The following is a 72089-nucleotide window of genomic DNA, read 5'->3' on the forward strand; positions in this document are numbered from 1 at the left end:
CTACTTCCTCAAAAAGATGTACATTCAATAATCAGGTGATTAATGTTCTATACAAAATTTAACTCTAGACATCTCGGCTAAAATGTTGGGAAAATTAAACCCCTATTTAATTGGGTTTATATTAGTTAAGGGATTTTCTAAAAAAGTAAGCTCCGGCTTCACTACCCCTGCCTCAAAACACCAGAGTCACTACAATTTACAACAGTCTCCCTATTTAACAAAAACCCATCACCTCCTCAGGCATTGGGCTCATCAGCCGGCTCCGGTGCTTCGACGTTGCAGTCAATACCGGTATTGGCTTTGGAGGGAAGACTCTCCTCCTTGGGCTCATCAGGGTTGCAGCGACAGACCCCATTATGAGATTCGCAGTTAATAGACTCATAAAAGGCGTCACCTTCCTTGCTCAACGATGGATCGGGCAAGGCAGCAGCTTCCCCGACAGTCCGAGCTCTGTCTTCATCTGAAGCAGCAGCTTCGCCTCCAGTGTCGTTGCACTGCTTCTCTTCAGCTGCAGTAGAGGCAGCTGTGGCTTCCCCGACAGCCCGAGCTTCATCTTCATCTGAAGCAGCAGTTTCGCCTCCAGTGTCCTTGCACTGCTCCTCTTCAGCTGCAGTGGAGGTGGTGGCTGTGGCTTCCCCGACAGTCCGAGCCTTATCTTCATCTGAAGCAGCAGCTTCGGCTCCAGTGGCGTTACAATGCTTCTCTTCAGCTGCAGTAGAGGTAGCTGTGGCTTCAGCATGAAATTATGCTAAAACATGAACCAGATTTGCACACACATGCACGCACATATATAAGCAGAAAAAAGGATCAATACCTGCTGACTCGTTTTCCGGTTTAACGGACTGTTGGCCAGATACAGGTTTCTGCAGCATGTCCACCCCTGGGAACACGATCATGCTCATATGCTGCATTTGTTGCCTCTCTGATTCTTCAAGGGGGACAAAGCCAAATACTTTCGTCCATGTCTCGTTCAGTTCAGATATGGCTGGTATTACCAGTTTCTCTACACCGAGAGTGGACAGAATCTGACGAGATTGTACACAATGATACCAAAAATCATAATCAGGAAAATAGATCATATCAGACCAACAAGAAAGGAAGATTCAAATTTGCGCAACGATGGTGGCAAATTGCCTTTATTTTTTGGGAACGCTGATGGATTTATTGATAGCAGTAGAATTCAAAAAGAAAGACCAAAAAATACATCAGATCCCAGAATTTGTGCAATAAACTAATGCTGTTGAAATTTATGGATATTTACCCACAAAAAGGAAATAATGGGGGAACTTTGGACATTTTTCACTACAGCATATAATGCATTACACGGAAAAAAAATACTGAGATCTTCTAAAGAAAGAAAGCATACCGTATCAACTGCAGTTAAAAGCCTGCTGCACATCCCTTGACGCCGGTAATTGAATCGAGTTCCAATAAAAGGCATCTCAGCTAACTGTTTGCCATGGATCCTGTTTTTTCAGAAATCACATAAAGACATTTTTCAGTAGATAGATACTAGTTAGGGATCTAAACAGGCACCAAAAGAAAAACTAAGTGGACTGTGTACATAACATCAGATTGACCGATTCCAGGAATCCATGACGAGTGATGACTGGCGAAAGACATTAAACAATACAAAAAATCTTTGCAAGAAACAACAGATGAATGAAATTGGATGGTCACTGAAAAATGCTACTTCTTCAAGTAAGATTCTAATGGGCTTTGCAGGATTAACATATATTTTCACAAGGCTAATTCCTTCATGAATTAGTCAGCCAATACTAGACTTACTAATTCACGAGGTACATCTAAAGCACTGTCTATCAGACAGATAAGGTAAATAAAACACGTACAGGTCCATACAGACCATAGTATAGAAAATCAAAATCACTGACCTTATCGACGCTGCCGCGATAATTTCATCACCCTTCTCCAGAACTATGGTACAAAATCCATCAAAATTCAACCGTCTAATATTGGACCTACAAAAAATAGAACATAGATTGAAGAATGAAATCTGCAGTTTATCTGAAATCAAACTAAAATAGAACAGTGCCTGCTTTCAATGTTAACCAGAACAAGTAAAAGACTGCATTTTAGCATATAATATACCAAAGAAAGTTAAACATATTAAAGTAGGAAAGAGGCAACAATTGTTCTCCAAAACTATGGGCTTCAATCTGTACTCTTGTAGGTAACACATTCGTGCATAACTTAGTTACACTCTAACTCTTCATTCAAACAATATATGACAAAGCACAGAAAATTTGATTAGCCCTCTCTTTGTATGCCCTTTTCCTTTTTCTTCTACTTATTCAATAGTAAGCTCTTAGTTTTAAACACTTTAAGGTAAAGATTATACTCCTTCCGCCCTTATAAGTGTGCTCATACTTTTTTCGACACGGGTTTAGTAAATGACAGGTAAGTGTATAGATGAGAGGAATGAGGACCGCACGATTGTTGTAGGGATATTGTATTTAATTGTAAATGTTAGGTAAATGTGTGGTCATGATTGGCCTTTGCGTAAAAAAGTTGATAGAGTGAGGGTAAAATACAAGGGGTTAATGGTACGGTAGTTTACAAAAATGGAAAGTGCCCGTTTTTACACATTATTAAGGACGGACTATAATGGCAAAATGAGCACACTTATAAGGAATAGAAAGAGAGTAATGTATATGTGAAACTAAAACAAGTTCATGAAGTGGACTACCATCAAAAGTATATCAAATTACCATATACCGAAACATATATTGACAAGTAAAGACCTAAGTGAGAAAAAGTGAGGTAGGAAAAGCTTACCCACAGTTGTAGACAACGTTATGAATCATATTGCTTCCACTTCGGTCATCAATGATGGGTTCAAAACATTCATCCATAACAGAGAAAGCAACAGCCAACTTGGAATTGCTTTCTATCTTCAAGGAATTACCAAAAAGTGATGCATCATCATTAATAACACGATGCTGAAGAATGGTATAGGAAAATTCTTCTCCCATTTCATGTCTAACACCAAGAAGATCCTGTAACCGGTCCAAGATCTGTAGATGAGAATGCGAGATATATCAGTGGCAAACTAATAAATGAGTCATAAATTAAAAATATTTCACTATTTCAGACTTTTAGAGGGCCAATTTTAATTGGAAAATTTGGAGCTGTAGCAATTCAAGCAGCAAAATGAATACCTGATGTGAGGTGTAAGTGTCATGAGTGACTTCTACATATGAAACCCACTTAAAGTTTATGCACTGTAAAGCACATAAATGCTTGATAGTGCATAAATGGTATCAACCTAGAGATAGGATCAATAAAAGGGCCGGCTAAGTCACGAGCGACAACTAGTTGAAAAGAAATCTTATTTTTCAAAAAGTCCAATATAAGTCACTAGGTGCACATGCCAGAAAGGAAAGCATAATGTTGTTACTAACACAGAAAGAACAATGTATGTTTAAACAATAAATGTTATCATGATAGAGATCATTCCCTGCAGATTTCTTTAGTAATCTTAGTTGTTAGTATTATTTAGATAGAACTACGTAAAAGGTATTTATTATGTGGGGGTTTCACATATGCGGTCTCTACAAAAATCTTGACATTTAAAGCATCTATTCTATGCTGTATAGTCACATTTGACGTACTTTTTCACTTTTTGGCTTATTTTTGAACAAAATGGCATGCACGTCTAGGCTATTTATCAAAGTCAGCCCTTTCAGTTAATTCAGAATACATCTCATGTGCAATATTTCTGGTTTGTGCATTTAGTAAACACTTTCCCTGTATCATTTGTCCTCCGCCTTTCACTCCATAATTAAATATCAGGTCCTGATTTATTCAAATCCTAAATTACTTTATTTATGTAAAAGAACGAAGGGATACCAAATGGCCAAGAATACTGCCATCAATTCCTAGAATTTCTTTGATAGAGGGCGATTACAATCGTGATTAGATGATTGATAAGCAATAATTTATTAAATTAGTTTATTTAATTAATAGTTTCATCCCTATATGTACATAAAAGGAAATATATAAATATATTTTAATAAGGGTAATTAGGCCATTTCATGTGTTATATAATACACAATCTTAGATATTATTTTCTTTACCGAACAACAACGAAAAAACCTTATGTGTGTATCTTGACACAAAGCCCAAGTTTCTTATCTTGCTTTACCTATCTTGACATATCTTCCAGAAACCAAATGGGCCCTAAATGGTTTGGCCAAGGAGTATTTCATCTCTCATTTGTCTATTTTTAGAGGTTTTGGCATCGATTCTCCATCCTAACATGAAATCTCATATTGTGCCTCATTTTATTCTAGCCACATCTTTCTGGTAATTTGTTATCATTTGTTTCTTAACCGAATGGATGGAAAACAAATGGTTGAGAATTCCTAATGCGTAGCATTATATTCCTCTCCTGAAGAATTCGAAAAGGCTAGCTATTCTAGGAAGAAAGGCACGAATGACAGCTACCAGGGACATTGCATATGTTGCAAGCATTAAATGATGAGTTAATAGTACATGTGGGCTTTGATAGTTTAAGCCAAAGATGTTGAAGTGTTATCATTTTGGCTGCACAACTGCTAAAAGCAACTTTAGAAGATAATTAGTAGATTAATGGAATGTTAGCAGCATGTTATAATGATAGAATAGTGCTGTCTTGGGAGAGATAATCACCGGACAATCTTGCATAGGACAGAACGCAATCAGGACATCACCAATGGAGAAACCTGTAGTGTATCTTTTCTTTGGAAAAAAAAAAAAATTTGAAAAGATGATTTAATACACTTCTCTAATTAGTTTGGGTTGCCATTTTGGTAGAACCGTATGCCAATTCCAAGAACATTCTAGCATAGCCCATCAAAAATTCGTACTGTTAATAGTCCTCAACCCCCACCCTCCATGGCTCAACAGCCTAGAGATGTTACCGGACAAATATTTATGCCTTAAAGCTAAAGGTTATTTAAATCAGTGGGTCTTGGTTTTGGTTTAGGGATGGTGGTTACTCTATCGTATCATGTCACTATTGGGACACAAAACAGAAAGTAAAAAAATAACTGAAAAACTTAGTATCTTTTGGCGTGTTACACATACTAATTAAGAAAATTATCACAGACACCTGGCATTACATATAGGTATGTCAGCAATAAGTAAAATAAATATTCTCCGAACCAATATCACAAGTAACGTAAATATTTTCTGAAAGCCAAAAGTAATTAAATTGTGAAAGCAAGCATTAAATACCATTAAGCATTGTTTCCCACAAAAGGAATTATTTTCATCATGCAAATCGTCAGCTATCGTCTCTTTGGTGCAATGCAAGTGAACTGCAAAAAGTTAGAAATCGTTAATAATCAGTTCAGAAGTAACTATTACATAAGCTTTTCTTTTAGGAAAACCATTACATAAGCTGTGAACAAGGATAGACAAGTTCAGAGACCATTAGGTAACATGGAGGCACATATTAAGCTTACATTTTTCCTCACACAAACAGCATGCCAACAATTCAGAAGATAAATTGTGCTCATCATCACTGGTTGAGGTACTTTCACATGCAGAGCCACAAAACTTGCATGAACAGTAGACACAGTACCAATCTCCGGAAGGAATCTGCATAAATTGAACTTATGAGTGCTAGACCACTTCAATTCAGGAAAAATCATAATATCCAACTCCTAGAATGGGTCAGATTAAAGAGTAAACTCATTTAATGTCAGAGTAAATAAAATTACAATAAATATCACAGCCAATTTCATCAGTTCAACACAGATGAACAATTCAATACCTACCTAGCATCATTAAAGGAACTTTACATTGCTTAAAATTTGTGGTGTTAATGATTATAAGGATAGTAACAAACTTTAGAATTTTGAGAACAGAAATTGTTAAAGCATGTACAAAATCAAATTTCGGCTGCCACTTGTCAATGTAGATATTGTGAATCGCATTTAATAGTTAAGGGCCAAGAAAAAAGACGGAAAGCTAAATGTGAGAAGAGGGTTCCATGCATTCTTACTTCAATACGCAAACAGCTATTATGGAAAGTCGATGGACAACCATCGCAACATATCAAGTCACCACCATCACCACACACAGCACATGTGTCATCATTTGGATCATCCCCTTCCACATCCACACAAACAAATTCAATCTTAACAGTTTCCACATGTTTTCCCCAGGAATCTAGTAAGCACTGAAGGAGAGAATTCCCTGAATCCAGATATATATTCCGAAATGGTTTTCCAGGTGTCTTTTCTGCATGAGACTCAAAGCCCCGTATTGTATGAGTTACATTACAGCAATTACAACAGATTCCCTCCTTCGTAATCTTTCCCTCAATTAGCATTCTTTTACTCCTTCCTCTCTTATACTCCACCTTCGCGCCAAGGGGTACGGTTCCCAAATCAATCATCCACGCAAGCAAAGTACGTTTTCCATCATATAACTCATAATCATCAGAATCAGACCCATTCCTAGGCTTACGGGCCAACAAAGTCCGTCTTGATTTAATCTTCCCACCTGCTGATTTACTTTTAGATGATGACTCCTTCTTAGTGGCTCTTCTGATAGTCCTTACTGTGGCATTCTTCTTATGTTTACCTTTCTTCTTGCCTGGCTGAGTCATTCTGAATAGCATCCTAAAGGTCTCCTCTGGGATAGGAGTAAATGCCAAAACATCAATATTATCGGCAGTTCCATTATCAATCTTCTCCTTAAGCTTTTTGTAAGCCAATGTCACCGACCAGTGACCTCTCCCATCCCGATCAACATAGACTGCATCCTGGTAGTCTTTGGAAAGTCTCTGCCTGTATTCAACAGACCATCCAGCCTTCTTAAGCATAGCAACTATTTCATCCCTAATTAATTGCTTCTGATACCTTAACCCCGTTTCCTTATCTTCAGCACCTTCTTTTATCTCTTTTTTCTTTTTCTGCTGCAAAACACCATTCCTCAAATCACTCTTACCAACCTTTAACCTCTTCGACAGAACCTTATCTCCTGATTCTTTACGGTCTATACCTCTCTTGACACCTTTTTTCTTGATTTTCAACCCTACATCCCCATTCTCTACATTTGGTAACATTTCCCCCTTTTCCTTAATACATGGCCTTCCTCGACCTCTACGACCCCCATTACCACTATCATCGACCTTGTTCCGAAGCAAATATTTCCTCTCCAATGGCGAAGCCTGACTTTCACTTTCTACTTTCCGTGGCCTTCTCCGACCTCTACCACCCCCATTACTCTCGCCATCAACCACCTTCGGCTGCAAATGTTTCTCATCCAATGACGAAGCAATACTTTCACTTTCTACTTTCCTCGGCCTTCCTCGACCTCTACCACCCCCATTACTTCCATTACCAACCTTCTTCGATTGGACTATTGTCATATCCAATGAGGAAGCTGCCACAGGTTCAGTTTCTGCTTTCCTCGGCCTTCCTCGACCTCTACCACCCCCATTACTTTTCCTGCCAACCTTCTCCGGTTGAGATGTTACCATTTCCAATGAGGGAGCTGCCACAGCTTCCGTTTCCACTTTCCGAGGCCTCCCACGCCGCCTAACACTCTCCTCAGGACTACCGGAAGGAAAAACAACTATTGCACCTTTCTCCTTCAGAGGCCTCCCCAGCCTCTCCTTCTGCTGACCCGGCGACGAAACCTCACCCTTACCTTCCGTTTTACGAGGTCTCCCCCTCCTACCCTTCTTCTTCCCATCAATCGCCTCACTCATGCCCAAAAACTCAACACCCTGGCCTTCCTCCTCGACCTTGTCATCCAGCTTCACTATTTCCATACCAATCACTTGTTTCTCACCATCACTCATGGCTACCGTTCGCGACCTCAAAACCCTACTACTTTTAGGTATACCGTCAGCCCCCCCATTCCCCTTATGATTCGAATTACTCTTTTCCCCCCTTTTCCTTTTCCTCTCCACCGGCGGCTCTTTGTTCAGATCAATCAACTCAACTTCAACTTCTTCGCTCCCTTCCCCCACCTCAATCGACATCCTTCCACTGTTTCCTGCATCAAAAAAATTAAAATTAAAAAAACACTCCAATCATCTCTCAATTGGAACAAAACGGTACGAGTAAAACACCGAAAATCACAAATCTCACCGGTAGAGCAGCGGAAGTGAACGCAGAGAAATGTAGCCGAGTCGATACGTACAGATTGATTGTATCTATATGCTGTGTAGCTTCTGCAAAGAGAGAAAAGAGAGAGAGGGTTCAGTATTCTTTTAAAAGAGTATTGGGGGATTTGTAAAGACAGCAAATTACATTTATTGCAGCTTTCCATTTAAATTTATAGGTTTGTGGGGGGTGCAATTGTAATTTCGCATCCTGCGACATCTGGGAATTTTTCCCTCCATTATTGTTTTTCCTCATTAAAAATATTTTTGAATTTCAGAAGCATCAGTTGACTTGCTGTGGAATCTTTGAATCAGAAAATTCATTTTAATTCCAAAAAAATCATTAGTACTTTGTTGGAGTATACTGTATATTATAGTAGTACATATTTATGCCAAGAGGAATAATATAATGAATAAAATCAAGGAAAATAGAACATGAATAAAAGCATTGGCATATGGTTGAATTTTTGTCCATCCCAATCTAATCTGAAGATTCAAAAATTAATGAAAATTTGCCCAAAATTCAAATCTGAAATCCAAACTATTGTGTCTAATCTGATCCGGATAATCCAAAATATAATATTATAAATTCATAAATCAGTACTAAAATCGAAAAATCTAATATATATCAAATAATCTGGAGGAGATCAGCAATAAAACATTCATCAAATGAGGAGTAGTGTCAATATTTGCTCATGGATTAATTAAATTTAAGGATAATAGATCAATAATTAATTCAATTATAGATTTACATGGTATAGTCGAAAAATGCAAATGACTAAATAGCCCAGGTATAGTAAACAATAGTAGTACTAGTTAATTAATGGCTAAAATTCAGTTTGCACGAGTAATTATTGTCAATAAACATCCAACAGAGATCAAATCTACCATAATTATAAGGCTAATTAATACAAAGCCCCATAAATTGTTGGGAAGCATGAACACTCAAATATTTTAATAGACGATGCTTGACCCAACAAATGTTGGGATTAATACAGATTTACAGATTATTGCCACACAATCAAAAAGAAATATGGAAACACTCAATTTCCACAATTTACAGATTTTTCACATTTAGTACAATCGATAGCAGACTTTGGATTTTAATACTGGGGTCCAAATTAATGATAACAATTGTTGTGTTTTAGCGTTAATGACACCAAAAACAATAACGACATAACATTGTGGAACTGAAAGATAAGTAATTTTAAAATTAGCAATAACAATAAAGTATATACGACATCACTGTCACCGTTGAAATAATTGCAGAATATAGATTTTTTAAATAAAAAGTACTGTAACTTTTAAATTAAATTTACTAATATTATATGATATATATACATGCATATTTATGGAATGAAAGAGTTATTTTTATTCTTATAATATAATGATCACTACTTTGTGATCTTACAATAACAATATTTACATAAATAAAAAAAAATATTATCTGCTAATGTGAAAAAAATATAAATTAATTAATATAGCTATGAGAAAAATAACCACAAATAAATTAATGGATGAATATATTTATTTAGGTGCCAAGTTATGAGAAAATCCAAACAACACAACAAAATCCACAAAAACACATACATGCTAGTGACAAATTTCGAACCTACAATATCAAAGGTTAATATTGCAACTAGTGAACCAATTGCGCTACAAAATAACTTGTTAAATGTTTTTTGAAAATAAGTACTCCTACTTATATAGTTATATAATTTAAAAATGGATGGGGGTTCCAAGGGACCCATGCCCCAACGTGCGTCCGCCTCTTAATGCAATGTAGAGCATGATAATTATCCATTTAATGAACTCTTAATTGAGATATGGATTACTGCCACACGACCAATAAAAAATATGAAGACACTCAATTTACGTATGTTTATAAATCACTGATGGAATTATTATCCACCCTCCAAATTAAACACATATAGTGCAATATAGTGCTAGACACTCAATTTCCAAGCTTACCTTGCTAGTGAAATCAAACACAAATGATGCAAGACAGTGTGAAGACAAAAGAGGGAGGCAACATCGGCTTGCAACCTGCAAGATTGGAGGCGACAAGTCAAATGAACAGAAGATAATTCTTATTCATGTTTTGGATAACCAATTGACACAATAACAAAATTAACTAATTGACGCAATAATTTGGTAAGATTTTTGACTTAAAAGTTTAATTGATATAATAATTATTATAATTTTTAAAATTATAATAAGATTTACTTAATAAGTTATCAAGAATATAATAATAATCATTATGTTTTTGTTTTTATTTTTATTTTTATTTTTGTGGTTTATAATTTTGATATTATATTACTGATTTTCTTAATACGTTACCATTAATTAATTGTTAGGGAGATTCAATATATAGAACAGAAAAACGGATATCTGAAAGTCGTGATAATCATTTTCAGATCAAATCAATTTCGGTGGTTCTACCAAATTTATTTGATCGGATAAAATTCAGAGAAATCAGAAAATTCATATGTGTATTCGAGATATTTGAACCAGAAGAATTGATCAGATTTTGAAGAAGACGAACCTGTGCAGCTGCTGACGAAACAGTGCATCCGTTGGGAATATTAACCGAAAATAACTGATTTTCAAAAGGTTTCCGACCCCAGAGTTCCAGAGTTCTACCAAATTTAGGTGTTAGGGAGTAAGGCTCTGCCCCTTGGACCCCGCCAGGGGCTGCCGCCCCTTGGACCCCGCTACCCGGGGGCGCTGCCCCCGGACCCCAGTTCATCTATTAAGGAGCTTCGCCCCTAACATCATAATGAATTTAAATAAGCGTGCACTCCGCACCTCCATACTTAAATGATGTATCATTATAACAATAACCAATCAATCAAGTTAATCCAATTACACTAAAATATCCAACAATCTTCCCCTATTTTAGTGCAATCCTTGATTAACTAAAACAAGTCATCTCAAACAATCAAACTTTTGCATAAAAGAAATATCGTAACGATTGAATTCCATATTAGTACATTACACATTCCAAATATTCGAATACCCCGGGTGTCTCTAAGGATTGAACCCTGAGAACTCACATTGAATACACGAAGATAATGTACACAAAAGTTTACATACGAATATGTTCTATCTTGACACTATATTTTACTAGCTTATGTCCTTATCCTTCATAAACATGTCGAAACCAAGTCCCAGCTTCTTGAAGCGGCTAAACTTCATGCTTATATAGGTAGTTCCTTTATTCTTGCACCTACATTTGCAATTTTTCAAAAGAACTATTAAGAATATATATATTCAACCTCCTTAACTTGTAGGTCCGAACACATACCTTGGGACGATTTTCAAATGTGTTCCAATCTCCAAAGATTAAGTTTTCCACATTGAATTCTGCATCTAGTGTCATACTAAATGGGAATTGGGTATCTTAATATCAGAGATTTGTAGTGGACTTTAATCCCATCCCTATAGCCGATTTGTGCACAAGACCTCTACTTAACCCTTTGGTTAAATGATCGGCTAAGTTATCATGAGTTCTTACAAACTCCACAGATATCACACCATCTATAATAAGTTCACGAATCATGCTATGTCTAACACCTAAGTGTCTTGACTTTCCATTATACACTTGACTATATGTCTTAGCCAAGGTAGCTGCACTATCATATCTGATAGATATAGGTGATATCGGTTTAGGCCACAATGGAATTTCATATATTAGATTTCTTAGCCATTCAACCTCTTTACCAGCTGCTGCTAATGCCACAAACTCCGATTCCATTGTTGAATTCGTGATACAAGTTTGTTTCTTTGATGCCCAACATATAGCACCACCTCCAAGACGGAATACTCAACCACTTGTGGAAGAATGGTCTTCCATATTGGTAATCCAACTTGCATCTGAATATCCTTCAAGAATAGAAGGAAATCCAGAATAAGTCAACCTATAATCCATGGTTCCTTTTAGGTATTTAAATACTCGATTCATTGCTTGCCAATGGATTAAACTTGAATTATGAGTATATCGACTCAATTTTCCAACTGCAAAGGCTATATCGGGTCTAGTACTAATCATAGCATACATTAGTGATCCAATAGCCTTTGAATATTCAAGCTGATTCACAACAACTCCTTTATTAGGCACGAGTTTTGCACTAGGATCAAAAGGAGTCTTAACTGAAGAACAATCTTTGAAGTTGAACTTTTCCAACACTTTCTCAATATAATGTGATTGAGAAATGGAAATTCCTTGTTCTCCATGTGTGATCTTAATTCCAAGAATCACATCAGCCTTCCCCATGTCTTTCATTTCAAACTTAGATGACAAAAATTCCTTTGTTTTATCAACTTGATCTTGGTTAGTACCAAAGATCAACATGTCATCCACGTATAGGCAAATGATAACCCCTTTACCAGTAGCATCAAATTTGCTATATACACACTTGTCTGCTTGGTTTAATACAAAACCATTCGACAACACCACGTCATCAAACTTTTGATGCCATTGCTTGGGGGCTTGCTTTAGTCCATAAAGAGATTTTACCAACTTACAAACCTTATGTTCATTACCAGGCATGACAAAGCCTTCTAGTTGTTTGATATAAATCTCTTCATTTAATTCACCATTCAAGAAGGCAGTCTTAACATCCATTTGGTGAATTACAAGATTATGTATAGCAGCAAGTGCTAACAATAATCTAATTGTGGAAATCCTAGCAACAGGAGCATAGGTATCAAAGTAGTCAATGCCTTCCTTTTGTCTAAAGCCTTGGATAACCAATCTGGCTTTATATTTGTCTATGCTTCCATCCACCTTCATCTTCGTTTTGAATATCCATTTGCTATTTAAAGCTTCACAACCAGGTGGTAAATCAGTCAGTGTCCAAGTACCATTTTGGATTATAGAATCCATCTCCTCTTGGATTGCCTCTTTCCAAAATGCAGAATCTCTTTAAGCCATAGCTTCTTTGTAGGTCCTTGGATCATTACCAATAGTAAAGCAATATTGATATTGAAAATTAATTTCATATCTTGATCCTTAAAGTAAGTACAATTGGAAATCATTTCCAAAAGACTTAGCTTTTCTTGCCCTACTACTTCTCCTAGCCTCAGGAGGTGTATCCATCACTTTTCCAGTTACATCATCAGAGTTACTAGACCTTGCAATCATGCCTCCAGGTTTAGGTATAGACGTGAATCTATCCTCATTGCCAAATTCAGCATCCCTTGACTCAATAATAGAGTGCACAGATACATAGTCATTGGGTTCTAAGACATAGAACCTATAACAAACAGAATTTTCTGAATACCCCAGAAACACACAATCTATACCTCTTTGACCTATGGTTTTCATTTTAGGGTCAGTTAGTCTTACCACTGCTCGACAACCCCAAACTCTGAGATAACTCAATTTTGGTGGTTTCTTATGCCAAAGTTCATAAGGGGTTATCTTGTTCCTTTTATTAGGAACTCTATTCAATAAATAACAGGCTGTTAACATAGCCTCACCCCAAAATCCTTCACTTAGGCCAGAATAACACAACATTGAATTAATCATTTCTTTCAACGTTCTATTCTTTCTTTCAGCTACACCATTTTGTTGTGGTGTATATGGAGCAGTCGTTTGATGTACTATACCAGTCGATTCAAAATACGTTGGATCATAATACTCACCTCCCCTATCAGTGCGAAGAGTTTTAATCTTCACACCATGATAAAGCTCTACACTTTCTTTAAAGATTTTAAATTTATCAAGAGCTTCATCTTTTGAATGACAAGATAGACATAACAAAATCTAGTAGCATCATCAATAAAAGTAACTACATAGTTTTTAGTACCAAGTGATGGAGTTGAATGAAAATCACACAAATCACTATGTATAAGTTCTAAAACCTTAGTAACTTTATTGACATTCTTATTGAAAGGTTGTCTAGTTATTTTAGTTAACATGCAAGTTTTACACTTTTCATTGTTCAACTCGAATGCTGGTATCAAACTCATTTTCGACATATCTTTCAATCTCTTATAATGTACATGTCCAAGTCTAGCATGCCACAATTCTGATTTACTAACATGATTACTAATACTTGTAGAGGTCATGCAAACAAAATTATTAACAAAAAAGACATCTAGATTCAACCTAAACATGCCACATAGATAACCAAATCCAATAAAATTACCATGCCTTGACAGAATGTATTTGTCACTTTCTAACACTTGTTTATATCCATAATTATTTAATACAATGCCAGAAACTAGATTCTTACGAATACCAGGTACATACACAACATTTTCTAATACTAAGGAATTTCCAGAAGTAAATACTAGGCTAACAGATCCTATTCCCTTAATTGGTTCAGTTGCAACGTTGCCCATCTTCAACGAAGATCCATCTTCAATTGGTTTAAAATCCTTGAACCATTGACGATCCTTGCACACATGACATGTTGCACCCGAATCAATCCACCATGACAGATCATCATCCTGCACATAAAATGCTTCAGAGATTATTGATGCATAATAATTCTCAACAGAATGATTATTAGGTACAGAAAACGAACCCGATTGCTTCTCGGGATCCTTGGATCCACTTGAACCAGCCTCGTTTTTCCCTTTTCCTCCACCCTTTCCAGACTTACAATCCTTCTTGAAGTGCCCAGATTTGCCACACTTCCAGCAAGTCAGTTTAGGCTTCTTATTTCCATCCTTACTGTTATACCCTTGAAACTTACGTTTCTCTTTACCAGCCTTTGAGGATTCACCCTCTTCCACCATGTTCACAGAAGAACCAACCATGTTTTTAGTATTACCAACAGAACTCTTTTCCATATCTCGTATGGACTGTTCAATCTGGAAATCACTTCCAAATTCGACCAAGTTCAATTCCTCCTTCTTGTGTTTCAGATTATTTTTAAAATCCTTCCAAGAAGGTGGCAGTTTATCAATAATACTAGAGACAGAAATGGATTCATCCATTTTCATATCATATTGGGAAAACTGTCCCAATATCCTCAACAATTCGTTGTATTGTTCCATGACAGGCCTCGAATCAACCATTTTATAGTTAATAAAGTTACCAACAAGAAATTTCTTGCTAGAGGCATCTTCTGCCATATATTTGGCTTCGAGGAAATCCCATAATTCCTTAGCAGACTCAACATTTTGATACACATCAAATAGAGAATCAGACATACCGTTTAAGATGTGACCACGACATATGTAGTCATCGTTCTCCCACTTCATCCGCCTCTTTGTCTGTTCCAGAGTTTCATTTTCAACAGCCTCGGGCATGGGAGTACTCAGAACGTACACCACCTTGAGATTTGTCAGCATGAAATGCATCTTCTTTTGCCAGCGTCTAAAGTCCTGGCCAGCAAACTTATCCAACTTCGCGAAACATTTCGCTCCTTCCTTCATCGTTTCTTTGTTCGACATTATTGATTTGATCTTTGTTAGGGAGATTCAATATATAGAACAGAAAAACGGATATCTGAATGTCGTGATAATTACTTTCAGATCAAACCAATTTTGGTGGTTCTACCAAATTTATTTGATCGGATAAAATTCATAGAAATCAGAAAATTCATATGTGTATTCGAGATATTTGAACCAGAAGAATTGATCAGATTTTGAAGAAGACGAACCGGTGCAGCTGCGGACGAAACAGTGCATCCGTTGGCAATATCAACCGAAAATAACTGATTTTCAAAAGGTTTCCGACCCCAGAGTTCCAGAGTTCTACCAAATTTAGGTGTTGGGGAGTAAGGCTCTGCCCCTTGGACCCCGCCAGGGGCTGCCGCCCCTTGGATCCCCTACCCGGGGGCGCTGCCCCCGGACCCCAGTTCATCTATTAAGGAGCTTCGCCCCTAACATCATAATGAATTCAAATAAGCGTGCACTCCGCACCTCCATACTTAAATGATGTATCATTATAACAATAACCGATCAATCAAGTTAATCTAATTACACTAAAATATCCAACATTAATAACATAATAATAATTATTATAAATTTTATTTAACACGTTATCATTCTAAAATAATAATAATACACTAAAAATAATATAATAATAATTCTTACTAAATATAATTCATAATTCTAAAATTATTTAAGATTTTTTAATTAGTTAGTAATTTATGATATTAATATTAAATTTAGTATTTGAATCATAAAACTGAAAAGAAAAGAATATATAAAAAAAAGTTTTAAATAATGGAAAATTGCACTATTTTCCTTGTTTTCTAGATTATAATTACTTGCACTACCGGATTATAATCAAACAAACATCATAACTTAAATTTCAAGTTGATTCAGATAGGATATTCAGATTTCAAATATTTTGTCCACCTATACGCGTGTGTTTAAATAATTAGTACATCGCTACATTCCCTTGTGGCCGTTTTACGTGCAACTCATTTTTATCTAGCTAGTGGGGCCGATACACTGACAATCAATTTTATTACTACATTCGTCTATTAAAAATAATATTATCTTTTAATCGGATCATCCACAAAAAGTAGTTTTTTATCTATCTATAGTAAATTTTTCTATTCAATGAGGTGAACTTTATTCTATCTAACAACCCTCTTTCTTAATTCTTTTTATCTTTATATTTCTTTACCTATTTTGTGTTCAAAATCCCCGTCTTTCATATTTAAAACTTTTTTTTTTTAACAGAGGTAGAAGGTAGTATTTTTTTTCAAAATGTATTTTAATTTTAAAAATAAATAATCTTACTTCTTTCGATCCATCTGGAGGATGTGTATTATTTTTATTTTTCTAATTATATAAATTTCTAATTTAAATTGTAATTTTTCTATATGTAGTTTTAGTTGTTCTAATGAATGCAATTAAAAAAATAAAATAACGAAATAATATATGACTATAGGGGTCATATTCTAATGCTTATAGCACCCTAATCCAAAATTAAGACCAAATCTCTATTCTTAGATTTTAAAATGAATGGATGAGATTAAATCTTACGAATCTCAATAAATAGTAGACAAAATATCAACAAAATGGTAATATCGTCATTATGTTATCATATGATAATTTTCGTGAATGTTTTTTTATATCAACATAGTGTATTACAAATATCAACAATATGACATAAGAATATCAACACTAGTACAAGAAAATATCAACATATATTTATTGAGATTTTTACATGGTTTTATTGAGATTTTTTGATGTATTTGTTGATAAAAATTTGGTTATCAACATTTATGAAAACTAAAATAAAAAATATCAAATTTCATCATCCGAACGTCGTTAGAACATATGCAATTGAAATCTCGTTGGAATCCTTATAAAATTATCTTTAATTTGATATATTTTTTGCGAAAAAATATTTTAAATCGAGAGAGTTACGTAAATTTAAAGTTTTAAAATGATTTTAATGAGACATAATTGACATTAATACCTTCTAATTTTATTCATTAATTTTCTTAATTAAAAATATAATTCATGTGGTATTATTTCAACCACTAGATCTTCTAATCTAATGGCTAAGATTTAGTTGATGGCTAATTTGTTAGCAATTATCACTCCACTTGACTATAGTGTAGATAATGCAAGAAAAAAACGTTAATGGTGTAAGTGCTAAACCCTAACACGCTTCGTGTAAATTAAGACACTTTTAACTTGTTTTAGTTGGAAATCGTCAAAATATATTCGTATAGTCAATGGGCCCAGCATATTCAGACATCTCGATTTCAGACAAAAATTTTATTTTGGACTCAATCCTAAATTTTCAATTTCAAGAGATAGTCAGGATTGACTGGTGTGTTTGTGTATCAATCCTAAATTTTCAAATTTCGAGTTAATCAGTAGCTAAGTTTCAATAATTATATTTCTAAGTCTTAATATTAAACTAAATCGATCATGAACTATTATAATTTCAGCAATACACAAACTCCAGTATTTTTGCCTTCAGAATGGTTTTTGTATACAATCTTTTGTCTATTTCATCCCATATTTAATTTAATCGACCGATTAAGCTCATCGGATAGGTCATGATCCGGACCCGTATCCGAACACCAGCAAATTACAAATATGTCAATGAAAAGGGACTCGAATTAGGATACTACATCACTCTGCTGTATATATCAATGATATAATTGCCTGATTTCTTGAAAAACTTGTTATGGGATTTGGTTTCTGTAAGAAGAAAAAACCTAGTGCTGTAAAGGGTCTAAATGAGCTTCTTCTTCCTGAAGTATCGCCTTAGATACAACACCTGGAGAATCGAAGCCACGATGCAGATGGAGAGGGCCATCAAACTATACCACGCAACTCTAGCATTAGTAATCTCGCTAACCCCCCTCATCTCTGACTCCCTGCATCCACCACAAATGCTATTTAGTTCGGAGATAGAACGATTCCATCACATAACGAATTCAGAATAGTGCAGTCATACATAGCTCAAGATAAAGTGTGATTCGACTGAGATACACATATTTTGCTTCCCAAGTAGACAACAAGTTTGTTTCACAAAGAAATGGATAAGAAATGGCAAATCAAGTAGATAAATCCCACAGCACCACGAGCAAAAAGTAGAAAACAAGTGATTTGGGTTACATCATAAAGCACCACAAAAACTTATCATGACCTCTCCATTTTCAATTATTTGAGAGGGTCGTAATCTCTGGTAATCGATACTAAGAATTGTATATATGTGGCTACGATGATCTTTCAATTGGAATGCATGGAAAAGACGGGAATAGATATAGCAAGTTGAGGCATTACAGGAGAAAAGTGCATATAGATGTAATCAGATTGGGATTTACCTGGTTACCAGACGAATCAAATTATCATGGATAGTTTCCACTGCTGCTTCTAATTTTTTCAACTCGAGTTCAAGCCCCTGTATTTTTTATAATTTGTAAACCACAATTAGAGTTTAAGATAAGGTAAGAACATATGCACTGAGAGAGAAGAGATGCATCAATGAGATCATCAGCATATAGAATGAAAAAAAAATGGTTGAATCACCACTTGTTACCTCAATCTTTTCCTTCCTCGCGACAGTGTCCCAATCTTTGGCAGCAATTCCAGTTTTCCAGTCGATACCAACAGTCACCTTTTTACCTCCTTGATCACCATCAAGTGAGAAGCATGCTATGTAGCTTCCAGCCTCAGTTGCCGTGAAGGCAAACTGACCGTGAGCGACTTTTTCTTTATGATGGATCTCATTCCCATACGGTGATGTAACCTACACAAAGCCGGGTTGAAAGATAATCACACATAAACAATCTTTTTCATTTTTTATCATCAAATTGTCTCTTCCACCCACATAAAAGCCAATGGAATGATAACATTCTCAAAACTGAGCTTCTTCTGCACAATAGTATTCAGTTCTAATATAAGCAACTTAAACATGAAACCTAGATGCCCCGCAAATTCAGTTAATCAGATAATAAGTCTCTTAAATTTCTTATTGCAGAAACAGTGTTCTCTTTAAGTGGTCAAAAATGCACTCCACAAATACAGGCATGGACGGAGTTTAGTGATTTCATCGAATTACAACGCCTGAGAGCCCCCTTTCCCTATGATTCATCACTAGCTAGACGTGACAATAGTACGAGGATTCAGCAGCTATTCCATGTACCGATCTAGGATACCCTCAAACATACGCGGCAGAAAATATCAGTGTGTGTTTGGATGGACGGATTGAAATGAGAAAAAAAATGAAATCAAATTTTTAGTCTCGATTCAAGGTAAAACAATTTTAAACAATTTCAAATCCACTATCCACATCCACACCAAATTCTTCAGACCAAAAAAAAATTTCATTCAATTGGTTATACTATAACACATTTCAATGTATAAGTCATTAATCACACTGGCAGCTAACTAGAAAGCAGCAACCTCAAGTAAAGAATAACCAAACCATATCTCTTTTTAAACCTGAATAAAAAGAGTAAAGGTGCAAAAGACACTATTTGCAAATCAAAGTGCTGATCTCAAACTTCAAAACAAACAAACAAACAATTGAATTCATCACTCACTGAAACAAACAATAAACGAATCCGATTGTAAAACCAAACTAAATTGAAACCTTCACAACATTTTCCTATCTCCTTCTGCTTCAATTTTTGTTCCTTTAACTTTTTTGATTCTAAACATCAGCAGATTACAACAAAAATCGAGTCCGATGATCGAAATCAATTATTTAAATTATAAATGCAAGCACAGTAAATTTACCTTAACGGTGATAGACGGAGCCACAGTAGTACCATTGACATCGTAGTCCTCTCCGATGAAGGCGTAGTAATCGGCCAAAACGACGGCGTTGTTGTGCAGCTCCTCGGAGATGCACTTCGATCCCGAGTTCGGCAAGTCCAACCACACACCACGCGCCACCGGAACAGCAGCCGCCGCCACCATGAGCAGCGTCCAAAACCAACGCGCTTCCCCTAACTTCATAATCGATCCTCAACTGCTGGGAAATGAAAGGACGAGTTCGGACGATTTCTGATAGAAGTGATTCGTTTCGTAGCAATGGTGATTGAATTTTTTCGGCTGGGAATTGGATATAAATAGGTGAGTGGATTCGACTCGCAGAGACAATGCGAGTGGGACTGTAAAATTCGGGTATTAGCTCCACGCCGTTTCAACTCTGTGTACCAATCATGTTATGCCACGTAGTATTAATAGGGCGGTAGATTTGGGTTGGGAGTACGGTACTGTTGTCTCAGGCGCGTACGTGGACTGTTCTAGACTTCTAGTCTTGTTCGTAGGATGCAATTGATTCGGTAAATATGAGTCCCCTTTTTTCATTATACTCCTCCGCAAATAAAAGTACTATCATTTTTTCATTTTACTCGGTCCGTGAATATAAATTCGGATTTACTTTTATTATAAATGGCAATAAGATATCACATTTAATTAGCTCATTTCATTCTCATTTCATTTAAAACTAATAGGAGTATAACTTTACAAATGAGACTCATATTCCACTAATTTTTTTCGATCCATTTTTTTAACATTTCTTAAAACACATGACGTCAAGAATGAGACTTTTAATACTCTCTCCGTCCTACAATAATAGTCATACTATTTGTTATTGATAAAAACAAAATGTGACTCTTTTTATAGAATGGACCAAAATGAAAAAATATGACTCTTATAGTGGGATAGAAGAAGTATTTTATTTTTTAGAAATAATCATATAAAAAAGGGCTTGAGGTTTAGGGTTTAGGGTTCATTTGTCCGTTTATATTTGAAATAATACTTTTCTTTTTTTCCCTATTTAATACAGTTGATTATTTTTTTTTTATAAATATCTTAATACATAAAACATTAGTACTATAACTTAAAATTTTGTGAGATTCATCTGTATGAGATTAATGTAAGTATTCATCTGTACAAGATGAATGTAAATACTATTTCTATTGGTATTTATTTGTGCTATTTAGTACTCCTCCATATAGGTGGAATCATTCTCATTATGTATTATAATTGATTATAATTGATAGCTAATGTCACATTTTTCCCTTTTTGTTTGTTGTCTCATAAAATATGTTAAAATGTTATTTTTGAAAAAAAGTAAATCATCATTAATACATTTAACCAAATCTTATCTCTATTAATAATACAATTAACCACAGTTTTTCTTTTTTGTTATCACATAAAATATGTCACAGTTTCATATAAAAAAAAGTAAATCGTTATTAATTACCTTTCCTTTTCAACTAAAAAACTTAACTAATATTTCCATTTGCTTAGTACACTAAAATGACTAAATAATACATGTATTATAATTGATTATAATTGATAGCTAATGTCACATTTTTCACTTTTTGTTGTCTCATAAAATATGTTAAAATGTTATTTTTGAAAAAAAGTAAATCATCATTAATACATTTAACCAAATCTTATCTCTATTAATAATACAATTAACCAAAGTTTTTCTTTTTTGTTATCACATAAAATATGTCACAGTTTCATATAAAAAAAAGTAAATCGTCATTAATTACCTTTCCTTTTCAACTAAAAAACTTAACTAATATTTCCATTTGCTTAGTACACTATATAATACAGTATCTCATAACAGTAGTAGTTTGTTTTTCTTTTGATATTGGGCTTGGTGAATGGAATAAAATAACAGGCTTATATTTTACTTTCTGATTCTCCAAATGGGCCGTTACTTAAGTGTTGCTTAGGCCTAGAAAACTACTGAACTTGAGATTGTTATTTATGTTGGGAATATTTCAAACCATATTCTTGCAATAAAATTATGCTCTCTTTTTTAAAAATCAGAAACCAATAATTTCTCATTCTCTCATCAGTCATAGTATTTCATACTACAAATTAGAAACACGATTTTTAAGATATAAGTATGAAACAATAGTAATATTATCTTCTTTTGATTAAATTATATTGAGTAAAACGCTTCATTAAATAAATCTATAAATTTATTAAATTTGCAGGAGATGAACTTTTTACTACATAATTAAAATAAGCGAAACACTGTGTATGCATCCTAAAAAAAGAGATCGACATCCTCTCATTCCTCTACAGCCCCTCCCTCGTCAACCTCCTCGGCTTCTCCACCAACTCCCACATCTGCTGCCTCTTCGTCGAATTCATGAGCAACGACACTATGTACAACGTCCTCCACCCGATCCCCACCCCCAACCTGGCCTCGCCGCCTCCGATTATCTCTCCAGACCGTCAGAGCCGGATATGGTGAATTCGTCGCCGTTGGTGGCGGATTGGGTAATTCCGCTGATAAGAAAGGGGAAACTCATGAACGTGTACGATCTAGGGTTCCGGTGCCTAGGGATGCGAGGATAAGGAAGATGGTGGCAGTGGCGGTGAAATGCGTGAGGTCGTGCAGCAGTGGCGGATCCAGGATTTGTCATCTGGGGGTACGAGTCGTATGATAAATAATTACATAATACTAAAAAAATAGAACATAGTGGTAAAATAATATTTGAAATATTATTCAATTTTGAACTCGTGTATTTTAATACAAAAATAAACCAATAACTATACATAACATCTAATTTATTTTTCTACGAGTCTTTCATTTCTTCAAAGCGATGGGCTATATCATCATCAGAGACTTGTAGAAACATTTATTTCTCAATGAATGTCACCAAACAATCATTCAAAGGTTGATCACCAATTCTATCTCGCAACTTATTCTTTATAAACGTCATTCTAGAAAATAATTTCTACTCTCTCTACACAATAGCAACCGAAAAATCAAAATCAACTTGATAAGCAAAAGGACAAAGAGGTAAGCCACATCCGTCTTTGTTTCAACAAGCTTTATTGAAAGAGAAGTAAGATCTTGCAAATTCTGAAAGTCATTATCTCTTTTTCATATCCTCCATGAATATATCAAGACATCAAGTTGACAATCAAGAGACCTCAAGGCTTATATACTGATTTATTTCCTTAGATGATTCGTCCTACAATATTCATAGCTATCTTTTGAAATTTTTTGTAAAATACATTACTAATAAAATTATAATAACAATAGTAGTAAAAAAAAAATTGGGGGTACCACCGTCCCCCCTTGTTTTTAATTCCCTCTGCCACTGTCGTGTAAAGAGATGAGGCTGTCGATGAAGGAGGTGACGAGGTGTTTGGGTGAGCTGATCGAGCTGAATTCGTGGAATGGATTATTAAATCCTTTCATCATGGGGGAGGATGTGGAAATCATTGAAATGCCATTGAAAAATCAAAAGCTAGAGTTGGGGGGTTCGAAGCAATTTGATGGAATTAAGGCTACAACTAGAAATCTCGGATTTTAGAATTGATGATTGATGAGGGAGAGTGATGAATTGAGTGTCAGTCACCGGCGAGAGAGAGGGGAGAGGAAGAGAGATATGAGAGAAATTTTATTTTAGATTTTTTTATAATTTTTTATTTTACCGTCAGAAAATTGACGGAATCGTAAAAAAAAAGGACCAAATCGACAACGTTTTCATATGTTTGGGACCAAACTGACAACGTTTTTGTATGTTTAGGAGTCGATTTTCCAAAAGTAAATATTTTGAATCAAAATCGTATTTCGACCATATGTTTAGGACCAAAATAGTACTTTATCCTTTTTTTAATATGCATGCTATTCTCATTATTCAAAAAATTGCGTAAATCATCTAATACTTCAAATATTAGCACCTAAGTATACTATTTTATATTTCATATTTGACTGTATGTACGACAGGTAGAATGCATTATTTTGTACGTATCTCATATCACACACTAACAATGTGAGTGTAAGATATGTAAAATTGATAAAGTAGAAGACAGTTCTAAATATATACTAAAATACGAATTTGATCTAAAATATTCATTTTTTTTTAAAAAAAAGTCCACAACAAATGAAAATGTCGCCAAAATAGTCCTTTTTTTTTACTTTTCCGTCAAAAAAACTAATGGTCAACGCCAAATGCACAGTGTCATGACCGTTAGTTTTTCGACGGATGGATGCGTAAAAAAAGGACCACTCGGACAATGATTTATTTGTTTTGGACCTGTTTTTCAAAAAGTGAATATTTTGGTCATATGTTTAGAATCAAAATTGACGTTAATCAAGTTATAATAAGAGAAAAAGTGTTATGAATATTGTTGGTAAATAATGGAACTCACTTTATTATATATAAAAAAATTATCAAAAATAGAAAAAATTATCAAAAATCGAAGGTGACTAATTTTTATAGACCGTAAATTTAAAAATCCAAACTTCCGTCGATGGTATAATACAATAAATATGATAAACAAATTAAAAATAATCTAGTAACTAGGATACTTCCTAGAGATTTCTAGGGAACATGGATGGATGGTACATTCTACCAAACCCAAGAATCAAACCATAAAATCAAGGAAAGGAAATGCAGAGATTCAATATTTATGGGGCAAATGCAGATTTTTGGTCCAACACAAATAGCTGGCGTTATAAAAAACAATGGCCTACATAAAAATGTGCAAGTTAAACTATCCTTTTCATTAATGAATGCTAGCTAAGGTACGTACGGAGCTGTCCTTTCCATACCCACGAGTTCATACTGCCGTCCCAACCATACGTACACTTCGTCCCGCTTTTGACGGTTGGCATAAGATGCCGATAATCTAACGGCTCTAGGAGAATGAGAATGAACAGACGTGGAGGCGCGCACGCTCATGTGCGCACAATGAGAATGAATAAGTTTGGAAGCGCGTGTCAAACTCGAACGACTATAAAATTTAAGCGAAAGAATATCACTTTTTTTTAAAAAAAAATTTAGGACAACCTTGCGTTTTGGCTTCTGTTCGTGATTTATTGCTGCATGTGTTTCTTAGGCTTTGTTGTTGGCTGGTGTTGACTCTTCTTTTATTTTTTGTTTGGTTGGGACTTGGGATGGTGTTAGATTGCTGCTTTTTCTGTTTTGGCTGTTAGTGGCATAGCTTTTGACTGCTTGTCTTGAACGTTTGCTCGCCTCTTACTGACCCGAGCATTTTTTATTAATCAAAAAAACACATTGTGACTTTAACTTATTCATATCACCAGTAACTTTGAACAGCGTAGTAATTTTAATCGTAAGAACAATATGGAGCTCATAGTAGTGGACAACTCACACAAGTTTTTGTCACAAATGTGCTTCAATAGGGCTTAACATCCTCGAGCATGCTCTTCGTGGATCTTCATCTGCTTTACATTAGACTTTATACGGAATACTTCGAGGTCTAGCACAAATGATACTAGGAGTACTATTTTAGTTCAATCAAAACTATTTTTTTTACATAATTTTAGTATATCAAATTTAGTATTGTGGTTGAGAGGGCAAGGACTGTGTGCACACACAGAAAACCGACTTAAATAAAAATGATGAAAGGTGTCAAAAATGTTTTCATAATTCCATTTCGCTCAAAATTGAAGTCAATTGAGCCATACAATAATTTGCATAAATTAAAATTAAACCGAAAATGTGAAACCTGAGCGACCCCACATTGAGAAAATATTCTCAACCCTAAATCTCTTCTCTCGTGTATCTCACTTAATTACTTATTCCAAAATGTTAATCACATAAAATAGTACTCCTACTCCATTAATTAATAGATAAAAGCATGTACATCTCATGTAAAGTATTTGAATGCTACAAGTCAATTCATGCAGCCGTAAGCTTGTTGCTCCCAAAAATAAATACTTATATTCTCTGCAAAATATTATATTTATAAAATAATTCAATCTTCATTTATAGAGATAGAACGCGTTTTTGAGTAGTTTCATGATGACAGAAAAGCACCAGCTGTTTTTTTATTCTTGCAAAGGGTTAAAAGAATAGTAGTACTAGTAATTAATAAATTAATGTTATTAAAAATTATTTATAGTTCTATTATTCTTATTTAATGTATATTTAGTGATGGATTATGTTCAGACAACTGATAAGCACACTCCTAATGAAACCAGGAAGCTGCTCATCAACAGAATCCAAAGTGTTTCTCTCTCTAGAATTGCATTATTCTATACTAGTAGAATATTCAGATTTATTGCTATGAATTATAGCCCATTATTATTAAGTACTTGGTCTAAGATATGTTACACTAAAACTCCATTAAAATATATCCTACCCCATGTGATCAAGTGACTCCATTGTCCACTTCTGGTATTTTTTTTTTCAAATTATTACCAAGTCTTGTTCTAGGTGAATTTTTCTAAGATTCTAGATTTCTATTTCCCTCTGGTTATTGCACATGCTTTGTATAAAATAATTATGTACCCATTACGTCCATAATTTTTTTTTCATTTTCATACTTCATAAAAAACATCATTATGTAACGATCATGTATCCATGTTAATATGTTATAATAATTAATGATGACCAACTTCTCATCTAATTACCTTCGTTCTCAATATTGTAAATCCTTAACATGTTAAACTTTTCTACTCCGATAATTAAACAAATCAATATATTAGTATTTCCCAAATTCTGATTTGCGTATGGTTTTCGGAAGTGACCCAAAAACAAATAATTTGGTCTTGAATAGCTATGCCCCGTCCCGGTTAATTATCTTATGTTCTCCATCTGCTTTTCATAGCCAATTCTTATCGCATTGCCTCAGGCTTCCGACATCCAACAAGTTTAGACTGTTTAGTTTTATTAACTTTCTTCGTGTATGACTTTTTTTTACTACTCTTATTCTAAGACATAACAAGTAAAAAGCTCCTTGGTCTAAATCGGATAGCTTGTGGTCTAAGTCAAGAAGCTTTTAATGGTGAAAACTAATTTAATTTCCAAACATAAAATTATTTATTAGTGCTGCATATGCTTCCACAGCCATAAGCTTGCCTTTTTCCAAGCAAAACTCTGTTGGCCATTGAAAAGTTAGGCATTTCTCAGCTGTCTCACCATGTTACTAATTACTCTACAAAGCATATTTGCCTCAATTTTTCCTCCTTTTCACACATCAAAAGTTCCAATTTGGATACATATATAATACTATAATCAATTAATGACTTTCTAAAATCAACCCCACTACCCCATAAACCCATTTTTAATCCTCAAACTCCAAATTAATATTCCATCTTATCATTTTCACCACACTAATAAATACTACTATCCCGAGTCTCATAAAATAGTCACCTTAGAATAGGGGCGGACGTAGAAATAAATAAAGATAAGGGTTGTGATTTTTAAATTTTATTTTAAAATATATTTTTGAGTGTTTTAGATTATTTATAAGGACTTTTACATAATAATTTGCCTTAAATTTGGATAAATTATAAAAGTTTATTAAAGAAAAAAAAATTTAAAATATAATTTTATTAAGTGCTTTAGCCCTACCCATTTTATACATGCGTGTCCGCTCCTGCCTTCGAATGTGACCATTTTATATCTATTTTTACAGGACGAATCAAGAGAACAGTAAATTTTAGTATTTTTAGTTAAAAATGATAGTAGTAAGTAAAAAAAGTCATTATCATATGAAGTGAGGAGGAAGCTCTCTTCTTTTTCATTCTTTTAATTAATCTCAAGATTAACACTGGCAAATATCTGTCAACCATGTCACAATTAACTAAACTTTGACCAAAACTATAGTTCCATTTTCAATCTTATTTCCTACTTACTTCTTTTTTATTTATTTTTTTCAAAAGAATAATCTATAAATACCACCAATTCCAACATCTCCCACAACCTCATCATCCCATTCCCAACACCAAAACAAGCAAAAACTCACTCACAACAAAACCTCAATTTTCCCAAAAATGGTCAAGACAGAAACCAAAATTTCATCGTCATCATCATCGCTGTCGTCGTCGCCGCCACCTCAAAACTCAAAGAAGAGATTCAAGGGAGTGAGAATGAGAAGCTGGGGATCATGGGTCTCCGAGATCAGAGCCCCCAATCAAAAAACAAGGATTTGGCTCGGCTCCTACTCCACGGCGGAGGCGGCGGCGCGAGCCTACGACGCCGCGCTCCTATGCCTCAAGGGCTCCTCCGCCAACCTCAACTTCCCCATATCTTCGATCTCACACATCAAAGCCGATCAAACCATGTCTCCCAAATCAATCCAAAGAATTGCGGCCGCGGCTGCAGCTGCGGCCAGTGCTGAAAATTTAGAAGGTTCTAGAAACCCTAGCCCTCTGTCGCCAATGTCGAGCGAGGGCGAGTCGCCCTCGCTGTCGCCTTCGTGTCAGATCGAAGACGACAGGATTTTGGCGGCGGGGGCGGACTATTTCGAGGACGTGGCGGCGTGGTACAACTTTGATTCCCCGAAGTACAATGAGATGATTAATGGGATGTTTTACGATCCCTTTATGATGGAGGATTATTCTTATGAAGATGGCGATATTCGGTTGTGGAGCTTTTCTTGAATATTTTTTTTTATTATTGTTTATTTATTGGATGATGATCTTCAGTTTATTTTGATGAAGACATTGCTGACTATACATATATGGAGTATAATTTTTGTAATTTATTGAGTTGAAGATTTGGGGTTTCATTTGCAAGAGAGCGAATTTTTCATGGGCTCTTTTGGGTGAATTTGACTCTATACAATAGTTTTGTAGCATTTAAATTTCATATCATATTATATTTTGTAACATTTTAATTCATATTCTCTACATAAATATAGAGTGAAGTTGTGTTTCCATTGAGCTGTTCAAACTTCCAAGGATTATGGATCTTTTAATATGGCATATTAGTTCAAAGCATCTAGAATGACAAGTAAAATTTATTACTCTTTACGAGGTGTAATAGTTGACATATTTTTTAACACGGTTATTTAATAGAAATTACAGTATAAGGGTGTGCGTTCATTATTAATTAACAATGTTAAGTAAATAATGGGACAAGTCAAATGAGATGAAAAGAGTGTTTTTTCATCTATGATTCTCATGTGGCAATAACGTGTGGTTATATTATATATTCTCACTCCATCCCACTTTAACTAGAGCATTTAAAATTCGGCACATAATTTTATATAATACTAGTATTGTTTTATGAATAAAGTGAAGATAATTAAATAAGAGAGAATAGAAAGTAGAGAAGATGTTATTTCTATATTTAAAAATGTGTTATTTAAAGTGGGACATCACAAAAAGGAAAATGTCACTTACGATGGAACGGATGGAGTATTAGTACTACTCCGTATCATGTACTACTACAAATTTTCGATTTTTAGTAAAACTATGCTGCCACATTATAGCTGGTCATACACGTTTGTTTTAGTAAATATACGTAAATCAATATTGATTGCTCTATTTTAATCATTGGTATTAGTGTCAAATCTAATTTTATTGTTTATTTTATAAATTTTATATTTTAGAAAAAATAATCCAAAAAACTTTGTTTGAATAGTATATGGTAGTTATTTAGCATCACTCTTGAACACGTTATAATCTCGTAAACACAATTTAAATGAATGGAGAAATCAATAGGAGAAGTGTTTTTTTTCCCTTTTTTATTAACACTAGTATGTGTTGGTCAATAAATCAATAGGAGATGTTAAATTCACTTAAGATGTCTTGTTGCGACCAAATCGAATTTAAGTTAAGATATGCTAATTATTTAGAGGTTATTGTGGTTTGAAAATAAAATGATAGAAACGACACAAGAGTTATTTCATGATCACATGATTTTGAAGAAGTTTGTGTGACCAATGTCAATATCTGATCCGAAGCCGATTTTGCACATGGAGCTGTCTATTTTTTTAGAGAAGGTGAAAGTGCATGGTTCCATTTCTTTTATTTTCCCTTACATTGTACTTGGTCATGTTCAATTAAAACAAAAATATAAAATTGTTGCAGGTCATCCAACACTATTAAATTGACCAATTTTTTTTTATCGTGTTGTATTAATTGCTAGTAGGTAGGTAGATTTGGCAGGAGAAATAGTTTCTACCCTCCCTACACTTCATCTCAATAGTATCCATATTGTAATGGATAATGATGGTGCTATCACCTATGTAATTAAGAATAACATATTATGAAATATTTGGATAAGTTTATGAAATTGGATTTTTGATAGAGTAGTTATAACCCACAAATAATGACATATTCATGTGGAGATAGGGATAAATCAATTTCACCGCTAACTTATGAGGACCGAAAAACTCCATTAAATTCAGTTTTTTAGGTCGACAACAACTCCTACTCTAATCCTTCGAGATATGGTTCACTTCCATTCTTTGTCTGATCCATTGCCAGCTATAACCGCTGCACCACCTTTGCATCTGACACCAACAACGACCTTTTTCCATTGTGCCTAATCCATGAATTATGTTTCTTGATCCATTATTGCATGTATAGCTTATTGTTTGAAGTTTATTATATTTCAAATTAACATATAATGTGCACCATAGCATCTATTCATCCAGAAAATAGTTGGAAATCACTTCCATTCTTGGTCCGATGCATTGTTAGCGATGACAGTCGCACCACTTCTGTCACCGGCAACAATCTTCTTCGTTATGTCCGACCATTTCTCAATGAACTAGTTATTTGAAGTTTGTTTTGCAAACATGTCATGTGCAATATGGAGCATCTATTCATCATAAAATGAATTTCCATTGTTTTCTATATGAGTCTAAATTTGTGATTACCACATGTCAATCTTTGTCTTTGGGGAACCCTAAGCCGCTCTTGTATGTTGCGACATATGACATAACTTTTTCTTTCCTATATTATGCAATATAATCCAAGGACATCGTGGTATTGATCAAATAAGTTAGATCCAATAATGAGAAATTCTTTGTTTATAGTATATAGTTATTACACTGTCCATATGCTCTGTACGTGATTAATCCAACATATTGATATTCGCTTGCGTCATTAAGTTTCATAGATAATGAATCCAATAAACTTTATGATATAATTGAAAACATTTGCAAATACAATTAATCGTTGCAATAATTAAATATATTAAAAAAAATGACGACTGAGAATGTAACTTTTGGCGTGCCTTCTTATTTGGCAAACTAATTAAGGCATCGTGGAAAACTATTTGTCGTTTCTATTTTGGTATATAAATTGAAAAATAGTGTTGTCATGATATTAATTTATCAAAATTATGTAAAACCAAAGTCATTTCTAATTAATACAGTAATAACAGTGGGCTTTATGGATTTGGTGAAATTTTAAAAAGTTGGCTTTATAGATCATAGAGTTACAAGCCCAATAACAGCAGAGCCCCATAAGCTCATTCCAACAGGTCCATCAATATAAATCAAGATTAATCTAGAACTCATATTTAATTATTTATAGTATCTAAGTATGATTTACTGAAAAAAATTAAGTACTACTCCCTCCGTTCTATAGTAATAGAGACGTTTTTTTTTACACGGAGATTAAGAAAAATTGTGTTAGGTGAGTTAAAGTAAATGAGAGTAAAGTGAAAAATGAAAAAGGTAGAGAGATGAAGAGAGAATAGAGTAAGAGAGAGTAAAGTAGGTGTGGAAAAATGTGTTGACTTTTACTAAAAAAGGAAATGACTATATTACTATGGAACGTACCAAAATAGCAAAATAACTCTATTACTATGGGACGGAGTGAGTACTAATGTCTACAGTTTTCACTTTATTAAAATGTCTACAGTTTTCAGCATTTTCACAAGATGTGCCTCACTATACAAAATTCAATGACAAAAAATTGATTCATTTCGCGTATGAAGTGTTTTTTTTATCAACGCATAAAATAATGTTGTTTAGCAAAAATTATCCACAAAATTAAAGAAAACTCGAAATTGGGAATACCAACACTAGTATTATTAACTCTTCATATTTTTTTTTCTCAAGAAAGTCGTTTCATGAATTGAGTGGCAGTTTTATACAGCAAGATAATTTTTACGAGACAAACAAAAAATTGGAGACATTTAATGGACAAAATTAAAATATGAGATAATTTTTCTATATACGCTTAAAACTTTAGACATGAAACACTATAAATTACTAGCAAAAACCAGTTTCTAGGGCATTTTATATGAATGTTTTATTTAAAAAATGAATTATTGATATGTTGTTAAAATATTATTGTTCGTTACCACTAATCGTAAGTAATGTTTTAAGATAAAACACTTTTATTCTGGTGGAGGGTATTATTGGAAACATATATTAAAAACAAAATGAAAAACATTTTGCCCTCTCGACTGAAATACAACTGCAAATTTCACTCAGCCGCTTTAAGAAAAATTTAACCGGCGCTTCATCGGAAGAGAGATGGCTATCACGAAGGAGCAGCTCCTTACTCGTTTACAGGTTCATTTTTATCTTCTAATTATTGGTCGTACTCTTCAATTATTGCAATGGGGCGAAACTTGTGTTCTGGCCAGTTTATGATGCAGACGATATTTCACATTGAATTGGAATTTTGTTTTTTTTTTTTTCGTATGCTTTTATGCTCGCGCAGTAATATGAAGTTAATTCGAGGACGGAGCTTGATCTTGTTTATATGCTTTTTAGTAAATGTAGCGTCGCGGTAGAATCAGCTGTTTATTGATTCACTTGAGCTGATTAATGATATCAAATGCAGCCGTGGAGCTGGATGATTAATTTGATTTTTCCAGTTTACGTGCTCTTGAGGATACTGGATGATTAATTGAAACTAAATCGTTTGTTAATTGTGCTAAATTAGTTAAAGGATGTTAGTTTATGGAAAAATACGTTTGTTATCAGAAATTGAACAATTTGTAAGACATGAATTTTCTGCAGTAGGTATTTTGTTTAATTTATCCAGTGTATTGACTATTAAACAGCTGCAGATAATCTGCAGGGTTATTATTTGCGTCTATTCTGGAAATACTGCTTTGAAGTTAGGAAACTTGAAACATTACTGCTTAGTTTTTAATCTCGTTGCTACTTTATCTTCAGGAGCTTCAAATAGGTTTCTCCCAGTATGAGCATCCTGTTGTATTGACAGTGGAAGCACAGGTAACAGACCGTTGAAGCTATTCATTTGTATATCGAATTTTCTAATTTGACGTGATCTTGTTGTTTGCACCAGGCGAAATATGTTGGGAACGAGAAAGGTGCACTGAGCAAGAATTTGTTCTTGAAGGTTAGATAGTGATGATAAATGCTTAATTTTTCGTTCTTGCTTATTTATATCAAAGTCTTCAATGTTTGCTCTCTGTTATAATCAGGACAAGAAACAGAGATACTATATTGTTTCTGCTTTGGCGGACACGAAGGTGGATCTGAAAGGTATATATGATTTTTTTCACCGATTTTCCACATGTTTCTCATAGGCTCATTGCTATGTTATGTTCCATAAAGTTTGGTGTCTGAAGATAAGGAACTTTGTAATGTCAATTTACTAATTCATGTTGGACTCTCAATTTGAACCACACAGTTCTGTCTCAGAGACTTGGTCTGGGGAAAGGAGGTGTAAGAATGGCTCCAGAAGAGGCACTTTCAGAGATTCTTCACGTATGTCTGTCTTCTTTTATTGATGATGTTATTAACAGACTTATTTGAATAGTGAGATTCTTTTTTTAACTATCACTAGATTTTATGTGAATTATACTTAATACAGCTAGATTTTTTTCCAAGGGAATAATATCCTTAAATCTAGTTCTGTTAGCTCACACTACTATTTGCTGGTTGATTAAAGTTATCTAAGTTTTTCTTGATTTCTATGAACTCATTATGAGCATTTAGTATTTTACTATTTTTTGTATGTGAATATCAGTTCACACTTGGGAGCAAATCAAGTCGTGATCAACTATTCTATATTTTATTATGTAAATTGAGGGGGCATTTTGCACCGAAGGAGATATGAAATGTGCCAAATTTAGCTATCATACAGTGTTTTCAAGAAAATTATATCGAAAAGAATTTTTTTGAGGTAGTCAAGTTTAACTATTGATTTTTCATTGAAGTGATAATTTTTATGATATTACATTCTTTTTAATAAATAACGTCTATTTTTTTAAAAAAAAATTAGTTTCCCTAGGGAGTAGGGGCATACATTTTCTTGCTGTGTCGCTGAGTAGGATATTCATCTAAATATCTTGATGCACTTACTGATTCTAATGATAAATTGGCTTATAGCTATTTGCATTTATTTTATTGTAATAGGTGCCCCTTGGTTGTGTTACACCCTTTGCACTTGTGAATGAATCGGCCAGGTACATTTCATTTTGTTTTTTTGGGCTCATCAATGTATGAAAAGTTCTTACTGCATTTCTCTGGAATATGAAATTGCATATTGAAATAGTTCCTTTTTGCTTTTGTGAAGGAATGTGTCTTTGTTGTTAGATAAAGGATTTAAAAGTCAAGAACGCTGTTTCTTCCATCCATTGTCAAATGACATGTCAATTGGTAAGTGATAATAATATTTATATTATTTTGAGTTGAATAAGGTTCTTGCTTGTACACATTGGATTTTGAGAACTGGATCACCAAAAGAGGAACTGTCCAGAGAATTTTCACACATGCAGTATATGGAGTGTTTTGCTGGAAATAATAGGGGAGTATTTGGAGAATTGAGTCTTTGATTGTTCAAGGAAGAGGCTGAAAATCAAATTTGTGATGTGGGGTGCAGGAGTGAGGATTTTTTGTTAAAAATCTATCGACTGGAATGTAATGCTTGTATAATAGGATATGCTAGATGAGTTTCTGCGCATTTCTAATAATAAAATCCATAATAAAAAAGGTAAATTTCACTTTCTAGCCCAAAGTATGCATGTATTGTTTGTTTTGAATTTCCCACACTTAAGAAAAATTAGTACTCCCTCCGTCCCATAGAAATAGGCCATATTTCCTTTTTCGTCCGTCCCATACAAATAGTCCATATCCATTTATGGAAACCCCTTTCCCCTTTTCTCCTTCTTTTTCCTTTATCATTTATGGACCCCACTATCCACTACACAATTTCAACTACTTTTTCTCATTCTCTCTTACTTTACCAATTGCATATTAAAACTCGTGCCAACCCCAAATGGCCTATTTCTATGGGACAGAGGAGTACTAATTACTAAGTAAATGTTAGATTCGAATTCTGGGACCTGCCACTTTCCTGGAACTGAAGTTATGTTGGTGACTGGGAATCTGCTTGGAAATTGTAGAAAATAGAATTCTAATGCCTCTGCATATTTTTGATTGTCAGTAGGACTTTTTTGGTACTGGATAAGTGCGCCTATCCTGTAATCAAAGTGAATTATTTGCTACTAGTCTATCGTTATCAAAACTATAGAATATTTAGGATAAAACATGCTTACTTTGAGCTAGAAAGTGATATCTACCTTTTAAAACTACACAGATAAAGAAATCAAGAAAGATAAGACATTTACCAGCATAGGCTTCGGTATCCCTCAATGTGCTTATCCATAATAGTTCAATAGCACTGTCAAAGCATCTGCAGCCTAAAACTTCGAATAATCCTAACATTTGATCTCAAGATCTTGTCTCTTAACACTTTTTATTTGCTCAACAGCTCTAAATGCCCATGATCTTGACAAGTTTCTGAATTCTATTGGAAAACCCCCTGCATATGTTGATCTGGAGGTAATATTTTGTTAATTTGACATTTGCTTACTTTCTCACTATTATTATTCATGTTGAACTTTGGGGCGGTTTTCACAGGCTACCCCTACTGTAGGGAAGGATCAACCTCCAGATCTAGCTGGTCTTGTCCCATCTGATTCACCAGTCTCAGCCGATCCTCTTGTAAAACAGGAATCTTCTAAAGGTCTGGAGAAAAATCACACATCCTCAGATAAGCAACCAGTAATTGCCGCAGGTATATTTTCTGCCGCATCTTTACTTTTTGGTTAAAATATGCTGTATGAGTTCAACCTTTTACGATTATGTACTCAGGTTATGTTCTAAGGTTTACACTTCACTATCATGGATCAGGTTAATATATTTGGTACACATCTTAGCAATATGCACGGAATCAGCTTATATCAAGTACCTTTTTGAATAACTAACAGAATCACTTAACGATAAATATGGTAGGCCTAATGATTAATATGTTTGGCTGTATAAGGGGATATTTTTATTTATGAAGTGAGTTAATGTGAGTGTGTTTTTTGATGGGAAGCTGTTGATCTTTGATTGAATACAAGATGCACAATTTCCTTTTAGATCCGCAAGGGGAGTTTCTTTCTTTCATTCTTTTTTTCTTATTCTTCTCACTTCTCCTTTAAGGCCGTGTATAGCGAATGAAGCATGAAAGTTGATATCTAATTCTTAATTTTATATAGGGGCGAAACCTGCAAAACCATCCAATACTTCTACAAAGGAGAAACCATCTGGCCCGGTAAACACGTCGATCACTTACGCTGACCCTAATAAATTTGTTGAAGAGATTCTGGAACAGACTAGAACCATAGTTCTCTCAGAGGTCAGTTAAAATTGTCTTCTTAATGTGTTAGTAAAGGATGCGTCTGTGCATCTAACCATATTCCACTACAGATAAAGGAGGAGGAGAACATAGAGAAATATCGGGAGCAACTTGCAACTATTGTTTCTAACAATATAAGCAAACAACTTAGCATTGAGCTGAAGAACCTTGCTGTGAGTGTCAAATATCCTCAGATTCCTGTTACATATATATAACTCTAATTTATGCACTGATAGCTTTCAAGCGCGAAGTGGTTCGATTGATTTATAATTGCATACAAATTGTTGCAGATAATATTCAAGAACACAGCATATACAGAAGGCTTCAAAGCTGGTATTCATCATCAGCCGAAGAGAATGTAAAGTTGTCCTCATTTACAGAAAATGCATAGAAACCAATTATCAGAGGAAAAGTTAACTGGTGAAATATGAACAGAAATGTTTGGTTTCATTTTTTTGTATGCAATTCGACTCGAGTGATGTGATTATTTAATCAGATATATGACACAATTCTTAATTTTAAGTTTCCTGTTGCCTTCTATAATACATCATCACTACTGATCTTGAACATTCATCTTGTGTCTCTTTGCTGTGTGCTCTACATTATATTACACCTCCATGATTCAGCTGCTGAATACAGGTAGATATAACTAATTTCATGTCAGTAGAATCGACAGTTTGATGTCCATGTGTACAGTTTTCTTTGCAGTCCGTTCTTAGTTTAGTTCAATTCTCACCCTGGTGATGTCTGGCCCCATCTCCACGCGGGCGAAGTGGCCGATATCTGGAGCGGAACGGCCACATCCCTGCCATCCGCCTCAGCAGTGGGAACCTCCTATCTTCAACATGAATTTGGATGGATTCACCTTCACAACTTTGGTTATGAATCTCGACTTCATGACGGCATACTGGGCAAGAATTATGGAGCCTCAGCCATGGAACAATGCAGTCAGAATGAAAGATATGTTTGCATGGTAACTGTCTTGCTTCCAACCCTACTTCTAATTCTTCCTTGCAAACTGGGCATTCCGTGTCTGTCTCCAGATGTGTTTGTGCAATTTTAATTGTTGGAATAGCATCAATAGCTGAATCTGGAGCTGGTGGCGGGCCGGGCCTGTCGTTCTGAGTTATCTCCTCGATGAGCCCTTGCAGTCCCAGCCCGTTGAAGTAGTTTCTAGGGTCTGCTCCCTGTGGGATTAGCCTTTCCCTCGGCCTGTTTCTGTTTGCAGGGATACGGCCAGTGGGCCGGAGAACAATCCAGTTTCTGGGCCGGGCTATAATCCCTCTTTCCGGACCCCAATCGTCACCGCCCTCCTCATCAATCGAACGCCTCCTCCTTCGGAACCAGCTTCGGTGTCCTGCCTCTTCCGGCTCCCTATAACGTCGTCTTTGCCGCCCAAGTCCCCGCGTTTGGCCCGTAAGTGAGTGAGGATCAATCATGAGGGCCAGCGCTTCGACAATTCGTGCCTCCGGTGAGGGATCGAATGCGGTGATTTCAAGAATGGGTTGGGGCCTCGCCAAGTCGACTTCGTAGAGAAATTGGCCATAGCAACGGGGGCAGACGGTACTGGATGGGTATTCGGACACGGTCCAGACTGTTCGATGACACTGGTAACACCAGTAGAGTTTTTCGGACGATGCATCGTTGCCGTTGGCTCTTGGAGGGCTCAAAGACATGGATTGTCTGTAATATAATTATGCAGAAAATGGAAAGATAGCTGAAATAGGAGATGCATGGGTTAAATATATGGGATTAAGAAAGAGTATTGTTGAGTGTAAGGGAAAAAGGATGGCTTATTAAAGCTGCATGAAGAGATTCCCACTTTGTTTCTGCTTCTTAAGAAAGTAAAGCATTACAAAGAAGATGGAAGTCCTCTTGTCTGCTTTGAGGTGTGAATATAATAAGGACTCGTTTGATAAAAAAGATGGGATATGAGAAGATATATAAAACAAGATAATAAATACGGGCTTCATGTCAAGATATGCAAAGATATGATTTTTTCCGTTGTTGTTTGATAGAAAAGAAATTATCTAAATTTGTATTGTATATTAAATAACAATGCTTAACTTGACAAATTGGCAGGATACATAAACATAGTTAATATTATAATTTTGGTAAGATTGGATAGAGCCTTGTCTTATATTGGGCTTTGAGTTAAGGTTAATTATGATATCAAACAATTGGAAATGTCCATATATAATTCTCAATTTTGGTATTACTAACTTATCAAACACGCCTATTGAAGGGTATACCATCGGATCAATGCGGATTTAGCAAAAAACTTGAGGGGGTTTAGTAGTTTGTAGTTAGCATTAAAAATTATTAATTATATCTTAATAATTCGTAATTACTACTTCCTCTGTTCTATCATAGTTGAGTCATTTTCTTTTATTTTGGAAATTTTTTTTATAGTTGAATTATTTCTCTATATGATAATAATCAACTTACTTATCTTTTTCTACTTCATTCTCTTTTTTCACTCTATTCTATCAATTTTATTCACTTATCTACTTTTTCTCATTTTTTACTTTTCTCCCTCTATTTAATATAATAAACATTTTTTAATTCTTTGTGTCAAAAGGAAATACCTCAACTATGGCAGAATGGAGAAAGTACTATTTAGCAGGGAGTAGTATTAATTTAGTTATATCCCAAGACTTTCTTGAGGGCCTAATTATCCGTGGTTATCTTTGATTTATGGAAGAAGAATATGTCAAAAAATGGGTCCTCTTATATTACATATAATATCATAATTCAAAATTAAAACAAAATCTACACTCTTAAATTTTAAAATGAATGGATGAGATTAAATCTCACAAATATCAATAAATAGATAAATATCAATAAAGGAGTAAGATCGTCATTTAGTTAACATATTATAATTTTCATGGTTTTTTATTATATCAATATAGTGCATTATAAATATAACACAGTGACATGAAAATCTCAACACAAGTATCAGAAAATATCAACATAGTTTTATTGATATTGTACATGCATAATATTGAGATTGTTTGATGCATTTATTAATAAAAATCTGTTTATCAACGTATACGAAAACTGAAATAAAAATGATCAAATTTCACCATTCGAACGTCGTTAGAACATATGCAATTGAGATCTCGTTAAAATTCTTATAAAATTATCTTTAATTTGATATATTTTTTGTGAAAAAATAATTTAAATCGAGAGAATTACGCAAATTTAAAATTTTGAGATGATTTTGAAGAGAAAAAGTAGTTAGTTTTAACTACTCCATCTGTCTCATAAAAGTTGAGTCACTTCATTTTTTTCACAAGTTTCGAAAAAATTAAAATAAATAGTTAAAATAGATAATTAGTAAAATAATATCGAGAATAACGTGATCACCCCTGTCAAACAGACATTGTTTCAACAAACTTTTGAAATTACTTTCCAATAAAGTGAAAAAAGAAAACCACTTTTTTTTCTTGTTTATTCACTTCACAAGGTAAATTACTTTCACCAAAATAATGCAAATCATGTTTATTGATTACAGTAATAATTAGTCCAGGTTGGCCTTTCAACTTGTATCACGAAGTGTGGTGTTCGATCCCTGGTACTTTCCATATGTGTTAGGGAGAATTTGAATATTGAACAAAACGGATAATCTGAAAGTCGTGAAGATATCACTTTCAGATCAAATCAATTTCGGTGGTTCTACCAAAATATTTGATCGGATAAAATTCAGAAGATTTCAGAACTATAATATGTTGATATTCGAGAGTGTTTTGAACCAGAAGAATCGATCAGATTTTGAAGAAGACGAACCAGTGCACCTGCTGATGAAACAGTGCATCTGTTGGGAAAATAACCGAAAATAACTAATTTTCAAAAGGTTTCCGAAATTGCAAATTAGTCCTTTGACTTTCAGAAATTACATTTTCGGATGAATTTCTTATACAGACTTATATGATGTCTCATTACGACAATACTTATCGATCAAGTTAATCCAATTACACTAAAATATCCAACAATATGTATCTTTAATATCCAGCGTCGACATTCTTTGTGAGTTTCAACTTCACAACTAAAGAATCTTGCTTCTTATAATATGTCTTTGTGAGTTTCAACATTCTTTGCAAACGATCCCAGTAGGAGATTTTAAGAAATTATGAATAATAATAATTATGTCTTTTGTCTAGTCTCCTTTATATAGAGTTATGATAGGCCAATGATGGGCCGGATTAGGGATCTATAGAGTTATGATGGGCCAGATATCCATTAATTAATTAAAGTCTGCTATGGACTAAATTAATTAACATCTTATTTACTCCAAGAGTTAGACTCAGTAAGAAACACTTATTTATTATTCATGGAATAATTAAATTCCAACTGGCCAGTTTTCCGAATAATAAAACCTTGTTGACTCAACAAGAAACACTTATTTATTATTCATGGAATAATTAAATTCCAACTGGCCAGTTTTTCTAGAATAATAAAACCTTGTTTCGAGCTCCTCCTGGGGACATTATCAAACCAGACTCACCAGGCGCGTGATTCAATATTATAGCAATCCTAGCACCGTTAGACATTAATTACCACTACCTCAAGATATCAGGATTATTGAGTTGCGAAAAACCCGTAGTTTATCAAGACCTGGTCTTTCAGTAGATAACATAAAGACACTTCTTGGTGTTAGATCCATTCAGTGCTATACCACACCAATGTCATCGCGATATGTAGGCAAAATCTATCTAGGTTGTGAAATTCTTATTTCTCTTTTGCAAAACATTGCATAGAATCGACCGTAGTTATTTTAAAGTGGACGACGCCCACAACCAGTCTACTAAGCAAAAGACTTAGGCTTTGTTTGCTTCTTATATATTTAAATATTTGTAAAACATCTTAAAAATGCACAAGCAAACACAATGTAATAATAATATTGATTCTATTCTTGCGAAACTTGCTCGAATAATACTTAATCAGGTTAAAAGTGGATTATAGAATTTTTGAATACAAACAACATTCTATCCGTGCTCGAAACATGCTTTTCAATATACCAAACCTAACTGTAATTAATTATATTTATATACACACAAATCCAAATAAAATATTAAAAATGTCATCTAATATTATTTTATTTAAAAGATACAATTGTACTTCTTTGCAATTTTTTATTTCACGGTAGAAACGAAACCTATCCTATCTTTATGAGAACGAGTTTGTAGGGTCTTAGATGTTGGTCATCGTAATTGATATTGATAAGGCTAATTTCATGCATTGGTTATAGGATAAATTCTGTAATTTCTTGGGTCTAACAAAGTTTTATAAGCCAGGTGTGTAGAGAAAACGCCAGCCCCAGGAAGAAAGAAGGGATTACCTGAAGGAAGAAGCTGGCGGGAAAAAGTGAGCAGAAAAAGGGAAGAGTTTACTAGACGAAGGAGCATCCATGAGGAGGGCAAAATGGGAAACATTAGGAAGAGTCTAGAAGCTCCGCCCCTTATAAATAAGAGCACGCGTTCAACATGAAGGCAGTCCTCCTTTTGCATCATCAGCTCTTAGCTTAGCTTTTCCATTTCTCTCCACACACACTTTTAGGGGAATCATCTTAGGGGTTCACGTCTCAGTTCAGTCGTTGTGTAACACCGTCTCCACGGGAGGCGAAGATACAATCCTTTATTTGCTTTTGTTTGTGTTTCGGATTTCCCGAGTCTTCGGTGTTCGAAGCTCGGTCGTGTTTTGCTACTTTCTCGTTGGATATTGTGTATTTTGCTATGAGATTTGCTACTATGGTTTCGGTTATATTATTGTTGCATTATCTGTTTGTTTTTGGTGGATATTGTTGATTAATCTGAGGTGGAGTTTGAATTGCATGGAGATTTGTAGTTGATCGGTTGAATCTGGTTGAACTTGCGAAGATCGGAGATGGAAATTGTGTTGGATTGTTGTGGATGGCTTGAATCCGGAGTGGATGAAGCATCCGGCGTGTAGATCTGTTCGTGTTTGCATGGTTGTGATATTTTAATTCTGTTTACTTGTTTACCTCGTCTAGTAATCGTAGATCTGCTTAGTTTCAGTAGTTCTTTGTGTTAATCGGTTTAATTTCATTTGCCCTGTTTCGATCCTTGCTTTGCTCTGTTTTTCATCTGTTATTTCGTGATAAAAGTTAGAGAAGATGATGTCGCTATTAGTTAGTCCTTTAGTTGGTTAATCTGCAGCTTTTTTCCGTCGTACTATGTCGTTTAGGGAAATGGTCCCCACATGCTACGCTTTCCTGTGTCTAGGTTAGTTTAGGAAGCCGTTTACCCCGTCTAGTAGTAATTTCAAGCTCATTTGGTCACTATTATGCATGTTCTGTTATCTCTGCCTAGATCTAGCTGTTAGGATAGGACATTTCATTTCCAGAGTCTAGGAATTAAATCTCAACCCCGAGGTAATTGCGTGGCAGCAGCCAAAAAATAGTTTCCAGGTCTTTTAACATGTTTACTTACGCATGTCTCTGTGGATTCGATCCCTGCTTCCTTGTACTAATCTTTTTAGCATAGCAGGTTGAGGGTTTTGAAGGGAAAAGGAAATGATTGTGTGCCCAACGACAAGTAACCCGAGGATTCTCTGAGTTCCTAGACCTAGTGTCTAGTGGATACTCAGGGAAGTTCCATTTTACAAAACAACACACAACACTCTCACATTCGCTCTTCAGATATTATCATTGGTTTTCAAGAATTAAAGAAATAGAAGATGACTACTCGAACTGCGATGGAGTTGGAATGCGGATGGATTTGTAGACTTACTTCACATCTATAGATTTATATAATGATAGTATTGGTTAAGTTTATAAGTGCATCTAAATATAATAATGGAAATCGAACTAGTTTTTTTTTATTACCAATTATCGATTATTGTTAATAATATGACAAGATTTATATTACCTTTAATTTGATATTCTTGTATAATTAGTAATTTCATTTATAATCTATATTTTTGTACTATCATATTTATTGATCTCTATAATTATATATCCATGCATATACTGATATTTATTTTGGTCGAATTACACAATTCATATAAATTAGTGATATTTATACTTTCCTATGTTTCCAATCAATGACTAAGATCTCAACAGTACATTTTAATCTTATAGACATCAGCAGCTAGTTAAAACTTTCCTTAAAATATACCTGCATCCTTCTTTCTAAGTTTTTGACTAAGGTAGAAAAAGTTTCTAAAACTTAAAATCCCTTCCTCACATAATAAAAGTCACATTTTGTCATTTCAGTTCGTCCTATAATAAGAATCACATTTCATTTACCATAAATGGTAAGTAGATCCAACATTCCACTTACTCACTTCATTCACATTCTATTATAAAACTAATACTCTCTCCGTCCGCGATTAGGAGTCCTGATCACTTTTGCGCACCCATTTTATAAAAATGATAAAAAATAGTTGAAGTGGAGAAATGGTAAAGTAAAATAGAGAATAATGTTGAGAAGACTTTTGTCAACATTATTCTCCCTCTTACTTTACCATTTATCCACTTTAACTATTTTTTATGATTTTTGTAAAACGGGTGTGCAAAAGTGACCGGGACTCCTAATCGCGGACCGAGGGAGTATAAAATAGTGGACCTTATATTCTACTAATTTTTCCAATCCACCATTCTTTACATTTCTTAAAATCCGTGTTTACACTAAATGTGACTCCTATTGTGGGACAGAGGGAGTACTACCTTTTATTCATGAGGTGTTGTACTTCTTTACGACACCGTATTGATACAAAATTCAGTTGAAAAATTGAAAACTTGCGGATATAATAATTTGGAGTTTTGGACTTGGAATTATTGTAAGATGGAAAGATAACTATAGGACTTGCTTATAGATTTAATTTGGGTGAATACTACTTGTGTTTAAGAGTGTACTATGTTTTAGTATTTAATTTTATATACTAGCATAAATTATGAATGCACCTGAAATGATATTTGTGAAATTTTGGTTACTAAATAAAAACAAAAAAAGTATAAAAAAGTCAAGCTTAGCTATGAGCGGCTAAGGTCACAAATGCAACAAACTAAATCACCCAAACCAAAAATATACGCATCATCAAATGCACTCCAAATCTCGAGAATTGGTATTTGTAAATGGATATGGAGATGTACAATTCACACCATAAAAGTTTATTTACTAAAATTGTAGTACTATATAAATATTGCAAGCACCGTCTATTTATAATTGCTGAATTTATTTACGGAGAGGAAATAACTTTGGGCGGATAAAAATTTCTAAATAGTTTGCCTAAATGATTTTTTTTTACATAAAATTGTATATAAGATTAATACTTGTTTGGATTGAGTATTATAGTGGTAGTATGTTTTAGCATTTGAAGAAGTAGCTATCTTTTAAAATTCAGGAGACATGCTTTTATTTCTAACTTAATAGCAATCAAATGTTTATATTTCATAGCCCAATAGCAAAATAAAGTAGCAGAACTGGGCTTGCATCTTTAGCCCATTTTCTTTACTATAGATCAAATTTCTCTTTTTTTCATTTGCATGGTTGAAGATGTTATAATAAAAATATGTCTAGACTCATTTTCCATGTTTTTATTGTTCACCCTTGTTGGTTGTTGTGATGTGCTTCCCTTCTCGATGATTGTAGCGTTCTTGCTATCGAGTTCTATATCTCGGTGTTTTTGTTTTGTTTCAGTTGGGCCCCTTTTGCTGTGTAGGTAGACGGTAGAGCTTGTTGATGTCGTACGTTGTCTTTAGGTGTTGTCAATTTTTAGTGTTCCGTATATGTTAACGAGGATCCCCATGTTTAGTGGAGTATGTCTGTTATAAGAAAAAGTAGTAATAGTAGTAATACTACTACTATTTTTACTATGACTAACCCAAAAATACAAAAGCACACTTGATCAAATCTAGACTAATTTTAGGCCCAACATATTTTATTTTCTAGAGAAGTTTTTACAAAAAAAGAATAGAAAAACAGAGTGAATGTTCCGTTGCGGAGGCAGGCCATTTATTCTTCAATAACTCAAATAAAAGTTAAATTATATAGTACTACAGTCTTAGTGAAACACAGGAACTGAATGTGTATTAATTAATGGATTTGGTCAATGATTTCTGTGTTATATATATACAGTATCAGAAACCTAACGTTACATTCTACAAAATCATCACATGGTTTTTGCAGTACAACATACTGCCATTAATGTTTTGTGTCAAATTCACAACCAAATACAACATAATATTTCAATGAAGCTTTTCTTCCTCATATCAGTTGACCAATATCATAGTTATATTCCAATTTTTATACATGCATACAAATTACTAGAGAAATATATTATGCGTCAAGAACATAATTATATATTGTATGCAATCAAGATTTAATTTTTTTAATTAAATGATTTAAGATATCAATTTATTGATTGAAGTTGAAAGCGAAGTAATTTACAAAGAGGCCGGCCGTTGCTAACATTGATTTGATAAGTAGTATATTTATATTGAAGTAGCATTATATTAATATTTAAATATTATGGAGGGTGATTATGCCCTCGAGTTTAACTTTCACGGAAATAAATGTATTAATTTAGTTGTAAATTTCAACACTTATCTTATCTGCTTCAAACAGTCAAAAGTTGCATGATTGAACTTACTTTAGTTCGATTAGATAGTTTTATATTTTATTGGGTGTATAATTATTCATGACTTAACAAAATTCTACTATTCGTATCAAGGTTTAGCGGTACATATAGTTAATTTATTCACAACCTTTTCCAGCCTTAGAAATGTAATAATATGGAAAATTCACATATTTTAACACCATCAAAACAATATATAATGTCGTTCTTTTATGTATTTTTAAGAAAATATAAAAAACTATAGAGAAAAATGATGTCATTTTTATGAGTAATTGTGTCTCGAATTTGAAGATAGCAACTTGACACGTTACATGTGAATTTCGATGTTAACTGGACTATTCATAAAGAGAAATTCACCATCGTCCATAAATCTATATAGTAGAAGTAGATTCCTAAAATTATATCATAGATCTCCCACTTAATAACAACTAGATTATAAGATAAATGTATCATTACACACTACTACATCCTATCCATACAAAACAATAGTAAAAGTCAATATAAATATTTAATGATACAATCATGCAAACCTAAAAATATACTAATGGTAATCTTAGGTAATTAGATGGTAATCAAGAAGATGATTTTTGTGACACCTTCATTAAATAGAATCAAAATCTAGTAGACCGACATTTGTTTTAAAGTCAAAAAGTTGGACTGTATTAGGTGACTTACCCTCAGTTACCAAATTATTTGATGGAGATATTATTCATCTAGATCCATTATCTTTGCCACTTTTATTAGGTCAGATTCATAAACTTTTGGACTTTTCAAATATTTGAAAAATACATTCAAAATTTTCAAATACAATTAATGAGATAAGAAAATAAAAGTCACTTTAGATGTTTGCATTTACTGAACCGTTTGGGAAGTTTCAATTTTAATACTACTAGAGAATGGAGACGACATAAATGAGAGTTATAATTCAATATCAAAGTCTACTTAGAATAAACAAATAGCTAGAAAAAATAGATAATCTTTATATCAAAATTGGGATAAATATTTAAAAAAATTGTAAATATTAATAATTTCGGATTAATCCTGTAACTTTAAAATTGATTGATGATCAATTGAGCATCCTAAATATTTAAAATTTTGAAGTGGCCCATCATTCCCCAACCCCATTATAGAAAGAATAATGAAAGTGTGGTTTGATATTAACAAAACCATAGTCCATAATGATTTTGTTGGCTTAAAATAAATGGTCCAATGTCATCATCAATGACCTCTTCTAAAGAGATCTTAGTACAGCAAATTGATAACAATGTTTTTTTAGTTTAAAATTGACATAAAATGGTCAATCTAAGCATGATAAATATTATCAATAAAACAAAAAAGATGACGATGTAGCCTACTTCTCGATTTTTTCGAAACTTTTAAAATCACTTGGCGCCAGCTTTTGTAGTTCGTGATTTTGATATTTAATCAATTAATTAGAACACATATATACGTGTATATAAATTATAAACTATCGAGAAAGCATGATTGTAGTATTTCAAATTACATTTGAACATGTAATTTGTATTTGCAATTAAATTGTTTTATAAAATACTATATAGCATTAATTATATGTGTACATATTTATACATTTATTTGTCACCTTTCAACTATCACGAGTTTTAATAATTTGATGAACTTAATTTATTGAAATAATCCTACTTAATTGATAAAATATGTTGCCAGCGAGTTTCGCACCAAACAATGACATATGCTATTATAAATATTGAGATACAGAATATTAAAATGCTAGATACATATTACATCTTAATGACTTTTTGTTATTTTAATTTTATATTTTCATAAAAGCTTAATTTACATAAATTGTATTACTAGTAGTATTTTTTAAAGGTAATCATAGTATTAGTAAAGGACGATAAATGCTATTAGAAAACTTTGTTGTCGAAGTGTTTACGAATTATGGTAACGTCACTACAATAAAAAAAATATTATTAATGAAATTAAAAATACTAATTTATGTTTCTAAATAATATGATTAATGCTTTAAAAAATATCCTTATTGTAAATGCTCCAATTAAAATTAGAGGAGCATCTAGAAATATGCAAAAAATTAAATTAATCTCTCCTTGTTATGGAAAACTTTCTTTTGCATCCTAAATTATTGTTATTTAAAAAAAAAAATTCAAATGCTTCTCAATTTTTATATCCTTAAAAAAGCAAATTTTTTTAAATGCGTCAGAAGAAAGAAATGGTATATTAATTGATTGATATATATGATGTAACATTATAGTATTTGCATTGGTCCATACAAGATGAATGAATAAAATAATTTACAAGTGGAATGATGGATAAGTAGGCCCATCGAGGAAGGCAAGAACTGCAACAAATTTATAATAATGTTCCTAACTTTTAAGCCGTTGCATTATTACGCTTAGCTAATAATAATGTCTCTGCCGATTGATTTAATTTACAAAATTTGAGGCATAATAATTGATTATTGATACATGGAATGTATTGTCTCGATTTATGCCACTATTTATAAAGTAGAGCTGGTAAATATACTATGCATGTCTCGATCAGTGATAATGTCACAATAACAAATATTAGGATGAGGCAAAACTTTTTTTAAAAGGAAAATATATATTGATTTTATTCATTATCTTTGGCAGCCAAATTCATCACCTATTATCGATCAACCATATATACTTACCAAATTTTGATACTATTGTGCCCATGATCCAATTATTGAAGGGCTTAAATTTAAATTTCTTTTGGAAATCAAAATGATCAGTCAGATTTAGAAAAGTATAAAAAAAAAGATAAAAGTCTCATTTGGAAATTGACCAGATCCTAGATTCAATAAATGCACAAATAAACAATTAAAAGCACCTCTCTAGATAATGTGAATTTCCAGAATTTGAACCCCAAAAAGGGTGCATTGGATTTACTATTTTAATTAGAAATTCGAAACTATTTTTAATGTGAAGACACATACTGCACGACATTACACGCAGAAGAATAAATTCAATTTAAATGTTTAGTCTACCACAAAATTGATGTAGTCCTTGTTACAATATTTTTTTCAGTGACTATGATTTCGTTATATTTTTTAATTAATTGGTTTGTTATTGGTTCATTTTGTATTGCAATTAATGAAATAATTCTAATTGATTAGTTATTTTTTTTATTGTTGATTTTGTTCTAAAATGCTTATATACTGTTCTCCAAATATTTTCTCAAACCATTTCCTCTTTTATAAACAAAACTACGTTTTTCATGCAACCACGAAACTATTGAATTTTTTTATTTGATGAAGTTTCCTAGCCAAATTATTTAATTGATGGAGTTTCCTAGCCACATAAATTTTATTACTCCCTCCGTCCCGGATAATTAGTCCCAGTTTTCTATTTCGGTCTGTCCCACATAATTTGTCCCATTTCACTTTTACCATTTTTGGTAGTAGACCCCATATTCCACTAACTCATTCCTACTCACATATTATTATAAAACTAATATATAAAGGTAGGACCCACATTCCACTAACTTTTTCAACCCACTTTTCATTACAATTCTTAAAACTCGTGTCCGGTCAAAGTGACCCGAATTATCCGGGATGGTAAGAGTATAAAATTGTGATGTACGTAATCGAGATCGTCTTAGTTAATTAAAGAAAATATTAACTATTGAAGGACAAGATCAATATTTCATTTCGTCATTTTTCAAAATTCCCTTCAATTATTTTTTAATATAAAAAATTATCAAAGTAAATTAATAAGATTGCGTGAAAAAATATTTTTGTGTTAGATGACTATATATGTAGTTTTGCATTCATGCATACATATCATAATATATATACCTTAATTTATTCATGATTTCGATTTTGACGAATTTGGTTGGATTCACAGTTTGTGATTGTGCCATTTTAATAAACTTTATTCTTATATAGTATAGTTAATTATATATCTTCATTTTATACACTCGATGAGCCATACATATTGATATAGCATCTTATGCAACACATTAAACGATAAATACTAGTATGTTATAATTTGTGGATTGTAAATACTATATTAATTTATTGGATTCTGTGTGAGTGAATGATATAATTAATTATAAAACCTATGCCCATATAACATCTAAATCCTAAACTTATCAAACACAAATCAGTGCCAATTAATGCAATATCACACTATCCAAGCAAATTCCATAACCAAATCATACATCACAACACCAGTCAAAGAAGCAAATTAGAAAATTATGTAACTATAAAACAAATAATAAATTAATCCCAGTACACAGTGCTTTAAATTTAATCCACTGGTTTGCCTTTGCAAGTGCATGTGGGGGGTGGTTGGTTTGTTCTTGGATGTATAAAACAAATTAATTTAACAATAAGATTTAAATCTAGGGTTCAAGATTGCTAAAAAGCAAATAAAAGAAAGAAAGAAAAAGAACAGAAGAATCTGAAATAGGCTTAGACTACAAAATTAAGAAGCAAAAACTTTTTCCCCTTTTTCTCACTTAAAAAAAATATTAACATGAAAACAGAAGCATGCATTGAAGAAGAAAAAAAAGTTGGAACTTTTTTTTAAAAATAAATATAAACCCCACAGCTACTACTATGCATGTGGTTGGATTATAACAATGACAAGATATGCTTGCCATTATATCTCCAACTTGATATCAAAAGGCACATGATACTTTTTCCAATTGTTTAATGAAACAATATTGGATACATCATGTGAGAAAAGTTCTATGTTTTTGGTCTATTCTTTTGCAAAAAAAAAAATGGATGTAATGAAAAGGTAACAATAATATTTTTTGGAGTCTTGTATAAGAATTTTCACACTACTAAATTATTAGTAATTACAAATATATCGTATTGTCAATAGCATGATACAAGTTTTTATGTTGATATTTTGATTCAAGGTGGTGAACAATTTGTCAAGATCATTTTTCTTATGAGGTGGTAACCAGTAAGAAATTGTTTGTCACAATCTGATAATATATTTTGTTTGTCAAATCTCATAATATACGCATTGGTGTACACAATTCAAGAGGTTAAGAGGCTTTTATAGAGTTATCGATTTCTTCGTAAATTGTAATGCAAAAGTCTCTTTTGATATGTTACTTTCGAATAAATTTTATTCTATATCAATATTTTACATGCGTTCGCACCTGAATACGTTAGGAATTTTTAGAGAATGCTCGACCTTCAAATTGTAATTTTACATGCTTTCGCACCTGAATACGCTAGGAATTTTTAGAGAATGCTCGACCTTCAAATTGTAATATTTTGATATGAGAATTGTAAGTAAAAAAAAAAATCCAAGGTCAACTTTTTGGTTTTGAAAAAATTGACCGAGATTCAATGTGCATTTTGAGTTGGGAAAACTAATTTATGCTTTGTGAATTTATGGTTAGGAGTCCTTATATGAGAGAGGGAAATTGACTAAAAACCTCTAAAATTGACTAAGGTAAGAATCAAAATATTACACTTGAACTTGAAAGCTTTTCTCAAATACTCCATCAGTCCACAACCAACAATTTCAAGACTTCAAATCAATAATTATTCACACTTCATTTTTGATAAATTTCTCACAACTCATTGCCCTAAATCCTAATACATTTTCTTAATTACAACTTGCATACAATCCACTATTTTTGTTTACATCTACACCTACTTCTTCCCCATGTCATAATAGTGTTTATTTAACTTCAATATTTCCGTTCTCTACTTTATCATTTTTATAAATTTCCACTACTACGAAAAAAGTAATAAACGACATTTTCTTGCTATTAATTTGGAATTCCCTCATTCGCACGTATGACAAATCTAACAAAACATAGCATGTATTTGTTGAAGGAATATAAAAGGGAAAAATAGTAATAACGCATAATTATCTCTAAAAGGGCAAAAGTTGGGGATAGAAAAAAAATGGAGTGCACTTTCCCTTCAAAGACAAGTTTTTTATTTTTGAGGTCTCCACCCTTTTCCCCTGTTTTTTCCATTCTCAAAAAACTAATTACTCTCCTCCAATACTACATTTTCAGACATAAAAAGATTGTGTCAAAAACAAATAATGTTTGCTGCTTCTTGAATCAACATCTTCACCAATAGAAAACACAGCACACCACATGGTCCATGTAGATAAGATGCTAATGTAATAATAATAGTAAATGATGCTGTACTATAGCAGTTGCCCAACACACAATAATCCAATTTCAACCCCACTAAAAGTGGGGGACATGCTCATATAATGTAGTAGGGGTAATATATTTATATCTATATATGATAAGAACACATAGCCTGTAAATGTAAATCAGAAACCAGCAACTTTTCTTGCAAATTTTGGCTACAATTAGACATGAAGGCTTGGATTCAGCAGAGAGACATATATGTGCACTATCTAGGAGTATACATGATGATCTATGTACATGTTACACAATGGTTAACCAAATCTCAACCACTGGGGTTGGCTTTCAGCCTTTCACCAGGGTGCCGGGGTTCGTTCGTTATGGAAATTCAGTAGTAGTAAGCTTACATTTACCACTTAGATCTCACAAGTTAGTATCACAAAATCTTCCATCCATCCTGTTCTGAACAGCTTTGATTGCAGCGACCCTGGCCGCGGTGGCAGCCCTGTTCGCAGCCACCACAGCCTTGTTCACTTGCTCATCAACCCGGCGGAGGTGGATTGCATTCTCTGCAGTTTTCCTAGCAGCCTGCATACATGAGTTCATTCAATAAGAGTGTTGAACTTGCGACAGTAAACAAAAGGGCCTAATATTTTGGTAGAAAAGAGTCTGTGTTATTCACCTGAACTGCTCGAAGAACTGCATCAGAGAGCGGGGGAAGGGGGATCTTGAGATTGCCATTATCCCATTCTCCACATCTGGCTTCACCATTTCGGAAAGTGTACATTCCGTAGCCCTGCTTCTGGCCCTCGTGCCACGACCCTTCGTAGAAATGGCCGTTGGCGAAGTGATAGACCCCAAAGCCATGAATTTTATCTCCAAAGTACTCACCGGCGTACCTATCTCCATTCCTGTAACGCAACATCAGCCTAATCAGCATGACAAGTCCTCTTCCCCACAGATAAAAGGATACTGTATGTGTTGTTGTAGCATTTAATGAAAGTTAAGTCCTATCAATTCAATGATTCATTAAGAGCAAGATTACCAAATCCATAATTTGTAAGTATTCAACTTCACTAATCATCAGGTAGAGAGAGTCTTAAATGTATCAATCCTTACAAGAACAGATTCTCCAAAAAAAGCAAAAATCTTGACATCAACATACAGAGATTTCATAAATTCAACAGATCAATCTATCATCCAAATAATCAAACAAGATAAAACACTTCATCTCCAAGCAAACAAAGACATCTTCATCACCAAATTCAAACATCACATCCACATCAAATCTCACAAAATCAACCAATTCTAAGAAATCACAAAAGCTCCAAGAAAAAAATCAAACCCCTCTACCTGAAATGGTAGTATCCAAGGCCATGCTTAACAGCAAACTTGAACTCGCCGACATAGCAGCTCCCATCGCCACAAGTCTGCGCTCCAACACCATGACTCTGCCCATTGCACCACTCTCCAGCATAAGAATCCCCTGTGTAAAACTTATACACTCCATATCCATGGCGCAAACCCTGCCGATACTGCCCTCTGTACCTACTCCCTCTCGCCCAGCTCTCAATCCCATAACCATCATATTTCCCATCAATCCAATCCCCTTCATACCTCCCATTCACAAAGTAATTGTACACTCCACTCCCATTGCAAGTCCCCTTATGAAACTCCCCTTCGTAGAAATCGCCATTGCTGTAAAACTCCACACCTTCCCTAACAATCTTCCTACTGCTCCTCTCCTTCCTAATTCCCTTCCCCCTCTCTAAACCCTCCGATTCAGCCTCGCCGATGAACCATTGCACAGGCTTCGAGTGAGTCCTCGACGAAAAACACGAGAACCCTAACCTCTTACAACACTCATCACAATTTTGCTTCAAAAAACCGAAATTCCTACTCACTAAACCCTTATTCCTCGACAAAAAAAACAGCAAAACCGCCACGAAAATCAAAGCTAAAAGTAAATTCTCCGAGGTCGCTAAATCGTCGGAATTGAAGAAGGCGAAGAGCGTGTAGAGAAATAGGAGGAATGCGGCGGCGAGCGGCGCCCCCGCCGCCGCGCGGGAGGGGGAATTCGATCGGAGAGGCGGCGGGCGGCTATGGGGCTTCTGCTCCTCGAGATCCTCGGCGTCGGAATCGGGCGCGATCTCGGTGACGGAGGACAGGCTGTGGATGGAGGAGCGGATGGTGGGGGATGAGCGGAGGAGTGAGGAATTCGTGCGAGTGAGGCTCTTCTTCTCCATTTTGCGATCTTCGCTCTCCAATTTCATCCTCCGCCGTCCGATTAGGGCAGCCAATTCCTGTAGCGCGATAGGCGAATCGTGTGCTGCGACGCCGGTTTCATCTCCGGTGAGGGCGAGGGCGGAGGAAGCAGCGGAGCAAGCGCGCTGGTTTTAATTTTTTTTTAGAGAGAGAAAGCGTGTATCACTGTGTGTGTGAGAGAGAGAGAGAGAGAGAGAGCAGTTATGTTTTGGCAATTCCAATTTGGGTTTATTGTGGGGAAGTTGTATTTATATGTGGCGAAAAAGGCGAGGAGGGTGTGGGCCCCGCTTAGCGTGACGTGGACCGTGAACGAGGGATCTAACGGGTCAATGATGGTCTTCGAGTCTTGGCCGTGCGATTGCCGATCTCCCGGTATTCAACGGTGGCGTAGAGCCGTCGGATCAATATTCTCTTCCTTGAGTGTGTGTGTGTATTTATAAATAAATGTATGTATCGTATCGGGTGACGTCAGGTTGGCACGTGCGACTGAAAAGAAATTTTGAAGGGAATAACTTTTTTAAGATTTGGAATTGTTAACAGAAAAAGAAAAGGAACTCGTAATTTTTCTGTGTTTGTAATTTGTAATCGTATTAGGCAATTTTTAAATAATTATTTTGGTTAAATTTTGATCTATTTGAAAATTGTAAAAATTAGTAAAAAATTATAATTTAGTCAAATTTTGATATATAGGAGTATAACTTATAAAGCATACATGATTTTACCCTAGAAATAAATTATTATCAATTTATAAATGAACAATTTTACCTCTATTTGGTTAAAAACGTCATCAATATGATACATGTGGTAGGCAGACGTATTTTTTTTATGGGATATAAGAGCAAATCTGAATTTCATAATTTTTTCATCAATATGTTCTTAGTTTTATTTAATAGTTATAGATTTCTTTATTAGTTATTTTTTGCATGTAAGTAATGATTAATTTGGAATTTGTAGCAATAATGACATTGGCTGATTGTGCTTTTGCAATAATGATTAAGATAAAGAGTACGTAATTATATATCTGGAACACCCGTCAGAGCATCTCCAAGAGTACGTAATTATATATCTGGAACACCCGTTAGAGCATCTCCAAGGAAGAAGGTATATAGAAAATGTACATCATGTATTTATTTTTTTAATAAGTGAAATATACCATTTTAAAAAGTAATATATTCCAAAGGGAAAAGGTATATAGAAAGGTAAATTATTTTTTAAATATAAAATAATAGTACAAAATGCATTAAAAAACATAAAAGGTAATATCTTCTCAAATACATTTCCCCTTGGTGAAGGGCTTTTCATATGGGCAAATATGGTGGTTATAAGATTTTACCTCTTCAATAATAGGGAGGTAAAGATATCTCTTCAAAATGGGAAAATGTATAATACCTCTTCATTTACCTCTAAGAGCAACTCTAAGGGGAGGGTAAATGAGAAGGTAAAGCATGATAACTACCAAATTTACCTCTTTTTTATGGAAAAATATTCTACAAGGGAGAAGGTAAATGGGGAGGTATTATACCTTTTCTCATTTTGAGGAGGCAGGGGCGGAGGGAGGATGGCCCCCCCGGCCATGGTCCCCCCACTAATTTTTTAAAAAAGCTAGGGGTATTTTAGTATTTTCACATTAATTATAATTATAATATATAAAATTATAGATAAATTTTAGCAAAATTATACTCTATAAATCGTTTCCTCTTAATTAGTTTTCTCCTTCTGTAGCGTAATCTGAAATCTAGTTATCTAAAAGTAGGTATATTTTAAAACTCAAATATAATTCAATTGATTTTTCTATATATGTTGTTTTTTTGTTTGACTGCAATATTTATGTAAATTGAGATCTAAATAATTATATTCAAGCTCTAAATTGGTACACATAAAATTCAAATGGGGAGAAAGAAGATAGCTTATGTAATTCAATGGCTACGGCGGTTTTGTGTTGGAAGTTTAACTCCTATTCTTAATTTGATGTGTATGTATTTAGGGATGTCAATTCAACCCGAAACCCGTGGGCCGGCCAGAACAACCCGGTAATATGAGCGGGTTAGGGCTGCAATTTTATTACCCGAATACAAAACGGGCTAAACGGATTGACCCGAATGGGTTGGTGGGTTAAATGGGTTAGCCCGAACGGGTTGCGGGTCGGCCCGATGGGTTGTGGGTTTTAATTATAAAATTATTAAATTTTAGGGGTTTTTTATATTTTTGAATCCTCAATCTTCATTCTACACAATCATTAGTCTTATTCAATCTTCATTCTACACTTTTTTACTCGATCCCACAATATTAGCTTTCAAGTTCCATCTCAACTCATTATTGCACCGTCCCATCATCTGCTACTAGTGTCTTACCACCACCAAAGCCAATCAAGACAAACTTAAGAACTAACCCATCAAAATCTTAATATATTTATCATTTTAATAATGATTCATGTAAGATATGATTTTTAATTTTCATAAAGAATTAGTTACGAACAATGCCATAATAATGACATGAACACAATCTTTAATTTATATTGTAGTTGATCGAGATGAAAGACTTATTTTCAAGTATTATTGAAGAAAACTATGAAAATTTGAAAATTTTAAATGATTCTAAACTAAAAAGAAAAAAGTATCTAAAATTTAAAATCATTTTATAGAAGAAAAATTTGATACAAGAGATTATTTTCGAAAGCTTTTAGGCCCGAATAGCTCGATGAGTTAGCCCAAAACCCGACGAGTTAGGGTTAGGGTTGAAAATTTATGACCCGAAAAAATCATAACCCGAACGACCCGCACCCAAGGCGACCCGAGTGGGTTGGCCCGAACCCGAACGGGTTAGCCTGATTGACATCTCTATATGTATTACTTCCTCCGTCCGCAAATAAGAGCCCCGTTTTTCCATTTTAGTCCGTCCGCAAATAGGAGTCCCGGTTCATAATTACCATAAATGGTAAAGAGGCCCCACATTCCACCAACTCATTCCACTCACACATCATTTAAAACTAATATATACAAGTGAGACTCCTATTCCACTAACTTTCTTCCACCCACTTTTCATAACATTTCTTAAAACCCGTGCCGGAAACAAATGAGACTCCTATTCGCGGACGGAGGGAGTAATAGTTTTACATATTTGATTTGTGACAACAACATTTTAGATTTGAGCATATTGTATATTTTGTTTACTCTTTATTCTTTTAGTTGTGAAGCATAAGATGAACTTTATCCTTTTTTTGTGTATGATTTATATTTTGCAAACTTAATCAGTGTTGACTATTTTTGTAGGTATATGGATCGTTATTTTAAGAAACTTTCTTCTTTTGATTCTTCATCAGTTGAATGGTTGCTTAGTTCCTTATATGAAAATGATGTGTTTGTTAAAGTTACCAATGAACTATTATGCAGCGATTTTAGAAGATGAAGAATAGAAGACAAATGTTATGATGTGATTGCATTTAACTTTTACAATTTGAACCTTTTAATTTAATTTATGTAATCTTTTTTAAGTTTAAATTTGGACCCCCCATGATGAAATTTCTGGCTCCGCCACTATGAAGAGGTATCTTTACCTCTCCATGGAAGAGAAGGTAAAATAGAAATAACTGATTTTGAGATTGGCGGGAGAGAGAAGCGGCACAATCTGTTTTTATTTGCAGGCATTAAGCATAAATTACTTCATTCTTTTAGTTTTCATATAATTGGCAATCTTATTAGTTAAAAAATTTAAAAGATTGACTTACTTTTGTATTTACATAAACTCTCTGTGATGCAATCTTTAAGTCCAACTTATGTTCTATATTCTTTTTGTAGCATTTCATCACAAAAGAAAGAACTAACTCTAAATGTTGATTTGCTGTTTGTTTAACACAGAGGATTGACTGAGATATTGTCGTTGCATTCTTGTAGAATGGAATCTAGCAACTAACATTTTAAAATATAAGCATTTACCTCTTCAATATACCTTCTCCCCTTAGAGTTGTTTGCTTTTTGGAAAGGTATATTACACTTTTTGAGAAGGTATAAACATGATATACCATTTTCATATATCTTCTCCCCTTGGAGTTGCTCTAGAGATAATAAAGTAAATATGATTTACCTCTCCCCTTAAAAAATATAAGGGTCTCTTCATTTACCTCACCCCTTAAAAAATAATTTTTTATAAAAAAAGGTAAATTAGTAGATATACTAATTTACCTCTTTATTTACCTTTTTCCTTGGAGATGCTCTAGATATAATAAATTTCTCAGTACTTTGAATTTAAAATAAATTTTACTATTTGAATTTAAAAGTTCAACACACATTAATTTTCATGATACATAGAATCTTTTTTATCTTTCTATTTGACTAAATATTCTCTATCTAACTCAAATTTTGTGTATTTTATTTATTATATTAGAATTAATAATTATTTAAATCACCATGTTTGATCAAATTCAATCCCATGAAGCTTAAAATAGAATATTAAATTAGCAAGTTTCAGTTGTTCTATTTATATACAAAATGTCGTCTTAAAATGATATTCAAAATGAAGCGTTTAATGAAAATAAATACTCCTTCCGTCCCAATAAATATGAAACATTTGGTTTCCGGCACAAGATTTTATGTAAGTGTTATTTTGTGAGTTAATGAACAGAGAGTAAAGTAAGAGAGAGAGGTAGAGAGAGTGATATTTTCATTTTAGGAAACGTTTCATTTTTAGTGGGACAACCCAAAAAGGAAAACGTTGCATTTCTAATGGGACAGGGGGAGTACATTTTCTTTAATTTATCATTCTTCTTCTTTTCTTTTATATGTTAATAAAAAAAACATTTTGAACATTGTCACTTTATATATGGAGCAGAATTTGACCAAGCTTCCCGATTTAACTGCATGTTAACCTAACCCATTATATTATGTTTAAATTACGAATATATTGTCATTATATCTGATCATTGTGGCCACATATCTTTTCTCATATTGTATTTGTACTTTAAGTGAAATTTGAATAACCGTGTTTGACACGGATGTCAATTGGGGAAAGAAATTAGTGTTTAAATAGAATGATTGACGGATTCCATATTTTCTTAAGGTGCCAAAATTGACTTGGTAATGCATCCACTTATTTGTGTTTTTCTTTTGCTTTGAAAGAAAATGAATTCTATCATCTTTTACAACACAACTTATAGTATAGATTCTTAATCACAAATGAATTCATAATCTTTTGCGATAAGATTCCACCAACCACCAAAACATTTATGATGTCAATTTTATCATAATTTAAAATTGCAATTCATGTAATAGATAAATGTCAAACAAAATATAGTTCGGAGTTGGGAATTTTGACATTAGAAGTTAGGACATTTGATATTATTTATGTAATAATGTGACTATATATTTCCGAAGACATGGTACTAAACTGGTTACCTTTGAAAGTTGAAGACAAATTGTTGGTTGACAGTCAAACATTTATTTTTGAATTATATCGTGTTTTTGAAGACAAAATTAAATAATTCTTAAAAAAAATAATGTGTGTCCAATGGGTTAGAATGATTCTTTGATGAGAATATGTTATGGAAATGGTCTTGTGTTATATTGAACTATTTACGACTTATTTTTATAAATTTTTTTTATAAGAACAGTATTTGAGAATTGAGAATCAAATGTATACAAAATGGGGTTTTTCCCTTTTATCCATTTATTTACTCATCATTTTAACTATTTAATCCAATTTACTCGTATTCACAAATCATTAATGTTGGCTTCCAAGAACTGAGATGACTTTCGGAAATGGCGAACAACATTGAGATGAATTTTGTGAGAGTATTAAGCTAAGAGAGAATTGTATTCAAATCGAAGTGGGGAAAATTACAACTGAGCTGAAAAAGCCCTAATTCCCTTATTTAAACTACCGCTAATTAACTAACTACAATCTAACGGTAACTAACATATAAATCCTACGGCTAGGATTTAATCATCTTGATTAGGTGCATCCGACGGCTACTGAGCTTCTTTCAGCTGAAGATTTAGTTGTTTTGATGCTTCATTCTTCTTCTTGTTTCGATCCGCAGATGCAATTGCAGCTGAGCAATTAAGACTTACAAATCTCCACCTTCATTGCTTAGATGAGAATTGCTGACTGCACAAGCCAACTAGTTTAAGACAAAGCTCAAACTTATCCCTCGGCAAAGGCTTTGTCAGCATGTCTGCTGGGTTGTCTGTTGTAGGAACTTTGAACAGCTTCACTGCTCCTTTCTCCACCTCTTCCCTTACAAAATGCAGTCGCACGTCAATGTGCTTACTGCGTTCGTGGAAGACTTGGTGCTTTGCTAAACTCAAAGCACTATTGTTGTCACAGCCTATGGCTATGGCCTCTTGCTTCACCCCAAAGTCAGCCGCTATCCCCTTAAGCTAGAAGCTCTCATTCACAGCTGAAGTTAGAGCAATGTATTCGGCCTCCGTTGTGGATAGAGCCACCACTTTCTGTAACTCCGACTTCCAACTCACAGCTGCTCCATACATGGTAAAGATATATCCAGATTGGGACCTTCTGGTGTCAACACTCCCTGCAAAATCACTGTCGCAGAAACCAATCAGAGCATCACATTCATTTTCAGTGTCAACCTTGAACAATATTCCAATGTTTCCAGCCCCTTTTAGATACCTAAGTATCCATCTCAAAGCCAACCAATGCTCTCTGCTATGGTTACTCATGAATCTGCTTGTGGTGCTGATTGCATGAGCCATATCAGGTCTAGTTCCAATCATGGCATACATTATGCTTCCTACAACATTAGCATAAGGGATAGCCTCCATTTCTAGCCTCTCCTTTTCATCTTTCGGAGCTTGCTCTGCTGACAACCTAAAGTGTTGAGCCAATGCAGTTCCAGTTGGTTTAGAGTCTTCCATCCTGAATCTTTTAATGATCCTGGTGATATAATCAGTTTGACCCAACCAAATTTCTCTTTTCTTTCTGTTCCTGACTATATTCATGGCCAAGATCCTCTTGGCTCCACCTAAATCTTTCATATAAAAAACTGAGCTCAAGTCATCTTTTACAGCCTGAACTTCTTGATTTGAGGCTCCTGCCACTAACATATCATCCATGTACAGTAGCAAATAAGCAACCACAACACCCTTCCTTTTCTTGATATACACACACTCATCATATTTGGATCTCACAAAAACATTTTTAAGCACTCATCAAATTTTCTGTGCCATTGTCTGCTGGCCTGTTTGAGTCCATATAGGCTCTTCTTGAGCAAGCAAGCTTTATCTTCCATCCCCTGCTGTACAAAACCCTCTGGTTGAGACATATATTGTCTCTTCCAGATCCCCATGCAGAAATGCGGTTTTCACATCTAATTGCTTAAGCTCCCAGTCCATCCTTGCAACAACAGCCAGCAGTATCCTAATGGACGTATGCTTGACCACAGGTGAGAACACCTCATTATAGTCAATCCCATGTTCTTGTGTGAACCCCCGAGCTACCAATCTTGCCTTAAATCTGATTTGCACATTATCAGCATATTCTATCTTCTTCTTAAACAGCCACTTACAAGTCACAAGCTTCTTCCTCTCCACCTTGTCTACCAAGATCCAGGTGCCATTTTTAATGAGAGAATCAATCTCATCTATCATTGCCTTCAGCCATTTGTCTCTTTCCTTGCAATTCATGGCTTCCTTGTAAGAGCTAGGCTCTGAGAACTCAATCTCTTCTGCCACACAAAGTGCAAAATAGAGCATTTTTGAGTCAGCATATCTTGATGGTGCTTTCACATTCTGTCTCCTGGGCCTATCCCGAGCCAATTGATAATTTCTCAAGTCAGGTTGCCCAACTTCATTTTCAGGCTGATCTTCATCAGAAGACTCAGATGGCTCATCTGCAGCTGATTCTTGATTCTCCACCTCCACTTCAGTCACAACCTGAGATTTCTCAGTGGGCTTATCTGCCTTCTTAAAAGACATTTCAGATTCTACAAAAACAACATCTCTACTTATAACCACCTTGTGATTCCCGGGCTCCACACACCACAGCCTATACCCTTCACACCTTTTTGGTATCCTAACATCACACACTTGATTGCCCTTGCATCCAGCTTGGTCTGTTTCAGGTATGCATATGCCTTGCACCCAAAAGGCTTGAGATGAATCCCCATAGCTCCCATACCATCTCAGGTCTGGAGTATCTCCATCAATGCTAGATGAGGGGCACTTATTTATCAATCTCACAGCAGTGGCCACAGCCTCTGCCCAGAACCTCTTCTCCATCCCAGAGGAAGCCAGCATACACCTCACCCTCTCCATTATAGTTCGGTTTGCTCTCTCTGCAACCCCATTTTGCTGGGGGTTGAGGGGAACAGTTCTATGCCTTTTGATGCCCTTAGCTTGACAAAATGATTCAAATTCTTTTGACAGAATTTCCACCCCATTATCAGTCCTAAGGCACTTCACCATACAACCTTTCTCTTTCTCAACCACAGCATACCATTCTTTAAATTTTGAGCATGCTTCAAATTTTTCTTTAAGAATATATACCCAAAACTTCCTAGAATAGTCATCTATGATTGTCATGTAATATTTTCCTCCACCAACAGACAAAACTGGAGAGGGTCCCTATAAATCGCTATGCACATAGTCAAGAGGGGCTTTTGAAGTGTGTTTACCTTTCTGATATGGTAATTTCTTTGTCTTGCCCAGAATGCAGTCTATACAAAGATGACCTGCCCTTTCTGTCCCATGAATGACCTCTTTTCTCAGCAGCTCCTTGATACTTCCATCAGCCGGATGACCCAGCCTCATGTGCCACATTTCAATGGTCTCAGACTTTACAGCATTGGCTTGATCACAAGACTTTAAGGCCCACCCACAGAGGTAATACAAAATGCCATTTCTTGTTCCTTTCAACATCAGAATCCCATCTTTCTTGACCTCTAAGGTCCCAACAAAAGAATAGAAAGAACATCCCTTCTTTTCCAATAAACCGAGTGAAATCAAATTCCTCTTCACCTCAGGGATGTACCTGACCTCACTCAGGATCACAATAGGGCCATCATCCAGCTTAAGCTTGACCTTGCCAATGCCTTTAATCTGGCAGACCTGATTGTTTCCCAACACCACAGTCCTTGTAGTTTCTGAGATCTCCTAAAACATTTCAAGTCTGGGGCACATGTGAAAGCTACACCCCGAATCAAGTATCCAAGAACCACCACACACATCTTCCATGATATTCAGAGCATGTGTGACTTCCTATTCCTCCACGCAATCTGAGCTAGGCTTAGAATTTCCAGCTTCTTGAGCCTGCTTCCTCTTCCACGCGAAGCAATCCTTCTTGATATGACCTGGTTTCTTGCAGTGATGGCAGCTCCTTGTCTCCTTGAATTCTCCCACCTTCTCCTTATCTGACTTCTTGTTAAATTTCTTCTTGGTCGGAGGGAATTTCTCGTCATTTCCCTTAGTGTATAGGCTCTCTGGGACTGGATATGCAGCCTTCTCTTCTGATCTTAGAGCATCTGCTTCTTCTACATCCTTGAGCTTTAATGCCTGATACACTTCTTCGTAACTAACCTTGGTCTCCCGGCCAAGAAGTATAGCCTCCTTGAAATATACATAGCTTCTTGGCAAGGCATGCAACAACATCAATGCCTTGTCTTCATCCTTCATGGATTCCTCGATTGCCTCTAAATCATCAAGAAGTCTATGAAACTCTTCAAGTTGTTTCAAGAGACCCTCTGAGTCTGTAATCTTGAAGGCCAATAGCTTGTTCTTCAAATGAAGTCGATTGGTGGTGGACTTCGTAGCATACAGAGACTCTAATTTCACCCACACATCAAGCGTGGTCTCCTCCTTCTGCAACTCCCGTAGAACTCTGTCATTGAGGTATAGAAGGAGAGTGCTATACGCCTTGTACTCCAATTCCTCCATCTTCGCCGCCTCCTTCTCCGGCAGCCCCTCAATCGGCGGCGGTTTGCCATCCTTCAAGATTTTCCACGCACCTTGCTGCATCAACACTGCCTTCATCTTGACCTTCCACAAGCCAAAATCGTTCTGGCCAGTGACCTTCTGAATCTCGAATTTCGCCCCCGCCATTATTCAAAAAACTCCGACGATCTGAACCAACTTCGAAGATGTTCCCACGGACGGCGCCACTTGTTGGCTTTCAAGAACTTAGATGACTTTCGGAAATGGCGAACAACATTGAGATGGATTTTGTGAGAGTATTAAGCTAAGAGAAAAATGTATTCAAATCGAATTGGGGAAAATTACAACTGAGCTGAAAAATCCCTAATTCCTTTATTTAAGCTATCGCTAATTAACTAACTACAATCTAACAGTAACTAACATATAAATCCTACGGCTAGGATTTAATCATCTTGATTAGCTGCATCCAACGGCTACTGAGCTTCTTTCAGCTGAAGATTTAGTTGCTTTGATGCTTCATTCTTTCTTCTTGTTTCGAATTGCAGCTGAGCAATTAACACTTACAATTAATTATAACTGTTTCGTAATCAGTTCGATTGTTCAATCGTAAAAAATTTCGATGAATACATCACCTTACATAAGCAGATTTTTGTTTTAACTTTTAACCACTATTAGAATATAGTTGAAAATTAAGTTATTTATGGTGTGTGAATTAATAAATTAATGCATGCCATGCTGTAGATGTGCGAGTAGATCTCGAAATTATTAATTTTTCTTCAAACTCTTTATGCTAGCAAACTTAAATAAAAAGTTGAAATACTCTATATTGCTCAAAATATATAGACGTTGATCTATTATTTTAAATATTTGAATGAAGTAGTAAATTTTTTTGGGAGAGTAAAGTGTAAGGTCTCCACTTAAATGGTCTCCAAAAACAAAAGGGGAGTAATAAAGTAATAATGCCACTGAAAGTTGCATTTAATACCTCAAGAAAAATACTACTAATCGAAATGATTTGAATCACAACAATGTGGCCACGGCCTTCCAATCTTTTTCACTCCATCTTTTAACTTAGAGTAGAGAAAAAACAGAGGATAGAAAGAAGAAAGAAGAAAGAAGAAAGAGAATAGTATATATAATAATAATATAGATGAACTAAAATAGCACAGCAAAAAAGGATATAAATTAAAAATAAATATAAAATTATATTTAAAACATTAAGTCTTTGTGTAGGTGATGTCAATTTTTTCCAGGTATCGCACAAGTGTATTCTGCTTGATCTAGGGATATTTTGTAATTTATTCTTTAACTATTTTTAAAAAAAAATTATAGTATCAATGAAAAAGTGAAATAATAGAGAGATTAGAATGAATAGCAGGTATAGCAAAGGGGTCTGACGAGTACTGCATAATTGGGCTAGGCTCCTATACAAACAGCTTAAATCTGGAGATATAAAAAAAATATTGGAGTATTAAGTTATATAATCCATTTAAAATCACAAAATTTGATCAAATTTTGTTACGTCCATCACCTTTCGAAATATAAATGACAAATCATGAAATTTTAAAAATTTTATAATTCTCCCACGACAAATTTTTCCGAGCAAATGCAATGTTGAGTTGGTACACATGTAAAATTTTGATGATATAGATTAATAGGGGCGCATATCTATACAATATATAAAAAGGGAGTTTGGGGGGTATTTAGGAAAATAAGGGGAGTTTTGGGGGTATTTAAGGAAATGTCCTTTTAAAATAGATATTATTATTTAAATATAAACATGAATTATTTAGTTTCATAATGAGTGAATAAGAGTTGGTTATTTAGTTTTAGTCAGTGGATTAGTGGTATACTTAGTGGCATAATTTAACACTTCGTTGTTACAAGTATAAAATGGAATCATCTTGGTATTAATTGTCTTATTCAATTAATAAGGATAGAATGACTATATCAAAATTCCAAGATTCACATCATAATATGTTTATACTTCTAATTGTGGAATGAGATAGAAGAGAAATAGATGAATTCTTAATATCATTTGTGAGTGGTTTTAAGAATGTTGTATTTGTATCGTGTAGTGTTCTTAACGATACTCCCGTTTCCCAGGAAGCTGAGGCGAGCAAAGAAGGAAATGGCTGGGTTGCGCCGTTCCAAAGGCCTTAAGAGATCATCATCGCCCTCGGAGGAGAAGGGGCAGGAGGAATCGTCGTCGGCCTTAGACGAAACAACGTCGTCTTCATCCGGCTTGCGATTTGCGAGAGCTTGCTGGAGATTGGAGACGAGGCCGGAAGGGAGGAAGTTGTTCTTCAGCGCAGGAGTTGTCATTTTCAGAGTGAAAAGAGAAAAAGGAAAGGGAATCTGACTGGAATTAATACGATGGTGATGATGAAGATGAGTAATTATCCATTGTGTTTAATTCTTTATTGTGATAGATTTTTATCTTTCTACTCCATGATTTATTGTTTAAACATTATATTATGTGATTTGTTTCAAATTTATTATGCTTCAATATTGATTTGTATAGATTTTTTATTCTCATATAACTAAAATTGTTACTCATATTGTTAATATTGATTCTAATTTGTTTAATTAATTTAAAATTAAAAATTAATATTTTAAAAATATATTAATATGTGCATAGCACATGATAAGTTGTGGTATGATTTATGTAATTGTGATATCTTTATCACTTTCCATAATTTAGTTATTTTGTTGGAGTTAGAATCCATTCGAAGAATTCTTTGTTATTCATGATTTACTTTGTAAATGTAATGTTCATTATATTATAGAGTACACATTAATTAGTTACAATTTTTATATAATGATATTATTTCTAATTTTATTTAATTAATTTTGATTAAAAATATTTTAATCCATGCATCGCTTAGGTGTAATACTAGTATGTATTAATGTGACAATTTGGACAATTAAACGACATCTAATCGGGGCCAGAAAATTGAAAATTTTGAAAACTTCGTGATTGGTTATTTAAATTTTAAAACCCAAGGGATAAACCAGAAATGACTTATTTTTCGTGACATATATAGCAAATTAATTAACCCTATATATTAATACATCTCAGTTAGAGAAAGAAAAATGTCACTGAGAGCCGCAGTCTACATATTTAAATCACAATAATAGTAGCAAATAATTTAATTTTTCATTTTTGTCAAGGTGAAAAATGACTCAATGCTTCTTGATTATCAGCTTCTCTTTCATCCTCTCAACCGCGCTTCGAAGAGTCTGTTCATCTTTGCAGAAGGTGAACCTCACCAGATTCTTGCCCTCTTCCGGCTTCAAGTAGAACACGCTCGTGGGGATGGCGACGACGCCGACTTCCTTGATCAGATATTCGCAGAAGGCGACGTCGTTTTCCTGCCCAAACGGGGTGTGATCGACCACCACAAAGTAGGTTCCGCTCGATGGAAACACCTTAAACCCCACCGACTTCAGCCCCTCCACCAGAATGCTCTTCTTGGCCAAATAGTCCCTTCTCAGCTCCTTAAAATAGGAATCCGGAGCTCGAAGGGCGGCCACAGCCGCGTGCTGCAGAGGCGTGGCTGTGGCAAAAGTGAGGAACGAATGCGCCTGCCTCACGCCCCATGTGAGATGAGGTGGAGCTATGGCCCAGCCGATCTTCCAGCCCGTCAACGAGAAGGTCTTCCCCAGCGAGTTCAAGGTCACTGTCCGCTCGTACATCCCGGGGAGGGAGGCAATGGAGATGTGATCCATTTCAAAGGCTAACTTGTCATACACCTCGTCGGAGAAGACAAGAACGTCGTGCTCAATGCAGAGGGAGGCAATGGCGTCAAGTTCCTCCCTCGTGAACATCTTCCCAGTGGGGTTATGTGGGGTGTTGAGAAGGATTGCACGCGTGTGTTTTGAGACGAGGGATCTCAGCTCGTCAATGGGGGCCGCGAAGGTTGGAGGCCTCAAGGTGATGGACTTTGTGACAGCGCCAGCCATGGAGAGGGTAGCTTCATACGAGTCATAAAATGGAGCAAAGACGATGACTTCATCACCGGGGTTTACCAAGCCCAACATTGTAGCAGCGATAGCCTCAGTGCAGCCGGAGGTGACAGTGACCTCCCTCTCCGGATCAACCACGAGGCCTGTGTCTTTCTTGAAACGCTCAGCCACAGCCAAGTTGAGGTCAGGGACACCACATCCACGAGCGTACTGATTCTTGCCATCCCTTATGGCCTGAATGGCAGCTTCTTTGACAAAATCCGGGCCATCGAAGTTGGGAAAGCCTTGCCCTAGGTTAATGGCACCATGCTTGATGGCAAGGCTACTCATTTGTGTGAAAATAGTAGTTTTAAACTTCTCCAAACGCTTAGCTACCTGAAATTGGAAAGTTCATTTTGATGTTCAGATCAATTCCACTAGTTTGCATCACTATCATTCCAGCAACTAATCACAATACTAAGTAATAAAAAGGGATACTTAATGATCTTTGGTGCATCTACAAACCACAATTCGAAGGGCATCTCAAACCATTCACACCAAACTCTACTTTTCGGTAAATGCCACATAAAACAATAATTTTACTCGAATCATTTCCACCAAACTCAACCCCCAAAACAATAATGCATCTACCCTTACTTTTTTATGCCTTTTCAATATCAACTACTCCATATTTTACCTAAATAACCGCAAAAATTAGGGATTTTGCATTGTGTTTGGAGCAACATTGAACACAAATCCTCACTGTATTGCATTTTCCGTTTTATTGTATGTTCATTCTAATGTATTGAAAAGGATTGAAAATCCCTTTCTAACTGAGCCAACAATATTATCTAACTGAATAAAATCATCACATATTTCAAATTCCAATCAACCAATAAAAAACTTCAAATCTACAAAGGTTCAATCTTCCTTCCATTTCAAAGTACTGACACAAACAATACAAAGTTAACACATTCAATTTGAGATCACAGCTAAATTCAACTTAATTAAAACATGAAATGGAGATTAAAACTTGATCAAAACACCCAAACAGTCTTACCCCCAAATCTCGCCACAAATTAAAAAAAAAATACTGCAATAGAAAGCAAAATCAGACCTGGAAAGGTGGGGGAACTGAGTTCTGAGATGATTCATTCTCAGCCATGATCGATGAAACACTCAAAGCTGAGAATGATCAGTTAATTTCAGCAACGCTCGCAAATTTTGGGCGGGTATTAAATGATTAGGTTTTGCTGAAATTCATAGATATAGAAATTATAATGTGGCCGTGATTATGTCCAGTTACATTATTTATTATATATTGAAATTCAAAGATATTTGCAGATATTGGCGTATAGTAATTGTATATTGGAAAATGAATAGCGTTGTGTATCATGAGGTTTTCTTATTTTATCTATTATCGTTATTATTTTATGTCTAGTTGATATTCTTAAAATTTATAATTTTCATTATAAACAAAGTTCGATTTTTTATTTTTTTTATTTATTTAAAATTACAGAAAAAATAAATAAGTTAAGTTTTGACTATCATTCAATTATAAAGTTCAAAATATCAATAATATTTTACTATATTAAAATCTAACTGATTTTATAAAATAAAATGAACAATACTAAACGTGCATTAAATGGAAATGTATCTTGCATATCATTTTCTAATAGTACTACATCCGTCCTGACTAAAAGATACTTTTTCCTTTTTTCAGTTTGTCCAAAATAATACTTATGACACATTTCTATTACACTCAAATATTTTTTTCTCTCTAATTAAATTATTTAATTCTATTTTGGTCTCTATTTAATAATCTAGCTTACTTTTATTTTGTCCGATTAAACATATATTCTAACATCTCGTATCGACTAAGAAATTTGTCATTTTAGGGAGATGACGAAAGTATTAGTTAATCACTAACTAAGCATTAAATAAAAAGTTAGATTAATCAAGATAATTAAGTTTTAATAATTTTGATTAAGTGTTAATCAAAATTATTAAATTTAAATTTGAGGTGTCCACCCTAGCAGATTCATGATTTTTGTTTTGAGTGTAATAGTATGTTATGTCTTCGTCAATTTTTTATCAAGTGATTTTATCCAAATTATTCAGAAGATTATAACACTTCAAATTACTTAGTATCATGACATTATTAATTACTTTATTAAAATATCAATAAAAATGAACAATAGAAAATAAGCCTTTTTACGTTACTAAATGCCATCATTCTCATTAGCTTTGTAAATTGCAGCCCATTACAAGTTATAATACAATAAATTTAAAAATTTGGTCATATTTGTTAATAGGGAGCCGAAATCCAAAAAGAAAAGGATACCAAGTTATGAGGTCTTACTTAAGATTAGTAGTAACTGAATTAAGGAAATTAATCATAATTAGATTAAAGGTTAAGAAACTGGATCGTCAATTTCATATGGTATGGCCCAAAGTATAGTGTACAATAATGGGCTTACAAATATTGCTCAATAGTCTATATGAAATAACTCTCAATTCTAAAAAACTGTATAAGCTCTTGTACAAAAATGGTTTTAAAGCATTGTACTACTTATCATGTAGTAGTACCATAATTTATATGGGATAAAAGTAAAAAAAAAGTTCACGATTCGTTAAATTATTGTTAGTTCCGCAACTTATAGAAAAAACCAAGAAATAAGAAGTTTGGATTGATGATTTTTTTTGGAGAAATTGTATCTTATATGACAGTTGAGAAATCATACGTGAGCATCACCGCTAGTGAGTTAAATGACGTCGTCTATTCATACAGAAAATAATGCTATTTGGTTGAAAATTTATCACCAATAAATTATACTTCATTGTCTTAATTTTCGCCATGAGATAATTGTGAACAAATCTAAACTTTATGATTTTGCGACTACTTTATAAAATAGCGGGATGAACTATAATTTCACCATATATTACGATTTTCCAACAATTTGCCCACTTGTAAACAAGTCGTTGTATTTATTGTGTGCTAAATGTGCAACAATATCCTTAGAAACTACGATGGATAAGTAAAATAGAACAATTTGCTTCGTTGGTGGAAAGAATGAGAGAAAATAAATTAATAGTATTCGGAATTAGTGGGAGAGGGTAAGAATGCAAAAGTATTTGAACTCATTAAAATTATAAATAATAGTAACAAATAATTCATAATGTGGCTGGATTATTTTCTTGTTTAAAAAGACTCCTCCAATTGCAACCCATATCAAATATACTTCTTTAATTCGCGTGGCAGAAAATTATAGTACAAAAATAATAATTGTATGCACAAGTACAAAATCAACATGTAAGCAATGAGTTTAAACAGTTGTTTAAGTCATTAATTAACTGCATAAAAACAAAATAGTTGCACTGGATCATGGAATTCTGAAAAGTGAGAAATCATTTCTTC

General features: G+C 34.3%; 7 protein-coding genes across 7 annotated transcripts; 2 read left to right on the forward strand and 5 right to left on the reverse strand.

The window, feature by feature from the left end:
• Positions 1-4: 4 nt before the first annotated feature.
• On the reverse strand, positions 5-8244 carry LOC125207388. The gene is made up of 9 exons (XM_048106700.1): positions 8112-8244; positions 6011-8016; positions 5469-5604; positions 5239-5321; positions 2797-3035; positions 1893-1979; positions 1367-1466; positions 815-1025; positions 5-709 (listed from the first exon to the last, which is right to left on the reverse strand). The coding sequence occupies exons 2-9, from the start codon at positions 8000-8002 to the stop codon at positions 237-239; spliced, it is 3321 nt and encodes a 1106-aa protein (XP_047962657.1). The 5' UTR covers positions 8003-8016; positions 8112-8244; the 3' UTR covers positions 5-236.
• Positions 8245-17997: 9753 nt separating this feature from the next.
• LOC125203755 (transmembrane emp24 domain-containing protein p24delta4-like) lies at positions 17998-20637 on the reverse strand. Its single transcript, XM_048102186.1, has 4 exons — positions 20306-20637; positions 19104-19313; positions 18889-18965; positions 17998-18438 (listed from the first exon to the last, which is right to left on the reverse strand). The coding sequence occupies exons 1-4, from the start codon at positions 20525-20527 to the stop codon at positions 18294-18296; spliced, it is 654 nt and encodes a 217-aa protein (XP_047958143.1). The 5' UTR covers positions 20528-20637; the 3' UTR covers positions 17998-18293.
• A 7607-nt stretch (positions 20638-28244) lies between these two features.
• Positions 28245-29191, forward strand: LOC125208396 (ethylene-responsive transcription factor ERF014-like). The gene has a single exon (XM_048108003.1). It carries the CDS (start codon positions 28305-28307, stop codon positions 28911-28913), a length of 609 nt encoding a protein of 202 aa, XP_047963960.1. The 5' UTR covers positions 28245-28304; the 3' UTR covers positions 28914-29191.
• A 3469-nt stretch (positions 29192-32660) lies between these two features.
• LOC125203236 lies at positions 32661-37403 on the forward strand. The gene is made up of 12 exons (XM_048101548.1): positions 32661-32791; positions 33404-33463; positions 33537-33590; positions 33676-33736; positions 33885-33961; positions 34613-34662; positions 34773-34855; positions 35970-36040; positions 36119-36275; positions 36742-36881; positions 36953-37054; positions 37172-37403. Exons 1-12 carry the CDS (start codon positions 32753-32755, stop codon positions 37241-37243), a joined length of 966 nt encoding a protein of 321 aa, XP_047957505.1. The 5' UTR covers positions 32661-32752; the 3' UTR covers positions 37244-37403.
• Positions 37404-37522: 119 nt separating this feature from the next.
• LOC125203237 (E3 ubiquitin-protein ligase RZF1-like) lies at positions 37523-38654 on the reverse strand. The gene has a single exon (XM_048101549.1). The coding sequence runs from the start codon at positions 38555-38557 to the stop codon at positions 37607-37609; it is 951 nt and encodes a 316-aa protein (XP_047957506.1). The 5' UTR covers positions 38558-38654; the 3' UTR covers positions 37523-37606.
• Positions 38655-52758: 14104 nt separating this feature from the next.
• Positions 52759-55022, reverse strand: LOC125203103. Its single transcript, XM_048101391.1, has 3 exons — positions 53931-55022; positions 53260-53488; positions 52759-53165 (listed from the first exon to the last, which is right to left on the reverse strand). Exons 1-3 carry the CDS (start codon positions 54848-54850, stop codon positions 53001-53003), a joined length of 1314 nt encoding a protein of 437 aa, XP_047957348.1. The 5' UTR covers positions 54851-55022; the 3' UTR covers positions 52759-53000.
• A 12743-nt stretch (positions 55023-67765) lies between these two features.
• Positions 67766-69948, reverse strand: LOC125203386 (probable N-succinyldiaminopimelate aminotransferase DapC). The gene is made up of 2 exons (XM_048101718.1): positions 69789-69948; positions 67766-69067 (listed from the first exon to the last, which is right to left on the reverse strand). The coding sequence occupies exons 1-2, from the start codon at positions 69834-69836 to the stop codon at positions 67910-67912; spliced, it is 1206 nt and encodes a 401-aa protein (XP_047957675.1). The 5' UTR covers positions 69837-69948; the 3' UTR covers positions 67766-67909.
• Between the last annotated feature and the right edge of the window lie 2141 nt (positions 69949-72089).

Source organism: Salvia hispanica, chromosome 2 (genome assembly GCF_023119035.1).
Source record: "Salvia hispanica cultivar TCC Black 2014 chromosome 2, UniMelb_Shisp_WGS_1.0, whole genome shotgun sequence".
Lineage (NCBI taxonomy): Eukaryota > Viridiplantae > Streptophyta > Magnoliopsida > Lamiales > Lamiaceae > Salvia > Salvia hispanica.

What these genes read in the sequence shown, in the direction of transcription:
- LOC125207388 (XM_048106700.1), bottom strand. Translation starts at nt 8,002, where the DNA reads ATGTCGATTGAGGTGGGGGAAGGGAGCGAAGAAGTTGAAGTTGAGTTG. An exon ending in CTGTTTGTGTGAGGAAAAAT is followed by an intron (nt 5,322 to 5,468) that starts GTAAGCTTAATA and finishes AACTTTTTGCAG; the next exon opens with TTCACTTGCATTGCACCAAA. An exon ending in GTGGGAAACAATGCTTAATG is followed by an intron (nt 3,036 to 5,238) that starts GTATTTAATGCT and finishes TCTCATCTACAG; the next exon opens with ATCTTGGACCGGTTACAGGA.
- LOC125203755 (XM_048102186.1), bottom strand. Translation starts at nt 20,527, where the DNA reads ATGAAGTTAGGGGAAGCGCGTTGGTTTTGGACGCTGCTCATGGTGGCG. An exon ending in CTCCGTCTATCACCGTTAAG is followed by an intron (nt 19,314 to 20,305) that starts GTAAATTTACTG and finishes GGCTTTGTGTAG; the next exon opens with GTTACATCACCGTATGGGAA. An exon ending in CGAGGAAGGAAAAGATTGAG is followed by an intron (nt 18,966 to 19,103) that starts GTAACAAGTGGT and finishes TAAAAAATACAG; the next exon opens with GGGCTTGAACTCGAGTTGAA.
- LOC125208396 (XM_048108003.1), top strand. Translation starts at nt 28,305, where the DNA reads ATGGTCAAGACAGAAACCAAAATTTCATCGTCATCATCATCGCTGTCG.
- LOC125203236 (XM_048101548.1), top strand. Translation starts at nt 32,753, where the DNA reads ATGGCTATCACGAAGGAGCAGCTCCTTACTCGTTTACAG. An exon ending in CTTGTGAATGAATCGGCCAG is followed by an intron (nt 34,663 to 34,772) that starts GTACATTTCATT and finishes GCTTTTGTGAAG; the next exon opens with GAATGTGTCTTTGTTGTTAG. An exon ending in GAACCATAGTTCTCTCAGAG is followed by an intron (nt 36,882 to 36,952) that starts GTCAGTTAAAAT and finishes ATTCCACTACAG; the next exon opens with ATAAAGGAGGAGGAGAACAT.
- LOC125203237 (XM_048101549.1), bottom strand. Translation starts at nt 38,557, where the DNA reads ATGTCTTTGAGCCCTCCAAGAGCCAACGGCAACGATGCATCGTCCGAA.
- LOC125203103 (XM_048101391.1), bottom strand. Translation starts at nt 54,850, where the DNA reads ATGAAATTGGAGAGCGAAGATCGCAAAATGGAGAAGAAGAGCCTCACT. An exon ending in CTTGGATACTACCATTTCAG is followed by an intron (nt 53,489 to 53,930) that starts GTAGAGGGGTTT and finishes GTTGCGTTACAG; the next exon opens with GAATGGAGATAGGTACGCCG. An exon ending in CAGTTCTTCGAGCAGTTCAG is followed by an intron (nt 53,166 to 53,259) that starts GTGAATAACACA and finishes TCATGTATGCAG; the next exon opens with GCTGCTAGGAAAACTGCAGA.
- LOC125203386 (XM_048101718.1), bottom strand. Translation starts at nt 69,836, where the DNA reads ATGGCTGAGAATGAATCATCTCAGAACTCAGTTCCCCCACCTTTCCAG. An exon ending in CAGTTCCCCCACCTTTCCAG is followed by an intron (nt 69,068 to 69,788) that starts GTCTGATTTTGC and finishes TTCCAATTTCAG; the next exon opens with GTAGCTAAGCGTTTGGAGAA.